Source organism: Tenrec ecaudatus, unplaced genomic scaffold, assembly GCF_050624435.1.
Source record: "Tenrec ecaudatus isolate mTenEca1 unplaced genomic scaffold, mTenEca1.hap1 Scaffold_251, whole genome shotgun sequence".
In the NCBI taxonomy this organism is placed as follows: Eukaryota; Metazoa; Chordata; class Mammalia; order Afrosoricida; family Tenrecidae; genus Tenrec; species Tenrec ecaudatus.
In genome coordinates this window covers 385,041-457,129 of record NW_027458689.1, presented here as the reverse complement: position 1 = coordinate 457,129, position 72,089 = coordinate 385,041, and the positions used below count along the sequence as shown (strand labels likewise).

General features: G+C 42.1%; 1 long non-coding RNA gene across 1 annotated transcript; it reads right to left on the bottom strand.

The window, feature by feature from the left end:
- Nucleotides 1-18,015: 18,015 nt before the first annotated feature.
- Nucleotides 18,016-69,536, bottom strand: LOC142436384 (uncharacterized). Its single transcript, XR_012781921.1, has 3 exons — nt 69,373-69,536; nt 69,036-69,078; nt 18,016-18,160 (listed from the first exon to the last, which is right to left on the bottom strand). It is a non-coding gene; the product is annotated as an uncharacterized LOC142436384 (long non-coding RNA).
- Nucleotides 69,537-72,089: the final 2,553 nt, after the last annotated feature.

The following is a 72,089-nucleotide window of genomic DNA, read 5'->3' as shown; positions in this document are numbered from 1 at the left end:
CCCTAATAGGGAAGCCACAGGAAGATAAAATGGTAGGTTAATCCCATAGCAAAATCAGCTGTAGGCAGATCGAAGAAGAATTCCTATAAGTCTTCCAGAGAGAGACTAGAAAATGGCACCTGGTCCCTCAAAAACAACTCAACGCAAACAGCCATCACCCCCAATGACCTCAATGAAAAAACAGGAGAAACAAAAGGCAAAGCAAGAAGATGTCCTGAACATAACAACATACATAGAAGAAGCAGACATTGAGATGCCATACAAAGAAGCTCTCAGAATGGTGCTTGGAGCGATGCAGAATATGAGGGAAACACTACAGAAAAAGGATGAAATGATAGAGGATATAAAAGACACATACCAAAGGAAAATACAGGAGCTTGAGGAGCAGGTAACGAAACACAATAGCAGAATCATGTTCCTTGAGAATCGATTGGAGGAATCAGAGAACCGCATCAGTGGCGTGGAGGACAGCCAAGCAGACTGTAATAAACGTGAACAAAAATCTAATAAGAGCATCAGAGAAGCTGAAGAAAACCTAAGAGCTATGTGTGATGCTATGAAGCGGAACAACATTAGAATTATTGGCCTACCGGAGGAAGACACAACAAAGAAGTCATCTGCAACAATAGCGAGAGAATTCTTGGAGGAAAACTTCCCCAGCCTAATGAATGAAAACCAAGCAACCATCCAGGAGGCTGAAAGAACACCAGCACGACGGGACCCCAAGAAGAAATCACCAAGGCACATAATAGTTAAACTTTCAAACTTTGAGGAAAAGGAGAAAATCATGAGAGCAGCTAGGGAAAAGCAAGCAATCACATATAAAGGTTCCCACATAAGGATATGCTCAGACCTATCAGCAGAAACTATGAAAAAAAGGAGAGAGTGGAGTAACATATTCCAAAAATTGAAAGAAAACAACGCAAATCCAAAAATACTCTACCCAGCCAAATTATCGATCAAGATCGATGGAGAAGTAAAAGTCTTCCCAGACAAGGAAAAACTCAAAAAATACGTTACAACAAACCCAGCATTACAAAAGATCCTCGCCGACTCAGTATGGGCAGAAGAACAACACTCACCAAGCACAAATAAGACACCAGCACATAGAACAACTTCACCCAGAGCACAACAAAGAGAAAACAGACCCCAAGATAGCAATGACTTAAGGATGGAAAGAAGTCAAGAATGATACACACACAAAACACACACTAATGAGAAAGGAAAGTAGGAAAACTCCCAACACAAAAAGTATAAAATGGCATCACAGAGTCCGCACATGGAGATAATATCCCTGAATATCAATGGCCTGAACTCAGGCATTAAAAGACTGAGACTTGCAGAATGGCTTAGAAAACACAACCCATCAATTTGCTGCCTACAGGAGACACACCTCAAGGCTACAGACAAAAATAGGCTGAGAATCAAAGGCTGGAGAAGGACCTACCAAGCAAACAGCAACACAAAAAAAGCAGGGGTTGCAATCCTTATCTCGGATAAAATTGACCTCAAAGTGCAAACCATAAAAAGAGATAAGGAGGGACACTATATAATACTCAAGGGAATGATAGACAATGAACCACTAAGCATTGTAAACATATATTCCCCGAATGAGAGACCAGCTCAATACGTGAACCAAACACTCCAAAAGATTAAGAAAGAAATCACAGACTCGACAATTATAGTGGGTGACTTCAACACACCACTCACTGAGAAAGATAGATCACAGGGAAAGAAACTCAACAAGGAGACTAGAGAGCTAAACTCCACAATTAGACAATTTGACCTAATAGATATTTACAGAGCTTTTCATCCAAATAACAAAAATTTCACATTCTTTTCAAGTCCCCATGGCACATATTCGAAGATAGACCACATGCTGGGGCATAAGGCAAATCTACATAAATTTAAGCACATTGAAATAATACAGACCTCTCTCTCTGACCACTGTGCCATAAGACTGGAAATCAACAAAAGGAAGACAAAGAAAATAAGAGCAAATAATTGGAGGATGAATAACTCTCTACTGCAAAAGGAGTGCATACTGGTGCAGATCCGAGACGAAATCAGGAAATTTCTCGAAACCAACGAAAATGAGCACACGACGAACCAAAACTTATGGGACACAGCAAAGGCAGTCATCAGAGGAAGGTTCATAGCAATACAAGCACACCTGAGAAAGGAAGAGAGACTCATGACGGATACGCTGACACAAAATTTACAAAAACTAGAGCTGAGTCAGCAGGACAACCCTACTAATAGCAAAAGAAAAGAAATTATAAAAATCAGGGCTGAGATTCAGGAGAGGGAAAATAAAAAAACTATGGAAAAAATTAATATCGCTAAAAGTTGGTTTTTTGAAAAGATAAACAGGATCGATAGACCATTGGCAAACCTAACCAAAGAAAGGAGGGAACAAATCTCAATAGCAAGAATAAGGGATGAAAGAGGGGTCATTACAACAGACCCTAATGAAATCAAAAGGATAGTTACACAATACTATGAAGGATTGTACTCCAATGAATTCAACAATTTGGAAGACATGGACAAATTCCTGGAAAAACAATCCCTCCCTAGACTATCCTCGGTGGACATCAAAAATCTCAACAGACCCATCGCAATAGAAGAAATAGAAAAGGTTATCAAGGGATTACCAACAAAAAAATCCCCTGGACCAGATGGATACACTGGAGAATTCTACCAAGCATTCAGGGAAGAACTAATACCAATCCTAAACAAACTTTTCCAGAACATAGAAAAAGATGGCAAACTCCCAAACTCCTTCTATGAAGCTAGTATAACTCTGATACCCAAACCGGGCAAGGATCCCACAAGAATCGAGAACTACAGACAGATATCCCTAATGAACATTGATGCAAAAATCCTTAACAAAATACTAGCCAACAGAATACAAAAGTATATAAAACAAATAATTCACCATGACCAAGTGGGATTCATACCAGGGATGCAGGGATGGTTCAACATACGAAAGACCATTAGTATTATTCGTCACATTGACATGAAAACGTATAAGAATCACATGATAATATCAATAGACGCAGAAAAAGCATTCGACAACATCCAACACCAATTCCTGTTTAAGACACTAGCGAAGATAGGAATGGAAGGAAAGTTCCTCAAGACAATACAAGCTATATATGAAAAACCAACAGCCAAAGTGGTAGTCAATGAAGAAAAGACTAACACAATCCCACTGAAAAAGGGAACCAGACAATGATGCCCCTTGTCTCCACTCCTATTTAATATCGTGCTGGAGGTTTTAGCTAACAGCATAAGGCAAAGAAGTGACATCAAAGGTATTCATCTGGGGAAGGAAGAGGTGAAACTATCGTTATTTGTAGATGATATGATTTTATATATGGAAAATCCCAAAAGTTCCACAAGGGGAGTACTGGAAGCAATAGAGGAGTTTGGCAGAGTGGCAGGATACAAGATCAACAAACAGAAGTCCATCGGACTGTTATACACATCAGATAAGACCACAGAAGAAGAGATCAAAAAGGTGGTACCCTTCACAATAGCCAAACACAAACTGAAATATCTAGGGATACACTTGACTGAAAAAACAAAAGATCTATATAGGGAAAACTATAGAACACTATTACAAGAAACCAAGAGCGACCTCAACAAATGGAAGAATATTCCGTGCTCTTGGATTGGGAGACTTAATATAGTTAAGATGTCAGTTCTGCCAAAGGCACTATATAAGTTTAATGCTATCCCGATACAATTACCATCATCTTTCTTCAAAGAAATGGAAAAACTCATTACCAACTTCATATGGAGAGGGAAGAAGCCCAGAATTAGCAGAGAACTCCTCAAGAAGAAGGACACCGTGGGAGGGCTTGCTTTACCTGACTTTGGCACATACTATACAGCCACAGTTCTCAAAACTGCATGGTATTGGTACAATGACAGATACTCAGACCAATGGAAAAGAACTGAAAACCCAGAAATAAAAGCATCAGCATACACACAGCTGATCTTTGACAAGGGCCCCAAAAAGATCAAATGGGAAGCAGATGCCCTCTTTAACAAGTGGTGCTGGAAAAAATGGATATCAACATGCAGAAAAATGAAGCAAGACCCTTATCTCACTCCATGCACAAGAATAAACTCAAGGTGGATCACAGACCTTGAAGTTAAACCCCAAACTATTAGGGCCATCAATGAGGGAACTGGGACCAACTTGAGAACTTTGGCGCAGGGAATACACAGGCTATCAGAAATAGGGAAGGACACAAACACAGAGGAGGCACAAATCGACAAATGGGATATACTGAAGATAAAACACTTGTGTACATCTAAAGAATTCACCAAGAGAGTAATAAGAGAGTCCACAGACTGGGAAAACATCTTTAGCAATGACACATCAGACAAAGGCCTTATTACTAAAATCTACAGTACTCTGCTAGCTTCCAAAAAGAAAAAAACCAATAGCCCACTTGAAAGGTGGGCAAAGGACTTAAACAGAAGTTTCACAGGGGCAGAAATCTGAATGGCCAACAAACATATGAGAAAATGTTCCCGATCTTTAGCCATAAGAGAAATGCAAATTAAAACAACAATGAGGTACCACCTGACACCCTCAAAGTAGCCCAATTCAAAAAATCAGAAAGCAACAAGTGTTGGAGGGGCTGTGGGGAGACAGGAACTCTCATCCACTGCTGGTGGGACTGTAAGTACGTACAGCCACTATGGAAATCAATCTGGCGATACCTAAAACAGATGGAAATAGAGTTACCATATGACCCAGCAATCCCCCTACTGGGCATATACCCAGAAGAGGCAAGAAACAAACCAAGACCAGACATCTGTGCTCCAATGTTCATTGCGGCACAGTTCACAATTGCAAGGAGTTGGAAGCAACCCAAATTTCCATCAACTGACGATTGGATTAAAAAACTGTGGTATATACATACAATGGAATACTACGCACCACTAAAGAGCAGTGATGAACGTATGAGGCACATAGCGGCATGGGAAGAACTGGAGGAAATCATGCTAAGCGAAGTAAGTCAGGCACAAAAGGACAAGTACAACATGAGTCCGCTGAGGTAAGAATTAAAAAAATTTTTTTTTTTTAAAAAAGCAAAAGTGGCACAGGGAAAAAAGCTACTGTATACATACATTTTAGGGGTGAAGACGGGGTATTATGGAAGAGACCAGACCAAAACCAGGGATGTACATGGTAGACAATGGTGGAGGAGGTGGGGAAAGGAAAACAAAAGGATGAATACAAGGAAGAAAAGGGTAGTGGGGTCATAGGGCATTAATCCACCCAAGGGGAGGGTATTGTTTATACCTCCACAGGGAAAGTGGGACCAGACTTCAACCCAGTGTCGCAAGGTGTGAATGCAATATCCCGGTGTGGAGGAGGGAACCGGTGGAGAGGTCTGGGAGGGTGGCCCCAGCACCATAAATTAAGTGGATTCCTGCCCCTCCCCCGAAAAGAATTTTTTCCAAAGGACGACATTGACTCTGCAGCTCTGGGAGATGGACATATTTGATCAGAGCACACGGGAGCAGATGAAGGGGCAGGAGGAGAGAGTGGAGCACAGCCTGGCCCACCAGGCCGTGATGATGATGTTCCTGAGTAGAGCAGCCAGTCCACAGAGAGAACAACATGGCTGGCCCCACTATGAGACATGATGCCCCTCAGTGACTAAGGGCGATACAGGGGACAGCACCGGAGACACAGTGTGGGAATTGCACCTGACCTGATCCCACCACACCGAGGCAAATCACTTGGGGAGTGCAGCGGAACAGCAAGGGAATGGAGTGGCAAGGTCCCCAGGGAATGCTGAAAGTGGACTTCAGAGCCAGGGCGTGGTGCCCCAACAGACTGGACTGGAAAACGCTCCTAAGGGCCAGCAAACGATCCCTGAACTAACTACAAGCTTTTCTCTTGTGAACTGTTTTATTCTGTTCTTTGTCAGTGGTTTGTTTTTGTTGTTTTGTTGTCTGGTTGTATACTGTTGCTTTGTTTTCCTCTGTCTAGTTTTCGTGCATGTTAGTGACTCCACAGGTCTGTCTGAATAGGACAGGCTGGATGAACTATCTGGAGGAAAAACAACGGGACCGACAGTTTTGGGGGGACTTGGGGTGGGGGGGTAGGGGGGGTAAGGAAGTGGTGTTAACAAACCCAGGGACAAGGGAAAAACATGGGACCCCAAATGGTAGAGAAGTGGGAGTGGCAGGCCTGGTGGGAAATGATCAAGGGTAAGGTTGCTTAGAGAAGAGGTATACTCTAGCCCAGGTGGCGATGAAGCATGGTAGTAGGGCAGGAGGAAAGTCAAGGGAGATGGAGGAAAGAGCTAGGAGTCAAAGGGCATTCATGGAGGTCTAGACAAAGACATGTACATGCAAATATATACAGGAGGATGGGGAAATAGATCTATGTGTCTATATTTATAGGTCAAGTATTAAGGTGGCGGAAGGACCTTGGGCCTCTACTCAAACACTCCCTCAATGCATGAATACCTTCTTTTATTAAATTGGAACTCTATGATGCTCACTCTCCCGACACAACGGCTGGAGCCAAAGTGTGTGAACAAGTAAATGTGGTGAAGAAAGCTGATGGTGCCCGGCTATCAAAAGAGATAGTGACTGGGGTCTTAAAGGCTTGAAGATAAACAAGCGGCCATCTAGCTCAGAAGCAACAAAGTCCACATGGAAGAACACACCAGCCTGAGTGAGCGAGTGGTCCCAAAGGGATCAGTTACCAGGCATCAAAGAACAAAAAATCTTATCATTGACTGCACACCTCCATGATAGGATCGCTGAAGACAAATGGGTGCATAAGCAAATGTGGTGAAGAAAGCTGATGGTGCCCGGCTATGAAAAGAGATAGTGTCTGGGGTCTTAAAGGCTTGAAGGTGAACAAGCGGCCATCTAGCTCAGAAGCAAATAAGCCCACATGGAAGAAGCACACCGGCCAGTGCGATCACGAGGTGCCCAAGGGACCAGGTATAAGGCATCATGCAAAAAAAAAAAAAGATGTAAGTGTGTGTATGTATGTGTATATATGTGTATATGTATATATGTACGTATATATATGTATATATATCATATTAAATGAAGGGGGAAGTGCAGAGTGGAGACCCAAGGCCCAAGTGTCGACCAATGGAGATCCCCTCATAGAGGGGTTAGGAGAGGAGATGGGTTAATTAGGGTGTGAGGTAGTATCGATGAAGAACACAGCTTTCCCCCGGATCCTGGATGCTTCCTCCCCCCAACTACCATGATCCGAATTCTACCTTGCAGGGCTGGATAGGACAGAGGCTGTACACTGGTGCATACGAGGGTTGGAGGTACAGGGAATCCAGGGTGGATGATACCTTCAGGACCAAGGGTGTGAGGGGCGATGCTGGGAGAGTGGAGGGTGAGTGGGTTGGAAAGGGGGAACTGATTACAAGCATCCACATGTGACCTCTTCCCTGGGAGAGGGACAGCAGAGAAGGGGGGAAGGGAGACTCCGGATAGGGCAAGATATGACAAAACAACGATGTATAAATTACCAAGGGCACATGAGGGAGGGGGGAATGGGGAGGGAGGAGGGGAAAAAAAAGAGGACCTGATGCAAGGGGCTTAAGTGGAGAGCAAATGCCTTGAGAATGATTGGGGCAGGGAATGTATGGATGTGCTTTATACAATTGATGTATGTATATGTATGGATTGTGGTAAGAGTTGTATGAGTCCCTAATAAAATGTAAAAGAAGAAAAGAGAAAAAAATGATTAGGGCAAAGAATGTACAGATGTGCTTTATACAATTGATGTATGTATATATATGAACTGTGAAAAGAATTGTATGAGCCCCAATAAATTGTTAAAATTAAAAAAAAATGAAACAGAAAAAAAAACATGCCATTTCCACTTACAAAATTTATTGGAGGAACAGACAACTTAAAAAAATCTTACAGGTAGAAAAAAATGTAAGGTACAGTGCTAAAGTATACTTTAAGCTGATAATTTTCTTGCTAGGAAGATGATTTTAGATACCTGGAAACAACAGAAGTCATAAATATATTTCACCAAAAGGAGTAAAATATGGGGAAATATGTCTGTTAAAGAATTCCAACAGAGAAGGCAAATTGACCATCTCTCTAAGAAAACAGAAAGAACTGACATCACCTGCATGAAGAAAACTTTAAAGGAACAGGACACCAAATGAGAATATGGACACCAAATCTTTAGAGAAACTCCAAGGGGGGAAGCTAAGGAAGCACAAAGGAGACCCGTTTATGGTGGGAGCTCAAGATGCAAGATGGTGCTGCATACTGCAAATGGATATCCATTCTTACTCAGTAGGGGAGGAATGCGCTGTATTCAGAGGACAGTTACTAATTCAGAGTTCTCTGTTTGGAGAGAAGCGTGCAAGACAGATTTTCATAGTAAAGTGGAAACATAAAAGAAGGGAAAATTTCAGAATGTTAAAGAAAATTATGGAAGCAAACACACTTAGTGTAAAACAAGAAAATGGAAATCTAATCTCATAAGAGCTACAGGTGTACTTCCCTCAACATCTTGGACAAGTGAACTCTCACATACAAAGTAGCACACACTTTTATGCATTTTCTGACACCTTTCATAGATATGAGGCCTTCTCCCTGTTCAATCAACTACCCCAGCCAATTCCCCTTAAGGTGTTTTGACCATGCATCTGAGAAAATTCCACTATAGCTTGCTTCTAATACCAAACACAGTTCTCTTGTTCCAATTGAGAGAAAGCTTCTGGGGTGACAATTAGATAACCTGTTTATGGGAAATTACAGAATCTTGGACACACCAAAATTAACGTAAAGTTTGTAAAGACTGCAGTTTTGTATTTCTAGAAAAATAATGTTCAAAGGAACAAAGTAAATAGCATTCTTTCAAGGGTAGAAGACCTAACCCACTAACCTAGGATGAGAAAATGCAATGAGAATCTACCTCTTTGAGAATACCACAAACACCGCAAAGTTTTTAACATATAAGACAGGAAAAGCCAGTGACGAGGTCAATGACTTGAGAATTCTCCTCACCAATGGAAACCAGGTTGCGATAGTTCTCCAACATCACATCCTGATATAGGGTTTTCTGAGCAGAGTTCAGGAGCTGCCATTCCTTCCGGGTGAACTTTACAGCCACATCGTTGAATGTCAGTGGTTCCTGTAGTAAGAGGGGTCTACTTAATGAAGTATTTTCCATTTGAAGATTTAAAAAAAATATATCTTACAGTAAAAAAAGCAAAACAATAATAAAAACTATTGTGGTAGTTCATTCCATAATGTGTCATTAACTGAGGACTTGGTACAAAATATTTTACCTTATTTCTACATTCACGACCATCAGCCGAGAAAACTAGCCCTAATTTTAGAAAGATCTCCAGTGTTCTGAGAAATAAATGTTTTCAAATACATTCTCCAGGTCAAATACTGTGCCCCCACAATAGCTAGCTCCACATTAAGGAGCAGGCTTAAAGGAGCTCCCATAGTAGAGGAATCATTTCTGTACCTGGCTACTTCACTATGCCTGAAGGTTATCTGTATATCTGAGCAATCAGGTTCTAGAGCCAGCCCAACATAAATGTAGCAAACACCTGGGGAGGGCACAGGGCCGGTTTGAAGTCAACTAACACTAGGTCAAGATGGTAACTCAGCATCTTGCTTGTTTAGAATTTTACCCGCTTATGATATGACCCATTAACTATGTACATGCTAACTGCATGACACGAACGCCTTATGGAAAGACCTGTAAGCTCCATTATATATACCCACTGGAAAATATATTCACTCTCTCAGGCCTGACATGGGAAGAGAGCCCCTGTGTCCAGCTGTCTGCTCTCTGTCTTTTAATATTTTCACAATTGCAATGTCACTCCTGAGGATCACTTTTGGAGTGTTGGGGACCCCAGTGCCTGAAAATAATGCACCCACTCTTAACATTAGAATTTTGAGTTCCAGTGACATTATCTGAATGTTCTAGAAATAGCTCAGCTTTATAATCACACAAGGTAGATAAAGACCTATTTGTTATTAAATGGCATTAGGGTTTCTACCAGCATCACCATTATTAGAGGCTCGGTACCTTCAGTGGCAATAAGTACTGGGAACAGTGCAGATGGGGGAGGTCAAACATACCTCAACTCTCCAACACTTTTTGTCAACTCTAAAACAAGTCAATCCTTCCACACCACTCTGTCTCACTTCTGGGTTTGATAATCTGTTGCTGTGGTCACACAACACTCAATAGATCAAAGTGGTCTATTAATGAACAAGGTACAACTCGGGATCAGGAACAAGAAGCTATAAGTCAGAACCAAGATCAGAATGTTCATAGACATTATCTCCCTTACTGAGTGCAGAACAACTTTCTAAGCTCTTAAAGGCCACCTTAGGACAAGCTCCTCTTGACAACCTTAGGACAAATTCTCCTCAGCCACCTTTGGAGTGAATTATCTTAACTTTAATTGCAAGGTCCTCTTGAACTTGCCATCTTTCACCACATGCTCTCCAAGGCGCCCCCAGCCTAATTCTGCTGGGTGGATCTCTGGAGCCTTCCTAATCTTGCCTAGGCAGGGAAGATGCTGGGTTGGCCCAAGAAGCCAACATATTAACAGGGAGAGAGAGAACTGCCTGCAGGCATGGTTTGAGAGGAGACAGTGAGGCATTATCCTGTCATCTGAGCTGTTGATTTGGGTTTATTAGCCCCTGCAGCCACACAGTTCAGAATGAACCCATGGATTAGGGATTTGCAGCTTCCAAAAAATTAATGTGGCATTTCCTTGAATGGCAACTATGAGCTGCCTGTGTGACCTGACTTGAGAGCTTCCTCCACTCTATGAGCCATTAGCTTGCTGTCTGACCTTCCAATTTGGGTTCCTCAGCCCCTGCAACCTATTAGCTGACCAGATTCAACAACTTCTTTGTGAGGCAGTGGACTGTGGTCTGACCTGATGATCTGGTTCATCAGCGTTTATAAACAAATCAATGAGGAAAAACCTACAGACTGATTCCTGACCTTTATATAGATCTGGAACTCACCAGCTTCCACATCTTGAAGAGCGATTTATTTACTTGATGACTTTTGAGTTTTGTGAGATGTTGCTGAGCAAATCATGGACCATCTTGAACCTCTACCACATAGGGATGGGTCTACTGCTGCTCCTGAAAAATGAACTGTACTATTCATGGGTCAAGAGCTGCACCAATGGAGACAATGACCAGGGCAGAAGGGACAGAGTGACAGAGCCAATGGTGTCAGGTCCAGAAAGGGCTTTTCAGCCAAGAAAGTGGGACAGGCAGGCAAGATCAAGAAGAGGATATCCAAAAGTAGTTGAGAGGACCATATAAAGATGGAACTAAGAAATGAGCCTATCTTTAGAAGGAAAAATGTCTGATAGGGGACAGGGAAAACAGGCCTTCCCTGAAGAAGAGCAAATGTGCCTACATGGTTCTTTAATATGAAAGTCAATGTGTAGCCTACTAATTCTGATACCAAATTATACTCTGTTACTGAGTAAAACTTGTACCTGTGACTCTGGACTGTAATTAGTCCATGGCCACTGCAAAAAAAAAGAATAAGCTGAGTAGGAGAGGAGTGTGGCAAAGATACTGGTGTCAGACTGGAAAACCATTGGAGGGTACAGGTCTGTCTAAGCTCTGCCTCATATGAATCAGAGCTGATGTTGACAGTTAATTCTCTCTCCTGCATCTCTAGTTAGAGGAGGTGAGATGCTGTCTCATTTTTAAACCACTAATGCAACAAGACCCATTTTAGATGCATTGATGAGAATACTGCTGTGTGGGAGAGTATTTAACATATCACCTTCAGAAATAAGCATTAAAGAAAGTTACTCAAACAAAAATCCCATGGACTACTGAACTCTCCTAAAGAAGTGATTTTATTTCTCCTTAAAAACCATGTATAGCATATAATTTGAAAGATATGCTGGCCATAGAATAATAAATTATGAGCTGGAAGATAATGTTATCCAAAGAATCCTCAGTGCTATGTTATGTTCAATGTCAATAGTTTATTGTTAATCCTATGATCAATATATTCCTAATCTTCTCCAGCCAAATGTTGAAATCAGAGTAAAAGTTTAGCTCTAAGTTCTACTATTTCAAATTTCTGCTTTTCCAATGAACTGAATCAGTATTATACAGGCTCCTACAATTCCAGTAGAAAATACAGAAAAGGATAAAACACATCAGAAGCACCTGAGCCTTGGCCATTTTCTTTGGTCCTTAGGACACTACAGGCAACTGGGATGCTCTGTCTTATCTGGATCAGCTCTAATGATGCTCACAAATTTCAATCTCTCGTGAGGAAATCCCAAAAGTAATAATACAAGGCACTCTTCCTCCTTCCTCTAAGCTGCTGGTGATGCACCAACGGCAGGCTGATGGGAGAATACAGTGTAACACATAACCAATAGGTCCAGGTGCTGTTACTGTTCTTTCCTTCTTCTAAACACCCAAAGTCCCCAATACTGTTAACGGTGCCCTTATTGAGTAATGGGAAACATGCTTATACCATGAGCAATAAAATCTAAAACTCATAATGTTCACACATGTGAATAAAAGATTATTTTATAACAAATAGAGATTGGGCAATCAAATATAAATATAAAAAAATAAACAAAGAGTTGGATCCCTACCCCACAGCATACAAACTACCAATTCCTTACTGTGTGACTCTCAAAGAGAATGACAAATCAATGAACCTTTAAGATGATTATGTTAATTAAAGCATCTGGAAACATTTTACATGGGATATATAAAGAGCTATTATAAACTAAAGATTATTTTATAGGAGAACTATAAATTGTAAAATAACTTTAGAAACACTTTTAAACTCACCATCAAGTAGAGTTAGACATATAAGCTGCAGATAGGACACAGGAGAACTGCTGTACAGAGCTTCCAAGATTCTAAAGCCATGACAGGATGCTAATGGGTGTGTACCTCTGACCTTGAGGATAGAAGTCCAACACTTAACACATGTCAAAAACAAGGCTCCATAATAAACATTTATATGACATTTATTAGATTGAAATTTATATCTATACATATATAAATTACATATAAATGTAAATGAAGAAGTATATATCCCCCAATAATGAGTGCACTTTTGAATCCCAATATAGATAATGTTTTTAATATACCATTATTTGTAGTACCTAATGCAGTTAGATCAGTGGTTCTCCACCTATGGGTTGAGACCCTTTTGGGGGTTGAAGGACCCTTTCACAGGGGTTGCCTGATTCATAACAGTAGTAAACTTACTGTCATGAAGTAGCAACAAAAGTAGTTTTATGGTTGGAGCTTCACCACAACATGAGGAACTGCATTAAAGGGTCGCAGCATTAGGAAGGTTGAGAATCACTGAGTTAGACAGGTGGTCTATACAAGTACACAGTCTAGCTATGCCCCCTTAACTTCCTCCAAATTATTTACCTGGGTTTGTCGCCTGCCAATGTGAACGAGGAAAAGTTGTCCCTCATAGTGGTTACTGTCAGGCTGCTAATTGCAAGGTCAGCAATTGGAAACCACCAATTTCTCCTCGAAAGCATGAGTGACATGGCTTTTTACTCCGTTATAAAGTTACAGTCTTGGAAACCCACTGGGGCTGTCATATAAGACAATCGGGCAGCTTGGCCAACAATACATTGGTACCGTTGTGCCTTGTGGTTATGTAAATAAACTGTCTGAAACCTAACCTACAGATTAGTTACTTTGGAATTCATGTTACAACTAATTGAGTTATTTCAGAGACAGAAATTGGGATCTCACTACCAACAAAAAAGAAGAACCAGGGGGACTTCCGGCAAGATGGCGAAGGAGTAACAAACACCAGAGGAACTCCACAGAATTCAGCCCAGGAGAGTTACTTAGAGATAACTGAACACTGCTGGAATGCAGGAGGAGCATCATAAAGACAAGTAGGCACAGACCCATGGGGTTTTGAGGGGCTGGGGACTTTTGGTTTACTTCAGTGGAGGCCGGCTGGGGCTTGGCCTTTGCCCCGCCACTGTCTCTGCCAGAGCCAGGACCATTTGGAGCCTGTAGGGCTGCTTGGTCTCAACACAGCCACAGTTTGCCACAACCTGCCTTGGGGCAGGCACTAGACCTTTGCATCTCCTCTCTGTCACCCTATCAGTCTTGGAGGGCTGTGCAGCGGCCTTTTCTCAACACAGCCACAGCTTGCTGCTACCACCTCCGAACAAGGATTAAACCCTTGCAGCTCCTCTGGCCTGGATAAGGGCTCAGCTACATTGTTGCTTTCTATCCATCTCTTCACTATATTCCCCCTCCCCCGCCCCTCATGGGCACATTTGGCTTGCTTTTTAACTTTTTTTTCTCCTCTTTTCCCCTTTCTTGGTCTCTCACACTCTACTGCTAACCTCCAGACCACTCCCTTAGCTTAGGGCATTTACACCTGAGCCACACGCAGCTAGGTGAGCTCCACCCTGTGTAGTTAGCAGGCTGGAAAAATCCCTGCTGGCCCCCAACAGGGGATACTCTGCTCAACTTCTGACTGGGGAACTCCTTCCAGCCTTTGTGCCTGTGGGGCATAAGGCAGCTCGGCCAACACTCCTCAACAAAAGTTACTGCAGGAGCCTCTGCCCAACCTCTGCAACACCAAAGCAGGCAACCCTTCTGGGTCACTCCCCCGAGAGGGAAGCCACAGGAGGACAAAGTGGTAGGTTAATTCCATAGTGAAATAAGCTATAGGCAGTTCAAAGTCTCCCAGAGAGAGCCAGTGCTCTTCGACTCCCTGGAAAATGGCACCTGGCTCATCTAAAACAACGCAACACAAGCAGCCATCAGCCCCAAAAACCTCAACAAAAAAAGGAGAGGAACAAAAGGCAAAGCCAGAAGATGTCCTGAACATAATGCATGCATAGAGGAAGCAGACATTGAGCTGCCACAGAAAGAAATTTTCAGAATGTTACTTGGAGTCAGGGGATATGAGGGAAACAATACAGAAAAATGATGAAATGATAGAAAAGGTAAAAACCATAAATCAAAGAGAAATACAGGAGCTTAGGGAGGAGATAACAAAAACCAGTAGCACACTCATGGACCTCGACAAGCAACTGGAAGAATCAGAGACCCGCATCAGTGACTTGGAGGACAGCCAAGCAGACTTCAACAAACGAGAACAAAAATCTAATAAGATCATCAGAGAAGCTGAAGAAAACTTAAGAACTAAGTCTGATGCTATGAAGCGGTACATCATTAGAATTATTGGCTTACTGGAGGAAGACACAACAAAGAAGTCATCTGCAACAGTAGTGAGAGAATTCTTGGAGGAAAGCTTCCCCAGCTTAGTGAATTAAAACAAGGCAACCATTCAGGAAGCTGAAAGAATCCCAGCAAGACTGGATCCCAAGAAGAAGTCATCAAGGCACATAATAGTTAAATTATCCAACTTTGAGGAAAAGGAGAAAATCATGAGAGCAGCTAGGGGAAAACAAGCAATCATATATAAAGGTTCCCAAATAAGAATATGATCAGACCTATCAGCAGAAACTATGAAGAAGAGAGAGTGGAGTAACATTTTCAAAAAATTGAAGGAAAACAATGCAAACCCAAGAATACGCTACCAAGCCAAATTATCAATCAAGATAGATGGAGAAGAGTCATTACATTGCACGCTCATCTCGATAATATGATCACTGAAGATAGATTTGTGCATAAGCAAATGTGGTGAAGAAAGTTGATGGTGCTCGGCTATCAAAAGATATAGCATCTGGGATCTTAATGGCTTGAAGGTAAAAAAGCGGCCATCTAGCTCAGAAGCAACAAAGCCCACATGGAAGAAGCATACCAGCCTGTGCAATCACAAGGTGTCAAGGGATCAGGTATCAGGCATCATCAGAACAAAAAATCTTACCATAGTGAATCAGCGGGGGAGTGTGGAGTGGAGACCCAAAGCCCATTTGTAGGCCACTGGACATTCCCTTACAGAAGGGTCTTGGGGAGGCGATGAAACAGTCAGGGTGTGATGTAGCAACGATGAAAAATACAACTTTGATCAAGTTTCTGGGTGCTTCCTCCCCCCCTCCAACTGTCATGGTCTGAATCCTGACTTGCAGGTCTGACTAGACCAGCGGATGTACACTGGTGCAGATGGGAACTGAAAATGCAGGGAAGCCATGGCAGATAATCCCCTCAGGACTGGTGCTGTGAGTGGTGATATTTGAAGGGCACAGTGAGGTTGGGTTGGAAAAGTGGAACCTATTTCAAGAATCTACATGTGACCTCCTCCCTGGAGGACATACAACAGAAAAATGGGACACAGAAATATATGACAAAATAACAATTTATAAATTATCAAGGGTTCATGAGGGAGGAGGGAGTGAGGAGGGAGAAGAAAAATTGAGGACCTGAAGCCAGGGGCTTGGGTGGAGAGCAAATGTTTTGAGAATGATGAGGGCAACGAATGTAAAAATGTGCTTTACACAATTGATATATGTATGGATTGTATTAGGAGTTGTATGAGTCCCTAATAAAATGACTTTAAAAAAAAAGAACCAGGAGTAGGGGCCTTTAGATCCCAGATTCTTTCACAGAAATTCTTCAATCCAGCAGACAGGCAGCTGTGACACAAGAGTGGACATGAAGGGAAGAAGCAGCAACAGAGACATGGTGGCAGCAGAACCAAGAGCCTGAGACAGAGCAGTGGCATTCCCAGACCACAGAACAAGAGAGCTAAGTGCCTTTGGGCAGGAGGTTAGAGGTGAAATAGGGGTACATTTGAGTTCTTATCTGGGGAACTAGATTTGCCAACCCACATAGAGCTAAGTGTGTCTGGTATAAGGCTAAGGTGCAGAGAGAGAATTTATCCGCAGAACTAAGAGAACTTTGTAATTTTTGTACATTTAGGACAGAAGCCAGGGGGTTGTAGGGCCTGACCTCACCTGCAGGTACGGCTGTCAAGATGCTGTCCCAGAGAACTGTACCTTGAGGTACTAAATTGTGTGTTAGGGTGGAAAAGTGACTTCTTTGTCAAACATAATTTGAGGAGAGCATTTATTGAACTTTAAGAGACAACAAAAGATACGCACACACATCATATGGATAAGGGAGGCCATTAGCAGTTCAAATGCAACTGAGGATTCAGAGTCGGGACCCTAGATAAATAGGACACAGAACAAAAGGCCATGTCACAGATCATGATTGGTGGCAAAGCAATACATCAGATACAGGTGAGACTGCAGCAGCAGGAATGGGACCATAATTGGGACATGCACATTATTAGATAGAAAGACTTAAAAGATTGGTCCAGGGCCTTCAAACTGAGGCAATCAAGGCCAGACTCATAACAATGGCCCCTGTGCTGTCCTCGCTTAGGTGAGCTCCATCAAGGATACATCTAGGCAGGCCCTTGGAGGGGGATGGATGGAGAGGAGTGCAGGCAATCTATTTTGTAAGGCATTTTCCGCAAGGGTAAGATGATCTACATTCTTGGCTAATTATCAAAAGGAATTCAATGGAGGCTTAATCAAACTGGGGAGGCAGCAAATGGACAGAGTTGTCACTGTCATCAGCAATGCAAACCTTAAACCCAACTCAGTGCCACAGAGTGGATTCTGGTTACAGTGACCCTTTAAAGGGAGGTGGAATGGCCCCTTGTGGATTTCGGAGACTATAACTCTTACCAAGATTGGAAACCTTGTTTTTCTCCTCAGGGGTGACTTGTAATTCTGAACTGCTGACCTTGCAGTTAGCAGTCCAATCTGTAACCACTATGCCACCCGCCTTTTGCAAACTGGAGTGCTCACAATTTAAGTTCTAATACAATTATACATGGTTACATTATCAGCAAATTCTATCATTCCGGGAGATGCGCAAATTGCTCGGACCCCGACCAATGGGGCAGCCTGGGTTCTTGTACACTGGTGTTTCCTGGGTTCAGACCCCAGAAAGCTCAGATCCCTCCTGCTTCCCCTCAAACTCCTCTGCCCAGTGCTGACCCCAGGAACCCCAGGGATGCTCACCCTGCTTGGAGTCAGGTGAATGGATTTGGTTCACGACCCAGTCAGAAGTTGAAGTCCTTCCTTGTCATGCTTCAATGTGCAAGACACTAGTACCAGATTTCTAGCTCCCTAGACTGGACTGTATTTCTCTGTGGCAAATCTTTGTTCTGAAACAGAAGAGGAGGCAATGTTGAAAAAGGCATATCACTTTCTTGGCCTGCACATCTTGCGCTAAATAGTGACCACCCCCACCACCTGGGATCAAAATCCTGCTCAAAGCTGAGGGTTTGCATTAAACAAGGGTCCACTCTATCTTTGCAGAGCAATTTTACTAATTTCCCAAATATCATGATCAACTTTGGATCCACAAAGTGGAAGTACTTAAGGCCTCAAATTTCTCAAGCTCCATTGAAGGTAAATATCTTCTTTTCACCAGCAATCTAACTGAAGAACGGAATATTTTATGGAGAATGTTCTTTAAAAGCCCATAACGGAACCTCAGACCCAAACCCTTGACATATCTGGTGAAAGTGATCAAGCTGAATCACGCTCATATCTGCCACTCCAACTCAGGCTGAGCTTCTCATTAAGTAAAACCTACTCCAATCCCCTTGCATCCTGGGTATTCTTTACAATATCTATTGTGTGAAGAAATCCCTATGGTTGGGTGGCCATTTATGCACAATAGTGTAGTAACTAGAGAAAGTTTTTGTACAGGTGGACAACAAGAGACAGAGCGACACCAATAGCACATCCTAGAGGTACCTTGGCCAAGATAGAGATATTCTAAACAAGAAAACAAGCCAGGGGAATCCTTATTTGCTACTCTCTTAAGCTCTTGTGTTTACAGATGTCCGATTTTAAAGCCTTTGGGAAAGACTGCAGCTTACAGTCATGGAATGGCAAGGGGTCGTGGTAAGAGCCAAGGTGAGGGAAGATGCTTAAAAATGCAAGATGTATCCAGAAAAGAGATGACTGATCAAACCATTTTGTCATCTTGACCTAAATTCTGGATTCCAAGCTTTCTAGGTAATGCTGACTGATGGCAAACAACACACACTGTAGTAGTGGGCTTATTGGCTTGGGTTCAAGGATGTCCCATCCATAGTCTCAGGTGTGAGTGACGATTTGTCCCGTCAAGAGGGGTGTAAATCATTTATCACTCTAGAGGATCCAGCCAGAGCAAGTGATCTATGAGAGTCGAGTGGGTTTCAGGATGTTCAGAAAGTTTACAATCAACTGAATCACAATTCAATTCCATGAGAAACTTCAAGGCTAACTGTAAGACAGATTAAAGATGAAGATTCTGGCAGCTAGACAGGAGAGTATTCACGCAATATGAATAGACGCTTTATTCTTTTTGTCTAAGTTCACGTTATTGGGTGAAACATAACAATGATTGTCAGAGTAACCTTACTAATATTTTCTATGAGACCAGTAATAACCTGTAAACAAGGTCAGATAATGATACTTCAAGAAAACTGTAGAGCAATATTGATAATGGATCTACATGAAAAAGTTCTTGAAAACATTGGGAATACAGTCAGAAAACACATGAAAATAATTACACATGATAATTAAGTAGAATCTATCCTAGAGTTGATTTAATATAAGAAAATGAGCACTGTAATATATACCAATTAATGTAAAAAAGAATTAATAATCTAAATAGACACAAAACTTACTAAACAAAGTCAAAGACTTTCATGCTAAGGAAAAATAACTCTACAAATCTAACATAAAACAAATATAGTTCAAAATGTTAATATGCTAATATACATTCCTAAAAAGAAAAAGTCATACGTGAAAAAACATCACTCCACGTCAGAAAAAGGACAACCATAAATGTCCACTTTTACCAGTGATATTAAAAATTGACTGTATGTTCTAACTAGAGCTACCAGGTTCACTTTTTTTTAAGGAAGAGGCTTCCAAAAAGACATAAAAATTCCTTTAATCATAATTTAATTATCACATCCATAAAATATTCACGATATGCCATGAATAGCTAATAAATGCTGAAACATTGTAGGCTACATTTAAACACGCTGAAATAACTCTTGGTACTTAACTCCCTAACTATTAATTGTTAATCAGAAGTGGAAGGGGAAGGTGGGGGGAGAAAGAGGGAACCTATCACAATGATCTACGTATAACTCCCTCCCCAGGGGAATAGACAACAGAAAAGTGGGTGAAGGAAGACATAGGGCAGTATAAGAGATGAACAAATAATACTTTACAAATTATCAAGGGTTCATGAGGAGGGGGGAATAAAAATGAGAAGCTGACAGCAAGGGCTCAAGTAGAAAGAAAATGCTTTGAGAATGAGTATGCCAACAAATGTACTAATGTGCTTGACACAATGGATGGAGGTGTGGATTATGATAAGAGTTCTACAAGACCCAATAAAGTGATTTAATAAAAAAAGAAATACAGCATGATCAAAATTATAGCATTTATCTTACAGAAAAGGAAGTACAAATGTATTCAGATTAAAACCCTGAAACAGGGAATTTGTTTCCACCCATTCTGTGATGAAAGCATGAATTTAGAGTCCTGTAGTTTTCTGTAGTGTTGAAGGTCCTCATATACTGATGAATTAATAAACTAAACCAAGGCATTCGTGTGCACATATAATATTAGAGTGACTATATAGACACACATATATGTATGTGATACACACACATATATGTATGTGATACACACACATATATCAAGCTGGACAACAGATAGGATTGATGCTCACCCAAAAACTGAAGTTTGGGGACTTGAACACACTGAGCCATGGATGCTCTAGGTAGCATTGGACCCATGGGCTTCAGTTGGACTGGGCTGGGATGTTCTCTTGATGAAAAGCTCTCTCTTATGCATATGTCAGTGTCTATAGTTTTATTTTTCTAGAGAACCCAGCCTAAGGCAGATCCCCATCACATTAGTGTCATATGAGGGCGAAAAGGTGTACCTGACATGCTGCTCTTGGAGAAAAACACATCACAAGGAAAGTGTGAAAAGATAATCAACAATTCCCTGACACTGAGCCAGTCCTATGCTCCTCTAGGTCTGTGGAATTTTGGTGGATGAAAATCTATTTATAACAAAAATATCAGAGGGGCCAGCCCCAATCCCAACTAAGAGGACAGCTGCCCCTTCCCCCAGAAGAATTTACTTCAGAGGACAACACTGAAGCTACAGCTCAGGGAAAGGGACATGTCTGATCAGAGCACACGGGAGAAAATGAAGGGGGAGGAAGAGAGAGTGGAGCACACATCCTGGCCCACCAAGCTTTGAGGACAATATGCCTGCTCTGAGCAGCCCATGCAAAAAGAAGCACTATGGCTGCCCCGACTATGAGTCATGACATCCCTCACTGACCTATAGCCCTATAGGGGACAACACTGGAGACAGTTTGGGAATTGCATCTGATCTGACCCCACCACACCCAGGCAAAACACTAAGGGTGTTGTGCAACAGAACAGCAAGGGAAGTAGAGCAAGGAAGTCCCAAGAGTACCAAAATTAGACTCGGGGGCCAGGGCGTGGCACCCCATCAGACTCCACAGAAAAGCACTCCTAAAGGTCAACATACAGACCTCTAACTTTTTACAGGCTTTTCTCTTTTTTCCCTTTTTTTCTTGTTGCTGTTGTTTTGTTTTCTTTTGTCATTTTGTTTTGCTCTTTTGTGTGTATGTGTGCTTGTGTGTGTGTGTATGTGTGTGTGTGTGTGTGTGTGTGTGCATATTATATCTGCACTTCTAACTAGATAATATAGGCCAGATAAACAATCTGGAGGAGAAAGCAACAGGACCCATGGTTGGGGCGGGGAGCATGACATGGGAGAAGGGGAGGTGGGGGAAAGAAAGTGGTGTTAACCAACCCAGGGAAAAGGGAACAATCAATAAGTGATCCAAAATAGTGGGAAACAGAAAGATTTCTCCAAGTCATCTCCCCCAAATATATGTTAGACTTAGGACACTGCTCACAATTAATGGTAAATAATTGTCAAGTTACCTCCCTGAAGGCAATCAGCTGTCAGAGGACTGTCTAGTCCCACCACATATAGGGCCCATCCCTGCTGTTAAGGACAATGGGATACTTCCCCCTAAAGGCTTCAATTTAGACCCTGCAAGGTGGGTTTACAGTACACCTTACTGATAATGATTTCTACAGTGAACCAGAGAACAGGTCAAACCTGCTCAGTGACATCCAAAGTTAGGCTGCCATGCTGAATCTCGGGTCCGCCCATCTTGTCACATGCACACCCTTACTCCCTCCTCTTCCAACAGCATATGAACCCCTACAGCAGCCCACTCCCATTACTATATTACCTATAGCACAACACTTTCCTGTGATGGATTTCTTCACCTGTAATTAGGGGGCCTGCACATCCCCAGATGATATAAAAGCCTTGGTTAGCAATAAATATTTCTCTCCCCATGTGGACCACCAAGTGAGGCTGAGGTGAACATGCAACTATGAAATGTGTCTGACTCCATTATTTCAATCTCTCTTCTATCTCTCATGCTCCCTATGACTTTACTATAATCTTTATTTATTATCACTGTACAATTGCACCAACCGACCCGCTGTGATGTGTTAGGGTCTGGCCTTTCCCCTGACACAAAATAAGTGGCAAGGAGGGTGTAAGATGCCTGGTAGGGATTGATCAAGGCAATGTAACTGAGAAGAATTACTGAAACCTTGAAATTACTGAACTACAGACAGAGCATGATAGTGGGACAAGAGGAAAGTAAAAGGAAATAGAGGAAAGAACTAGGAGACAAAGAGCATTTACAGAAGTCTAAATACAAGCATGTGCATATGTAAATATATTTATATTAGGGTGGGGAAATAGATCTAGGTGCATATATTAATAGGTTTAGTATTACGGTATCAGATGGACATTGGGCCTCCATGCAAGTGCTCCCTCAATGCAAGAACACTTTGTTCTATTACCTGGCATTCCACGATGCTCACCTTCCTAAGATGATAGCTGAAGCCAACTGTGTGCAAAGAAAATGTGAAGAAAACTGATGGAGCCCAGCTACCAAAAGATATAGCATATGGGATCTTAAAGGGTTGAAGGTAAACAAGCGGCCATCTAGCTTAGAAGCAAGAAAGCCCACATGGAAAAAGCACAAGGTGTCGATGGGATCAGTATCGGGCATATTGTGAATGAAGGGGAGTGAAGATTGGGGATCCAAAGCCCATCTGTCAGCAACTGGACAGCCCCTTACAGAAGGATCATAGGGAAGAGACGAGCCAGTCAGGGTACAGTGTAGAAACAATGAAAATACAACTTTCCTCTACTTCCTAAATGCTCCTCCTCCCCTCCACTATCATGAACCTAATTCTCTTACAAATCCAGCTAGACCAGAGGATGCACACTGGTACAGATAGGAACCTGAAACATAGGGAATCTGGGACAGAAGATGCCTTCAGGACCAGTGGTGAGAGTGGTGCTATCATGAGGGTGAAAGGAAGGTGGGGCAGAAAGGGGGGACCCATTACAAGGATCTACATAAAACCCCCTCCCTGGGGGATGGACAACAGAAAAGTGGGTGAAGGGAGACATCGGACAGTGTAAGGATGAAAAAATAATAATTTATAAATTATCAAGGGTTCATGATGGAGAGGCAGTGAGCAGGGAGGGGGGAAATTGAGGAGCTGATACCAAGGGCTCAAGTAGAAAGCAAATGTTTTGAGGATGATGAGGTAACACATGTACAACTGTGCTTGACACACAATGGATAAATAGATAATAAATAGATAAAGCTATCATGTTAACCTTGAAAAAACACAGAGCTCTTACAAGGCACAATGCACACATAGCCTCTCTGCACCAAAGGTCAACACTCACATTTATAACACGTAAGGAAACTTAGTAGACTCATAGTCACACTTGATATAAGAAATCAGTATAACACTAAGAGCCTTATATTCATGGGGAAACATGACATCATGCTCCTGAGAGGAAAGTACTACACTTGTTTATATAACAAAGTATTCCCATTACTCAGCTCACATACTGCAATAGCATCACTGAGTATGAAGCATACACAAATATACATATACACACGCACGCACACATCTTTCCGTTTTTAATGAAAATATTCATACCTACTGAGGCCAGGTTTCTAAAAGTTTCCATCATCTCGTGTCTCTATAGTTTCCTCTCAGAAAGGTCCAGCAATGCCCATTCTTCCTCGGAGAAATTCAGAGCCACCTCCTCAACAGCCACAGTGTCCTAAAACATCCCGTATATTCTGGCTTGGCAAGGTACCATGCATTCCACTATGTGAAAGGATGAAGAAGACAGTCCTGGGGAAACAGAGACTTCACATGGGCATTAGACACAGGGGTCTTGCTCTAAGGATTTCCATCAGCGTTTAGCTAACCCACTTCACCCACTAGATCAGCTGTTCTGAACCTGTGGGTTGCAACTCCTTTGGGGGTTGAACAACCATCTCAAAGGGTTCTCCCGTTCATAACAGTAGCAAAATTACAGTAATGAAAATAATTTTTTGGTTGGGGGGTGAGCACACATGAGGAACTGTATTAAAGGGTTGCAGCATTAGGAAGGTTGAGAAACACTGCACTAGACACACTCCCTCACTAATTACATGTTATCCCAAGGACTGCATGCTTCTAGCATAATGAGTTTATCTCTGTACAGTTTGTCTGTGACCAACTGCAGCCTTATTTCTATCTAGCTGTTTCAGAATAGAGAACAGTCAGAACACATAAATCAGATGAATGATCAAAAATAAAAGCCTCGATTCCAAATTCATATCCTCTCTTCCATTGGAGGGAGGATTGAAATTAGAATATTTATCAGAACAGGAAGCACAGGGTGAAAGGAAGATGACAACTAGGAAACACTGCAGAATTTGTGCTTCTCCCTGTCGCCCCTCCTTAGCCATTGGAGAGCTGCTGGTATGAACTAACAAAGTAGGGACCCAAAGCCCTGGAGTCATGGTATCTTCTTGGAGAATTCTACGTGATCAAGAGCTGACGTATTACCTGGTGATAGAGATGATTATTTGGGGAATTATGAAATTTTCTATAGAGTGTCTATGTTACTCGCCTACTTTCCAGTCACTCTGCAGTTGCACGCTTGTGTATTTTGTATTTTCAATGAGATAGGACAAGCTATTGAAAAGGGAAACCGGGCAAGAGTGAAAGGTAACAATAGAATATAGATACCCTCTGTACACTGGTACAGATAGGAACATGGAAACAAGGAATCCAAGGTGGATGATCCATTCAGGTCCAGTGGTGAGAGTGGCGATACCAGGAGGATGGAGGGAGGGTGGGGTGGAAAGAGCGAACTGATTACAAGGATCTACATATAACCTCCTCCCTGGGGGATTGACAACAGAAAAGTGGGTGAAGGGACATTTTGGACAGTATAAGATATGACAAAATAATAATTTATAAGTTATCAAGGGTTCATAAGGGAGGGGGTAGTGGAGAGGGAGGGGCAAAAATGAGGAGCTGATGCCAGGGGCTTAAGTGAAGTGCAAATGCTTTGAGATTGATAATGGAAATGAATGTGCAAATGTGCTTTACACAATTGATGTATGGATTGTGATGAGTTGTAATATAATAATTAAAAAAAAGAATATATGCAGATATCTTGAAAATTTTCCCACTGAGACAAAGCTACTGTCATGTAATTATTATGGACTGCTCCCCTCAAAAAATACTGGATACGCACATCAATACACACTAAGCTCATAGGATATACTGACAAAAGAGCACAATATATTCAGTATCATAATAGCATGTCCTTTTTGCTGATTGGGAAAATGTACTTAGGTTCCAATTTTCTTATAAGTTGACTGAACTTCAGTGCATTTCAATGTTAAACTGTTAGGATACTAGGACTTACATACCAGGCTTTGAGATGTTTTTCACATTTTAGATTTTTAAAGATTTTTTTCACATTTGCAGATCATGGAAGGCCGACTAGCTGAACATGATGACCACTAGCATTCTCTCAGCTGTGGGACTGGCCTCCATGACTTGTCATACTTTTGTTCCCGCATCTTTTCAGGAGGGACCAGTCCCTGGAGAAGGACATGGTGCTTGGTGAGGGAGAGAGAGGCAAAGAAGAGAAAGGCCTTCGCCAACATGGATCGACACAGGGGCTGTCGCAATGGCTCCAACGTGGGAACATGTGAGGATGGTGCAGGACAGGGCAGTGTGTCGCGCTGTTACATAGAGGGCTTTAGGGGCTGGAATGGACACGAAGCCACCTAACAACAACATAGAAAAGGTTGCACTTTATGCTAAGATTTCACAGCATGGCCAACTAGCTATGGCATAAAGTCGCATGAGCTGTCACGGTCACTCCACAATTCTGCTACAACAGTGTAACCTAGTGTCGATCCAATAAGCCTTTCAAAATCTCATCCACAGCAGTGCATCGGGTGCCGGGTTTTAAAGCCTTCCCATTCCTTCATGATGAACCAAAACCAAATGGACTGCGATCAAGTACATTTTAACTCATTTTGACCATAAAACAGGGAGTGGAACTGCTCGCTAGTGTTTCCAAGTCTGTAAATCTTCACGGGCCCACGCAGCCTCCTTGGCCTCCCTTGATGGGCCTGGAATGCTGGAGCCACAGAGGGTCTGGCCAGAGGCATCGATTAAACCAGTGAACCACTAGGGCCTCTTTCACACAACATGTTCATGATAAAACACTGCATTTATTCAGCAACCACGATTCTGAGGCAATTTCCAAAAAGATTTGGCCACATTGGCTCATTTAGTCCTCTTGTCACTCACTTTTAAGCAGATGTTGCTCCCAATGGGATAGAGCTGAAGTCACCAACATTACTCACAATTTCAGTATTGCTCAAATGAAAACTTGTTGAACCAGGTCAGCATGCAGGTCCATGTGTGTACAACTAAATGCCTGGCAATTACATTTCTGTTCATATGCCCAGAGCTTTTTATTCTGTCAGTCATCAGTTACAGAGATGATCTGGATCTTCTGTGTAGTACAAAGAGGAGACGAAGAAAACAATCTATTCAATTCAGATAACTGGAACGCATTGTCCTGGAAAAGCCAGGACCCTCAGACAATACTGCTTACCTCAGGGCCGTACAACTGGCTCTTGCATATAAGAAATTATTAGATTGATTGAGCAAATAAAAAACCATTGAGCAAATCAGAACAAAACCAGACCAATGTGTTTTGAGAGGGCACACCATTCCAAAACCAACAGTTCAACCCTGGACACATGAGGTGGCTATGAGTTGAAAACACTCCACAGTAAATAACAAGAACAAAAGCACAAGGCCAAATGATAATAACTCGTATGAGAAATGCAACAGAGGTGGAGCCTAAGCATTAACACATACATATTTACATTTCGTGAGCTAGTGTAGGGAGAAATAAAATGATCACTTTAGGAAACACTAGCCAGAGAACCCTGGCATGATAAGGAAATTCTAACAACATGGGAAGGTTCTGTGATGAATTTGCAAATGCTCAGTTCGATTTCCGTTTCTCAAACATACAGGCTAAGGAGTCAAAGAGCACCTAGGTCTTCAGGGGCCGGAGAGGGAAGCTCCATGGTCAGCCACTAAATGAAAAGCTCGTTAGCAATAAGCATTCATGGAACTTCACACACTGGAAAATAAGTGGAGCATGAAGAAGCACCAGCAAGAAAGTAAAACAAAAGAGGCAATAGTTAAAAGAAATGCAAATGAGGACGTTCAGGTTTATGACCAATATGTGAAGAGCTCTAAGTCACCATTCCAGTCTCAGAGATAAAAGCTGACCATGTTGAAGTCAGAGTACGGAGGTCACAGGGCATGTTTTCCTTTCTGGTGTACATTTTTTTAAAAAATTACTGTCATTGAGTCAATTCTGACTCAAAGCAACCCCACAGAGCAGAGTAGAACAGGGCCTGTGCGTTTCTGAAACTGCAACTCTTTAAGGGAGTAGAAAGCCTCATCTTCTACTGTGGACCAGTGAGCGGTTTTGAATGGCTGAACATGTGGGTACCAACCCAACGCATAGCACACTACATCACCATGGGTGCACAGTGTTGTAATAAATTGGAGAAAACTAGATGGTAACTAACAACAAGAAAAGCATCCTTTTAAATGCCTCTAATTAATTACTCTAGTTAGGACCCAGAGCAAACATCTGTCCTCAATACAGAGGGGCGGTGAAAACAGGTACTCTCTCAGCTGATTTCATTGTGAAATCATTCTGTGTACCTGCCTATGGGGCCCTTTTGTTTACAAGTGGTTTTCCTTATCTGCCCTTAGTAGTCTAATCAATTGCATTCATTGAAAACAGTGATTTGAAGGATGTGATGGGATTAACTAATGGGTAGTCCAAAAGAGTTTGTTCCTAGAGGAGAAAATACCAGACCACAGGGTATTAGGAAGAAATGTACTTGCTATGTTTTAAGGATAGTCAAAGCACAGGTTGAACAAATACATTTTTATAAGGATAAAGGAAGTCAGAAAGGTGTGTCGTTGGGATTTCAATGAAGAAATGCAAAAAGATTGAAATCTATAAAAAAGTAGCATGTTCCAAAATTTCATACCATTGTGTGCTTTCCCTATAAGATCACTAAAGACAAATGGGGGATGAACAACATAAAAGTGGGTGAAGGGAGACATCGGACACAGTGGATGGATGTATGGATAGTGATAAGAGTTGTCTGAGCCCAACGTAAATGATTAAAAAAAAATAGCATGTTGCAAAAAACTCTCCTCCACTAATATATCAGTTCCCAAAGCTGTCAACAAAAAATATTTTATTTTTTGCACTTCACAAGAGTCCACAAAAAATGTGAATCAAATTGCATTTAGCCTCAAATAGCTAATAAGGGGTCAAGAACAAGGGTTGGCATTGTCCGCACATAACTCCCTGCCACCACATCTGGTCCAACTCACAGCAGAGCTATCACAGAGCAGAACTCCCTGTAGGACTCCCACGCCTGCACATCTTTAGTGGAGCAGGCAGACTCATCTTCTCTGCACATTTCTGGTGAGTGTGCACAGCTGCCCTTGCAGTCAGCAGCCCAATATTTAACCCACTGGACAAAAGGACTCCTTTGTTCACGTGTCCCACATACAATAAAGTATCATTACAGGAACTCATGAAAGACCTACAGAAAAAGAAAAGCAGCTCCAGAAAGGCCCACCAATTTGTAAGGGAAGCTAATTCCTGACACATCAGGCTACACAGGGCTCTGCCTGTAAGCACTCACACTTCAAGATGCAGGTCCCTAAATGGAGTCCCTGAGTAGTGTGAGCAACAGAGTGCTCAGCTACCAAACAAATGATTAGAGACAGAAGGCAACCTTAGAAGAAATCAACAACTTCTGAAGTTAGCCAATGAAAATCTTACGGAGCATAGTTTTACTCTGAAACCACATACGGTCACCATATGGAACCCAATGGTAGGCAAAATGATTGATATTTAACAAGTATTACTTAATTGAGATACAAGGAGCTCATTGGTAGCCAATCCTTCATGCCATGAATGCACAAGGGGTTTTTGAAAAAGGCCATGGGAAAATGGAATAAAAATAATGGAATTTTTCCATTTGGAAGCTACTGCATATCTTTTCCTAATAGATTATGCTAAACAGTGCAAAATTATGCTAAATAGAATAATGTCATAAATCTTTTTTAATTCCTCAAATATTGTACATCTTAAAAGTATTTAGGATCCCTGTTCATCTTCCATGATAATTCAGAAAGAATACTAAGCTATTTACATATAGCATCTCTCTTAAAGATCTATTAAAGCTGATATTAATTTTATTCTCTATCTATGGTAAAGAGACCAGTTAGGTTACCGTATATATGTACGATACACATAAAAACTTGAGAGCTGAAAATTTACAGAATGACTTTATTTTTCTGGGTCCTGCAAATTTTACAAATTCAACTGTGTGGTTTTTCATGTTATAGTTAGAAACTCAATCTCCTTGTAGTTTTGAATTTTCCTTCTTTGATAGATTGCCAGGTTTCATAGGTTCTGGCATGTGTGTACATACACACATGTGTGTCTTGCTTAGTTTTTTATGTCCCTGAGCATGATAATGGTTACCATGGATAGGTGTTCATGGAAAGGCTGGAAGTTTGTGTCTACTCAGTCTCCAGGGAAGAAAGCCTGGGTGATGCACTTGAGAAACCAGTCACTGAAACCCCTCGGCAACATCCCTGCACTCTGACTCACATGGAGTCTCCAGGAGTTGGTGTGGGTTTGATGGCAGATGCTTGATTTGGTTCATTCCTTTGGGGGAAAAATGAATTCTGGTATCATTTGCTACTCTGCAGGCTGGCAGTTCAACCTCACCAGCACATCTGCAAAGGGAAAATGAGGCTGGTTGCTTCTGTATAGATTTTGTTATCAGATACCTATGGAGGAACACTATGAGTCAGAATTGACTGTGTGGCAGTGAGTTTGTTTTGGGGGGTGAGACAAAGTTTCTAGGTGGCACAAACAGCTTGCACTAGACTGTTCCCCTGAGACTTGATGGGGGTAAACAGCCCGCATTACTGTGGAAGAACAGGAGATCTGCTTCCACAAACATGATGCTCTAGAAAAACTATGGAACAGTTCTGCTCTATAACACATGACATAGCCATGAGATGGAACTAACTCCATGACACCTAACCAAAGGGGAAATTGAACATGATCACATATTCTTGTCTATGTATACACATGGATATTACATTGAAATTATGACTAAATCAAAAACAAATATAATTCCCATTAAGAATCACCATGTCTGCAATGAATAACATGTCAGTGTGGCCCATCTAAATTAGTACGTGAAGAAGCCCCACTGCTCCAGTGGTTAAAGGACTGGCAGCTCCATGAAGTGGCCATCTGGTAACGCACGATTATAGCCTAGAAACCCCAAGGAGGAGTGGAAGGTGCTGTGACATCACTCACAGAATCCACTGTAGCGCAGTGGACAAAACAAGCCTCTTATCAAGAACGCGTGGATAAAAGGCTAGAACATTCAAGCATTACCATGCAGTGGGGCACAGAGAAAATGGTATCTTATTTTAAATAACATGCTATCTTACTATATATAACAGTTATATATCTGGAGGTTGCCTTCTATTAGAAATAATCATGACACAAATTTTAAAAGGAGGAGCTATTAGTAGGACTCAGTTCTTGAACAGCAAATGCAAACAAATTGAAGAGCTAACATATGAAAAAAAAGTAAATCAAAAGATTAATCAGGGCCACAGGGAAAAGGATCAAATGCAAAGCTTCACTGGAGCTGGCCGCCAGGAAACAGCTGGCGCTCAATCCATCGGGCCCCAAGCGCACTACTTGAACTCTGGTTTATACAGCAAGAAACCACGAACGGGCGGGAATACTTTTCTCCTCCGATCACAACTGTACACGCTGACTAAGGGGGGTGGAGCAGCTAGGGAACTTCCTGCTGATATCCAACATGGGCATGGGCAGCAGCCCACTAACATTTTGAATCTGGTGGGTCCGGGGACCAATGCAGAAATAGCAAGCTTAAGCAATGGAAATATAGAGGCGAGTGTCAGCAGGTTAGCAAATGAGACTTAGGGTCGTTCAGTCACAGTATGCAGCCATTAGGATGTGGATGTATGTCCACTATTAATGATTTCAAAATAAATCATGTGGGGAGAGGGGGTTGGGGAGGATGGGGACCAACTCAAGCATAAGCTGGAAAATATAGAAGCTAAATTCATCTGGTTAATTAATAAACATCAGGATATTTCAAACGCTTTCTGTATCCAGTAGGATAAATGATGGATTTCAATCTATGTCACTGTGAAAATAAAATAACTGAAATTACCAAAAAGTGCTGACCTTGACCACATGTGCCACTAACTTACATCAATTCTGACTCACAGTGACCCCCGAGAACAGAGTAGAACTGCCCTGTGGATTTTCAAAACTGAAACACTACAGGGGACGACCTATTATTTCTCCACATTAATACATAAAATGACTTGAAAATAAGTAAGTAAAATAATTGCTGGGTCCTGCAAATCAAAAGGATGTAAAAGGAAACCAAAACTCCCTATTAAAAATATGAGTGGATATTAAATCTGGGCCAGCAAGCTCTAAGAGCCAAGAAGGATCATAAGAGGGTGGTGGCAGGGGGGAAAGTGGCAGTTTAAAGAGAGATGAGCCATCAATGCAACCAATCTCTGAGATGAGGCTTATAGGGGAAACATCCCCCCCCGGGGCTCTTCACACTCCAAGTGGAAAAGTCCAGCATCCGCAGACACAAATCTAAGGAGCTGTATTAGAGATTAAAGTCTTAGCACTCCAGTGAGTAAAGCGCTATAGGATAGATGGCTGTAGATTAAGCCTCCATTGAATTCTTTCTGATCATCAAGCAAGGAAATAGATTAAATTGGCCCAGGGACAGAGGAACTGGGAAGGTGAACACCATTCACTGATCTCCAGGTAATGCAGAGGGTCCTATAGTCAGGAGCCCAAAATGCCTTAGCAGTTGAGCCCTGACTGCCTGGGTCAGAAGGACTTGGAACAATCTTGTAAAATGCTCTATCTGGCAATGAAGGTGGCTCAGTTACAGTCCTGTCCCTGCTTCTGTAGTCCCATTTATAACATGCTGTACTGATGCTCCACCAATCAGAAACGTGTGACCGTTTCCTCTGTTGCAATCTTATTTCATTCGATTCCCGACTTGACTGTTTCCCTGAACTGCACTATGATCTCCATCCGGTGATGGGTCCGCGTCTTTGTATTCTCTTTGTCTCTTTTAATAATTAATAAATGTTCTCCGTAAATTATATTTGAGATTGGAGTTCCTTTTGTAGTCCAAATCAGAGCACAAGCTAGTTTTTGATGGGCAGAAATGGTTAAGAACATGCAGTAGAGTAAAAAGGAGACCGCGTTTTAAATATAGTTTAAAGAGAACATCTATTAAATCTTATGAGACAAAGACAGCACAAGGGCACAAACACATCATCTGAATGAAGGAAGCCACCAACAGGAGGTGGAAATGGCTTCCAAGGTTCACAACTGAGATGTGAGCCAAAGAGGGTGTGGGGGAGGGGCGGGGCAAAGGAAACTCACAAAAGCATGCATCTCAATGGCAGACATTCCATCCTTAGATAGCAGGCTTACAAAATGGGTCCAGGGCCTCCTGACCAATGCAGTCAGGGAAAGGCTAAAAGCAAGTGGCTCCTGACTAGGAGTCCCCTGGACTGTCTCCAGTTTGGTGACCTCCATCAAGGACACACACTCAGGCAAACCTCCAAGAGAAACTGCTTCTCCATGGGCTGCCTGCAGAGGTGAAGCAAAGCCACCCTGCAAAGCCTGAGGGCCAGATTACCTACTACCTTGGTTCCTGGGCAGAAACCACTCAATAGAGGCTCACTCCATGTGGGGCTCTGCAATCTATGCAAGGACCAGATCTGTGCGGGGATTTGGGGCTGTCACTGCTCTGGTACCCCTTTGCAAAGCAGGGTGCTGAGAAGTTAAGCTCTAATACAGACCTCGGTCATCAGTGGGGTGGCCTGATGACTGAAAGGCTGCCTCTCCTTTCAGTAAAGGCCACTCTGGGGTCCCCATGCTCTCATGCCCGCGACCTGACACGAAGGGACAGGCCCCAGGCAAACCCCCCCCCCCCAAAAAAAAAAAAAAACACGCAATCGCGCCTTTCTGGACGGAGGAGCTCTGAGCAGGAAAAGCGGCCAGAGTATTCCCGCGCCCGAAGGCAAAGGCCTGCAACCAATTCAATAAGGATTTAACTGGAAATGTCCCAGGGGGTCGCGGCGACCTGGAACACTGTTGTATGGGCTGCGGGAAGTGTAACGTCCACGGGAACCCGGACACAGCTGGGACTCCAGGCCTGCAGGGGATTCCGCGCCAGGGATCAGCACAGAAACACAGAAACTCACCCACAGAAGCTCTTGGGCCGCACTCTTGGATCCTTCTCACTCAGAGGAAATGGGTTCAGCAGGAAACTATCACCTGGGGAGGGGGTGGGGTGGTCTCTGTGGGAAGGGGCGGGGCCTGGAGGTAATGAGGGTGTCGTGGAGGGAGGTTCCTGGAGGTGAGGCTCAGGGCCTGGCAAGGCAAAGGATTCATTCTTAGTAGTTTCTTCTTAGTCTGGAAGCCCTGCTGAAATCTGAGCACTTTGGGTGGCCCAGCTTGCATTTGAAAAGCGTTTGCATTTGAATCCCAACACCACACAAGTCCAGGCACAAAGACAAACTGAAAGAAAAGTGATGGGTGGAAGGCATGCTTCCCAAGTGGGAATTTCCCCAAGAGACACTCCAGCAGCTAGGGCCACAGAGACACACACTTGACAGCATCTGCTGCCATCTGCTCCACCTGACCACATCTCTCCTGCTTTTCACCTGGACGCCTCTGAAACTCAGACACTGATTTCAGGCTCTGCTCCCTGTGCTTCAGGCTCTGCTCCCTGTGTATGATCAGGTGAGCATCAAGATGGGGAATCCCTGAAAATGCCAGTTATCCTGTTGTCTTCTTCTCCTCCCTTGCTCTCTCTCTCTCCCCGCACTGCTAAAGATTTATTTCCCCTCAATCTGTGGGTTCTTATGTTCACATAGGTTTTTATGAAACCTTTCTATGTGAATAAGTGTCTATTTCGACCAAGTTACAGTGAACTAATTGTCCTACACAGAATGTTTCCTTTAATATATTTCATGTGTTGAGGTCTCTCCTTTCTATTTCTATGTTATTGAGGGTTTTTATCAGGAATAGGTAGTAGATATTGTCAAATGCCTTTTACGCATCTATTAATATGATATGGTTCTTATTATTTGTCCTATTTATGTGGTTGGTTACATTAATTTTTTCTAATATTGAAACATTCTTGTATCCCTGGTAATAATCCCACTTAATCAAGTTGAAATATGAACTCAAAGTCAGGGATAGGCGCTCTCTAACTCAATCCATCCCATTTCCACAAATGTAAAGATAAACTGGTCTGATGTATGATCTACTCACTCACCTAAACCAATAGTTATGTAATCATCAAATATGTTCCTTTATTGTTAAAATATTAGTATAATATATTCTGTTGTAGAGTGTATTTTATAAATAATTTTACCCCATATTCTCTGTAGTCATAAAATTTTCTTTTAAAGTTTCTCATGCATTAATAAAAAGGTTTCTTGTACAAATCTATATTTATTCAATTTTGTCCTTTACTATTGATTCATATTGCAGGTATACATATTAAGACCATGATTATATTTTTTTCAACAAGATTCTGGAATGATTATTACTTTACTGCTTATTTTAAAAAGAAACACTCTAACATTTCAGTACTTATTGTACATACAGTCCCTGTACAAGAGAGGTTGTTGTTAGGTGTCACTAAGTTAGTTCCAAATCATAGTGACCATATCACCACAGGGAGAAACACTGGCTTGCCCTAAACCATCCTCATAATTGTTCTTATATTTGAGCCCATTGTCTCAGCCTCTTTCAATCTAAAAAGTTTTCCTCTTGTTTACCAAGCTCCATGGTTGAAGTGATATATCTCTTGTTTTTGCCTCCGGTTTGCAAATACACAAAACTCTAAAGGTTTTACATATATAGAATAAGAAAATACATTTAAAAGAAGAACAATATAGTCAGAGCTGTTGTGTGAATTCTGACTCATAGAACCACAGAGAGCAGAGAAACAGCTCCTTAGGCTTTTGTGTTTTACATTTTATAGAACATGTTTCATCTTTACCACAGCAAGTAGTGTCCTTATAGACAATAGTCCAAAACTAGACAGGTGATGCAGTGGTTGATTTTCTCAGTCTCAGACATGTATAAGCACCACCTGGAAGTTAAAATGTACTCGACTATCCAAGAGCTGAAGAACATATTCAGTTTATTTTGTATACAACTGTGTCGATATGGTAGAAGTGTATTGTTAATTGTTTTATGAGGCCCTGAGCACAGCTGTGAGATTCTGGTTGTAAGAGAATGACATCCTGACCCACTATCACAGTGACTCAGGCGTCACCTTTTCCGATGTGGATACTGAATGTCACAGGTTGGTGCTTTTAGCTCAGTGCTGTATGGGATATGTGACTTTGATCATACATGTAATACTAATCTAACCGTTTTTCAGGATAAGAATCAGGTGGGGGGGGGGTTTCCCCACTAAGACCTACACATTGCATTATTTCCAACTCATCTGAATTATTTCCTGTATGGTCAGTGTTATGAAGAACAAACTTTCAGATATGTTGGTGGGAATTTAAGCACCAGGAACTACTGTTTTTGATGTCTCTGCCACATCCATATTAACCTCTACCACATCCATATTTTCCTGAATATCTGTGCTTAATGAAGTCTGTCCTGACTGAATTTTCACTTATGTGTTTCCCAATCACACCCATGACTATGCTTCTCCTATTCCGGGTCACGCTGAGACAGGACAGAAGTGGCAGTGTCCTAGCCGGAAGTGAGGGTCATAGCTAGGTTCCTACTTGCTGTGCACGGTGTGGAGCCAGAGAAGTGTTGCAGCCTGAGCTCTGTGTAGTCGGCGCGCCCACGTTGGGGTCGTGTTGGTGACCAGTTGGGGTGACCTTGCCGCACACAGCAGCCTGGCTCGGGTGCAAGCACCCTTCTCCCCTCACCTCCTCTTATCCAGTACCTCTCCCCTTGTACGGTGAGATGTGGGAGGGTGTCCCAGAGACTGGTCCCATCCCCCTGTTTGGGGATTGGTTGGAATTCCTTGCGAGAAACCTGTTGGAGAAAGGGGGATCCCAGACTGGCTTTGGGCGTCTGTGTTCCCGATTAGTCGCTTTGCAGGTCTCTCCTAAGCCCCCTGCATTGTCTCCATACAGTGTGCCACCTCCCCGAGACTCCTGGAACATCTTCAGCTCAAAGATGAGCCCCGGGTCCCTTTCTTCTCTCGCTATGAAGAAGTGAACGCTATTCAGGAAGCGAGTGGTTGCAGCTGGTGCACAGAACGTTAGGGCTTCCTCCTGAGGTTTGCCCAATGTTGTGACCTGTGCAGTAACTTTCCCCGGGGAGCGGGGCGCGGGGAGAACCCAGGTCTGCAAATGCCCTGGCTCCTTGCCAGCCAGTAGGGTGTCTGCGGGGAGTACACCCACCCTTGAGGTTGTTGAAGTGATATTCCAGCGCACGCACCGCGCACTGAGACATGATTGGCATTCCCAGGTAGCTGGGCTAAGTCCTTCCAGGACTGGAGGCCTCAAGCGAGGTGACCCAGGTTGGTGGCTATCAGTCAACAGTCTGGCAGGTGGCAAGTAAAAGGAGAAAGAGACAGGCCCAGCTGTACAAAGATGGGGTTCAGTGAGCAGGAACTCAGCCAAAGTGAAGGCCAGTCTTTCTTTGGGAAAGCGTATTGGTCTCGATAGAAGGGCAAGAGCCAAGTACGGAAGATCTCCCTTCCCACATACACTCTTCAAGAATTTTGCGTTGTTTCTTTAATTTTTACAAAGCCGGGGGAGTGTGGGAGCTGCTCCTGCTTATTTATTGCCCAAAGGTAAATTTCTGTTTCCTCTGAAGAAGTTTCTAGTAACTTGTCCTATGTTTAGACTTATGCCGACTCCATTTTAACTGTGTATTCCCACCTGGAGTCATTTTATCTCTATTTTAATTCCCTGAGTGTGTTGCTTTGTTTGGGGACATTTTTTTAAAATTTGTTTTTATCTTGCACACTCATACAAGGTTGTGTCCTCAATTTCAATCCATTCATTTGCATAGGGAAAGTATTTTGAAATCATTTCTTGAGGTAGTTCATCTGCCTGGATTTGTGAAACATATTCTGCTGTGTGACCCTTGGCTTTATATATGGATCAATCTGTTCTAGTATATTCTCTAGAAACTAGCTAATTCACATCCAGAATACCTGAGACACAAGTGAGTGATTTTTTTTTCCAGGTGGACATTTCCAGAGAAGACTGTCTTAGGGACTCAGAGACAAGTCTAGCGATGATCCACTTAAACTGTGATTGTCCTTTTTCCCATAGGTCAATCTCAGGTGCAGTTATAGGGATTGTCCCCCCACCCCCAAACACCCAACTTAACTGCTGTTGAATCAATTAAGATTCATAGAAACTGTACAGGACAAACCATCCATCATTGCCCCTTTGGATTTCTGAGACTGTAAAACCTTCCATGATCAGAAAGCTTTGTCTTTCTCCTGAGGATTAGATGATGGTCTTGAACTGCAGAACTTGCAAATAGTAGTCTATTTTGTAATCTACAACACCACTGGATCTCCTAGGTATGGAGTGTCTGTGTAGTTTTGGCCTTTTTATGATGGATTTGTTTCATTTTTTAAGTTGAAGAGTAATTTTTAATAAATCATTTTATTGGGGCTCATACAACTCTTATCACAATCCATACATACATCAATTGAGTAAAGCATCCTTATACATTCATTGCCCTCATCATTCTCAAAATTCGCCTTCCACTTAGGTTCCTGGAATCATCTCATTTTCCTTTTTCCCCTGCCCCTCCCTCTTTTCTCCCCCCTCCCCCATGAACCCTTAATAGTTTATAAATTATTATTTTATCTTATCTTACACTGTCCGGTCTCTCCCCTCACCTTCCTTCCCGTTTCCCATCACCCAGAGAGGAGGTTACATGTAGATCCCCTAGATCGGTTCTCCCTTTCTATACCCCCTTCCCTCCAGGTGTCGCCACTCTCACCGCTGGTCCTAAGGGGTTCATCCGTCCTAGATTCCCTGTTTCCAGATCCTTACTGCACCGCTGTGCATCCTCTGGTCTAACCATGTCCCCAAGGCAGAATTGGGATCATGAGAATTGAGGGGAGGAAGCGTTCAAGCACTAGATGAAGGTTTTGATTTTCATTGTTGCTACACTGAACCCTGAGTGACTCATCTCCTCCCATTTCTTTTAAAATATGGTCAGTAATTTCCATGTCCTTGAAGATAGACACTGGGATCTTGGTCAGAAGTTAATTATAATGGTAATTGCATTATAATTATAGATTGCTTAGAGTGTGTTATTTTCACAAAGCTGAGCCTTCTGCTTCATGAACATGGTCCATTAGTCTCATTATTTGCATTTCTTTTGGTAACTTGGAGTAGTGTTTTTCTTATAGATTTCTTTCTACAAGACTTTGGTTCTCTTAGGTTTATTCCATTTATTTTATCTTTTAGGTAGCTATTGTAAATGATATTATTTTCTGATTTCCTTTTCAGAGCTTTCAACAATTTTCTTCTAGGGCTTTTGGATTTTCTATGTTTAGAAAATCATCAGCAATTACAGAGAGTTGTCATCAGCAATTATAGAGAGTTTTACCTCTTTGTTGCCATTTAGGATGCATTTGGTTTTCATTTGTTGACTGATAGCTATTGTTCAAAGTTTGTGTTAGTCAGGGTGGACTAGAGAAACAAACTCATAGACACTCAAATCTGTTTAAGAAAGACCTTTATATAAAAGAGCAATTGTATATTGAGAAAACATCCTATCCAAGTCCATACGTCCTATATTAACCCATATGTCCAATACCAATCTAAAAATACCGCTTCAGACTCATGCAACACATGCAATGACCCTGGATACAGGAAGATCGCAGGCCAGTAGGTGGAAAGACTTGTGGATCCAGAGGCAATGGAAACTCTCAATGCTGGCAGGGGTCTCTACAGGATCCTCCAGCTGCAGGAATCTAGTGTAGCTCCATGTGTCTTATCAGCAGGAACGTGTCACAGGGAGTGTGAGGTAAAGGTCAGCCTCCCTCAACTAATTGCAGGTTTGATAGGCACAATAGTACAGTTGAGGTATATAAAGATTATAATAAAGTCCTAGAGAATACGGAGAGATTAGAAGAGAGATTGAAATAATGGAGTCAGACACATTTCCTGGTAGCATGCTCACCTCAGCCCCACTTGGTGGTCCACGTGGAGATGGGAGACAGGAGGGCAGGAGAGAGGAGGAGAGGAAGGAGGACAATGGGAAAGGGAACAGGGGAGCAAGGATGGAGGGAGATGAAGGGAGAGCTGAGAGCCAGGGAGAGTGAGGGGAGAGGGCTTTATATTGTTAACCCAGGCTTATATATCTTCTTTTGGGTGGGGCATGTAAGCCCCCGAATTACAGGTAAAGACATACATCAGAGAAAAGGGTTGTGGTATAGGTAATACAGTAGTGGTAGGGGGGGTGATATAGGGGTACATACACTATAGGAAGAGGAGGGATTAAGGGTTTACATGTGATAAGATGGGTGGATCCTAGATTCAGGATGGCAGCCTAACTTTGTATGTCACCAAGCAGGTTTGACCTGTTTCCTGGCTCTCCATGGAAACCATTAACAGTTGGGTGGGTACCCCACCTAGAGTGGAACAGATGCCTGCAGGAGGAATATGTCTAAGCATCTGACCTCCCACCATGAGCTTTCAAATAACCTCTGTTTGTCAGAAATTTGTGTGAGACAAAGCTGGGGTGCATTTTGTATCCCACAACTAGAGTGAGTGTGTATCCCTCCTCCAGCAAGCTATTTATTTCCATAGCATTACCAAATGAGGTCATCAAGCTGTGACCCGATTGACAGGCTAAATTCCACCCCTTCACTTTCAATATTCTCAAGCTAACACCAGATTATTTAACTACCACAGTTTCAGCACAATACGAATTAAGATTGGTATTTAATGATAGCCTTATCTGATTCCAATTTGAAAGGTGAATGCCTTCACTTACTCTGCATTGAGTTCAATGTTTGTCATTGACCTTGCATTTTGCTGTTTTAAGTCCTATCAAATAAATTTGGACCCACAGCAACACTAGACAAAACAGAATGAAGCGTAGGTCTTGCTTCATTCTCACAGTTGTGATGTATGAGGCCTTTTTTGCAGTTACTGTGCCAATCTAGCTTGTTAAAGGTTACCTTTTTTAATAACCTTATGTTTCATAAAGCATTAGGTCCTTATCCAAGTTCTGATTTTCCTAACAAATGTCCGAAGTACTTGAGATGAAGTAATCACCTCCTCCCTTCTTTCTATTAAGCATTGCACATCATTCAATATACAATTGTTTGTTCTTCTGGTGGTCCATCCTACCATCAAATTATTCTCCAGTACCATAATTCAGGTACATCGTTTGATCTTTCATCCTTTTCATTCATTGTCCGACTTTGACATGCACATGAGACAATTGGAAACCTCATAATTTGGGCCAGGTACATCTGAGTCTTCAAAGAGACTTCCTTGCTCTTCACCTTTGACGAGGTCTGTGCAGCAGGTTTCCTCAACTAAATGCAGCAGTTGATTGAGTCAAGCTTCCATGAATATTGATTGTAGATCCAAGAGAGATGAACTTCTTCCAAATTTCAATATTATCCCCATTTATCCTGATACTTTCCATTGGTCCCATATTAGGGAGTTTAATTTTCTTTACATTGAATTTTAATCTAAAGTGAAGGCAGTAATCCCTGCTCTTTATCAGTAAGTTCTACAAGTCATATTGTCTTACAACATGTAGTTTTATGTCATTTGCATGTGCCGGATTATGAACCTGGCTTCCTTCAATCTTGATGTCATAGTTTTCAGTTAGTACAGCTTCTCAGGTTATTTGCTCAGAACAGCGTGTTGCACAGAGAAACTACTACAGCTTTCAATGATTCTGTATTACTGTGATGCACAATGAAAATTCATGGAAAAAACAAACAAACCACACTACAGGTTGTATTAAACATATATGTTTTAGAAAAAATATTCCGTGAAAGTGCTTAAAATGTTTTCCAGAAAATATGGCCAGGTATTCTGTAACCATTCCAAGAAAAGATCTCAAAAACAAAGTCAACCAAATAAACAATAACACCACCAATGAGTAATGGGAATTAACATATTTGTATGTGTATCTTTGCAAATTGAATGTCCCCTTTAGTCAAGTATCTATTCATGTCCTTTGCCCATTTGCATCTCAAAACTCTGTACACGTCCACCATCACAACTAGTGCTAATTTACATGTTAGGCTAAAGAAAGAGGACTGAATTTTCAAGAGACTATTCAGAGAAATGAGAGAACACAGTAGAAGTAATATCCACTGTCAGCTGGGGGTTAATGAAATCAGAATTTCTTAACACTCTCTAAGCTTTCTGTGTCCAGACATTTTCTCCACTCTTTGGTGTAAGGAACTTGAGTTCTCAATAAATGGAAGCCAATTCCAGAGAAGATGAAGACATTAGACTCTCTTTTCGGTTTTTTGAGAAAAGATTGAAAGTATCTCTACTTTGTTCTCCTTGGGCTCTAACATGCAGATCACTCCTTCAATTTCCAGGTTAAAGTTCAAAACATGGTGAAAGGCACCACACTGGTCACAATTCTCCAGAAACTGTATAACTTGTCCGCAAGTTTTTATTTTCTTTCATATATTCTTTGGCCTGGAAGTTATGTCTCTCGTAATAGCAAGAGACTCCAAAAATGGGTTAACATAAAAGAGACTTACATTAGTTGTCAGCATGGATTTTTTTTCCTCCCTGTCCTGGGTGCCCTGTGACAGGTACAGCATCAGGATTTGAGCCCAGGAGTGATGAATCCCTCACAAATCCTCTCCCTAAGATTTGCTGTCTCTTGTGGCTCCATATTTCTGGACCTGAATCTACCACAACCAGCAGAAAAGTTTGCAGCACTTGTTATCAATATGTTTGAGCATCAGGAAACAATTACCTGCCTTAATGCAGCTGACTCTCAAGCGCCAAAAGCATATCCACCAAGCAGTTCTCCCCGCAGCTGAGCGCAATGACCACTGAGGGCACAGCTGTCCATTACTGTGTGAGAGGAACAGTGAGAGGACTCAGTGCCATCCAGGCACAACCTTCCCTGTAATAATGACCTTAGTCTATAGGGATCACATGAGCTGCACAGAGCACAGGAGCCAGACTTCTGGGCAAGGGCAATGGGGGAGGCATGGGAGCAAGGAGCTTCCTCTTAGTATCTAGGGTTTCCTTTCCCTCCAAAACATTTTCTCTGAGAATCTTGTCTTCCTAAATATTACAAAACACCACATCAATTTCAATATTCATTCATTTATATGTTGTATGCATAAACACATTTAAATATATGTATGCATAAATGAATCCTGGTGGTGTGTTGGTTACTCATTAAGCTGCGACCTGAAATTTCAGGAGTTCTTAAGTACTAGCTGTTCCACAGTAGAAAAACAGGGCTTTCTTCTCCCTAAAGAGTTACAGTTTCAGAAGTGCTCAAGGACAATTCTACGCTGTCTATAGGGTCATGATGAGTCTGCACTGGCTCATGGCAGTGAGTGTGAGTGATGAATATATGGATATATACTATATTATTTGTGTCATGAACATGTGTTTAATGATTTTCACATCCTGGATGGCTGTACTGGATTAAATGAAATCACAAGACAACAAACCGTGGGGTTCATCTGAAGAGAACTTAATGAGGAATTCATAGCAACACACAGTTGTATAGTGTAGAAGTAAAACTCTGAGATTGATTACTTCAGTTTCCAACTAATGGAACTAGAAAAAGGTGAGTATGCATAGGTAATATCCATGGCATAGGTAGCACGGGCCTGGGAGAGACAATAAAAAAGTAACCAAGATAAATGAAATAACAGGAACACAACCAGTAAGCTGATTATATGAAAACTGACTCTTTTAGAAGATGAAGAAAAGTGATAAATAGCCAGGTTTCCTGATTATCACAAAAGCAGGAGGACTGGAATCTCTCAGATCAGAAACCGGAGAGGAGACACCATTCTGCATGTTTTGTGGACATGCTTTATGAAGAACTTCCTGTCCACACTGTACAAATATCACTGAAATATGGAAATGCTTAGAAGGAAAGAAAATCAGTAAGGTTCCCACACAAGAAACAGGTAATAGAACGGTCCACTATCATCATGTGAATCCACACCATAAGGGGAATCAGAGAGGATGCATTGTGAATGCTCATACCACTCAATTAGAAAGTTTGTTATGTATGTAATATAAAGTTTACAAATTGAAAACTATTTTTTAAAAAGATTGATAATTGATAACTAACAATTAAAGCAATGCTTGATAAACAACCTGCTTAAGAGCTGTTTTCTGTTGGGAGTGCTCGTTCAGTCTGAGGGAGAACTCTTGTCCATATTCTCTACTCATCTGCTTCTAAATATCAGGGGACATGCAAATGCAGCTCTCTGCCTGCTGATAAAACAACCACAGGCCCTGATGTGGGACTTCTCAGAGGACAGTACCCGTTTCTGGGGTCTCTGCTGTTAATATTTTGAAAGCAAGAGCTAGTCCAGAGGACACATAATGAATTTGGTACCAAACGTGGCTTTCATTTTGGCCATTTTACATGGTAATCATTGTAGAGCTTGCTGTGTGTGTGTATAATTGTGAGTGCATGTGTTTGTATGTAAGTCATCTAATCAGAGTGTCTGTTTGCAGGTGTTCAGTGTGAGGTGCACCTGGTGTAGTCTGTGGGCGATCTGAGAAAGCCTGGAGAGTCTTTGAGACTCTCTTGTGCAGCTTCTGGATTCACCATCAGTGACCATGGATGAGCTGGGCCCGCCAGTATCCAGGGAAGGGCCTGCAGTGGGTCGCAGGCATTAGTACTGGTGTTAGTACATACTATACAGATTCAGTAAAGGGCCAATTAACCATCTCCAGAGACAACGCCAAGAACACGCTGTATCTGCAGATGAACAGCCTGAAAGCCGAAGACACAGCCATGTATTACTGTGCAAGAGACACAGTGAGGGGAAGTCAGTGAGAGCCCGGACACAAACTTCCCCTGGTGGGAGGATATTGGTCTCCAGGGGGTGCGCAGGACCCACAAAGCACAGGACTCAGACCCAGGAGCAGCTGGAGCTCAAGGCTGGTTTCCTGTGGTTATATGTGGATTCTCAGAAATCTCAGTTCCTTGTGGGAAATCTCTAATTTAAAAAATAATACTTCTGTGCCTACTCCTGGCATCTGTGAATTCAAAGTTATATTGTAACCAAAACTATATTCTGTCCCACAGCAACAATCCGCTTCTTAACCTTTAAGGACAGGAAATGACTTTGCCAGCGGTCCCTGCATCAGAGTTCTCAAGACGCTCAGATAAAATATTTTCCAATCAGACTTCAGGAAAATGGTGCCTGGGTAAAGGTATCTATTAAGTGTTTGAGTATTGGCTGAAAGTCTAACAGTATGTTCTTTCAGCACACTCTGAGGAATTCTGGCAATCATCTAGCTAATAATTTAATAAAAGATAGGCAGTCTGCCTATTTTATATTGAATTGTTTCTTCAAATGACACAATTTTTGTTGTTGCTGATTTTTGCTTTTTTTGTTTTCCTTTTTTTTACCCCAGGGTAGAGTGCGAACGCAGGGCTCTACTACCACAAATTATTCAGTCAAGTTTCCAACATTTGGGGAAATCTCAGGGGTCAGGACAGCTTTGGTTGTTTTTCCTAACCTTTGTGGCTGTGTGTGTGTGTGTGTATCTTTTCTGGAATCCCATCTGAAAATACATAAATTCGCCAACTGCATTTTAATATCTGGGTGTTAATATCCTATATCAGTCTATCCTTCAGAACCTGCAGCCCATGATAGTCCAGGAAACACACTACCTTTTTGTGAAAATTCAGGATTCAGGGAGAGCTTAGGGCCAAACGGGATCATTCAGTTCTTCATGCTGGATGTTGTATCTTCACCTTCACAGCCCCAAAGAATGTCGGCCACTCCTTCTGGTTTCACCCAGAGGGTCCACATTTGTCCTATTAATGAGCTCATCCTCCTCCTAGTGGCTTTGCTAGTATTTTGTTGTTTGATACCGGTAACATTCCCAGTATCCATTGACACACAACCTTAAGTGAAGAATTTCAGCTATTTTGGTATAAGATCCTGTATGAAATGTAAGATTAGGTGTGAATAACTTTATTAATGATGACTTTGTGGATACTACATGTCTTCCTGTGTCAAAGGTAATTTTTTTAGTGTTGCATGTACTCTTTCCACACTAGAATAACTCTTGAGTAGATGTAGGAGTGTAGTTGTCAAAGAAAAGTTCTTCCTTCTTAGTGACTTACAAAAGCCACTCCTATTTACAGCACGCATTGAATGGGAGCTATTTTTGGCTGAATTCAATGAGATTTCTAGATTTAGCTGACCTTCAAATATTTGAATATCTAATTTTACATAATCTATTGCAGAGAGAAAATGAGTATCTGACAATTTAAATGCTCTTGGTTTTGTTCTGAGTATCTTAGAAAGATATAAGTCCCTGAGAGGAGAGGACTACTGCCTTTATTCCCAAAGCTGTTCTCAAACTTAATTTGTGTCTCCCTCCTCAACCATCTTCTTCATCACTTTCTGTGGCCTGAAAGAATAGGCCTTGTTCTTGAAGAATGGAGAAGTCACGGAAGGGAATGTGTTCTATGAGGAAGCAGCCAACATTCTCATCTCAGATTGACCCCTTTTAAACTTTATTACAAAGTTACCACTCACATGCAAATCTGCACATAGTCCATTGGATATAGTCTCATGATGTATTTACTCAAATTTAGCTCTTATTCTGATTTAATACACCTGGGAAAATAGGCCTCATTGCCAATATGTCAGTTTCTTCCTCTTCTTGGGGAAACTCTCAGAGGTGAAACGCTCAGGGATTGAAGCATGGGGTTTTGTGACTGCTTTATCTGTGAATCAGGCTCATTCTCTCCAGGAGAAGCATATGCAAATAAAGGCCCTCCTTATGCTGATAAAAAAAACACCCCAATCCCAACAAAACAGTTCTTGGAGAAGATCCTCAGTACCATAATCTACAAGAGTCGCTGTTCTGAAATTTGTATGAACACAGAATCATCATGGAGTCTGTACTAAGCTGGGTTTTTCAGGCAGCTATTTTAATAAGTAATGCTATTGAGAGCAAGTGTGTGTGAGTGGGTATGAGTTGCACATAGTTGACATGTGTGATCGTTTTCATGACCGGCATATATTTTGTTTGAAAATGGCAATTGCAATGTGCAACTGGTTGAGTCTGAAGGAAACTTGAGGGAGCATAAGACATTTTTGAGATTCTAATGTGCAAACTCTGGATTTACATTTAGTAACTTTTCCATGACCTGTATGAGCCAAGTTCCAGGCCTGCAGGGTGTCTTATTAGTACTGTTGATATCACATATTGTACAGATTCCATGAAAGCTGGTTTACCATCTCCAGAGACATTGCCAAGAACACACCGTATCAGCGAAAGGACAGTCTAAAAGTCAATCACACGTCCATGTATAATGGTGGGGAAGAAACACAGAGAGAAGTCAAAGTGAGTACAGACACAAACCTCCTATGCAGGGAGGGAGCTGTGTTGCAGGGCTCTGTAAGGGCATGAACAGAAGGAATGATTCTGGATCATGTGCATTTGGAGAGGGAGTTTCTAGTCTGGATCTCTATTGTGATCCAGGGTTCTTCATCTCACTATTTCACACGGGAATTTATGTTTTGTTTTCTTTTTATGATTCAGTTCCTACCCTTAATATCTGTGAATTCAAAGTTGTATTGTAAGAAAATAAAACATTCTCATAGAGAGAAAAACAACCAACCAAAATGAGCTTGTCCCATAGGGAGTAGAAATTTTCCAGGGGTGATCAGCGTGTATTTTGAGAAGGTCAGTGTTTTAGTCCTGGTGGACTGGAGAAACAAATTCATAGACACTCCTATGTGTATAGGAAAAAGCTTTATATAAAGAGCAACGGTATATTGAGAAAACACACCAGTCCAGTGCAGATTAAACCCATAAGGCCAATATTAGCCCATATGTCTGATACCATTCTGTAAATTCCTCTTCAGACTCATGCAATACATGATACAATGCCAGGTGCAAGAAAATCACGGGTTAGTGGGTGGAAAGTCTTGTGGATCCAGTGGCATTAGAAGCATCTTACTGCTGGCGTGGGCCTCCACGTGACTCCTCCAGCTCCAAGGTTCTGGCTGCCATTAGCATAGCTCCATGTGGCTTGTCAACAACAATGCCTCACAGGGAGAGAGTGTATCTAGCCTTCAGTGAGCTATTCATCTCCTTTGCACCTCCAAATGAGGTCATTAAGGCGTGACCTGATTGACAGGCTAGACTGCACCCCTTCGCAGGTTCACAGGAGATCATGTAACTGCCACAGTCTGAATATCTTTCAGGAAGACTCAGTGGAGTGCTAACCGTTAAGGCCTCAATTAATGGCTGTAAAGTTGGTGGTTTGAAACGTGGTGTCATTTATTCAAGTACAATATATTGTAAAAAGTTGCTTTCACCCAAACTAAAATTCTGTTGACAGTGATCAGTTCCAAGTCATAGTAATTCTAGAGGACAGACTAGAACTGCTCCTACAAGATTTCCAAGCCTGTATTTCCTTATGAGATTATTCCACCACAAATTCTCCCACACAGCAGTTCGTGGGTCTGAATGACTGAATTTTCATTTAACAGCTAGGCAAGTCATGACTGTCCCATTAGGATTGGTAGTTCTTACTTATCTATCAGTTATTTTTTAAAAATATTATATCCTGTCAAACAATCTTCATAGTTTAGAATTATGTTTTTCATCAAGCCTTGCTGTTTTTCATCCAGATTCTTCCCCTAGATCAGGGGTCAGTAAATTTCTTTTTTCAAAAAGACCTCTGAAAACTATAATTGATGATTCCATTGGTCATATAGACTTGGAGACAATTATTCAACCTTACTGATTGTGAAAACAACAGCAGGAAAGAGAAAAGGGCATAGCTGTGTGCTAATAGAATGTTATTCACAAAGACAGGCACTGGGCCATGAGCCTGTTAACCAAAGCCCTTCAATGAGGGTCTGTGTAAGTAACAGATGATCTTCTGTTTCTTTTCTAAAACAGTTTTATTGGAATTTCATGCACATGATATAATTCAATCATATCAAGAAGAGGCATATACCTGTCTTGATTTTCTCTGCAGTAGGAGCAGCTTGCCTGCCACTACCCCTCATCCCCTAAAATTTTTTGCCAGTGCCAAATTCTTCTCCACTCATCCCTTGGTCAGGAATGCCTCCCAGCTGATGAGGTGTCCCATCTGTGGCGCAGAAACATCCTAGACACTGACAGAAGAGCGCTTCAGCAGCTTGGCATCCCTACATTCCCTGACTTGATTGATCCCTAGTCACAGCTTCCAAACCAGCATATCTCAAAGGACATTGACACAGCAGCCAAGCTCATTGGGGCTGCCACAGTTGGAGTGGCATCTCTGGAGCCCGCATTGGGACTGGGTTTGGGAGCCTCATCCTTGCTTATGCCAGGAACCCTTCTCTGAAGCAGCCGCTCTTCTCCTATGCCATCCTGGGCTTTGCCTTCTCGAAGGCCCTCGGGCTTTTCTGCCTGATGGTGGCCTTCCTCATCCTTTTTACCATGTGAAGGAGCCATATCTACCCCCCACATTTCTCTGTCCCAAGTCTCTCTGCCCAAAATTTCCCTTCCCTGCACCTCCCCGGACAGCCTGGGGAAAATAATTGGCTCAAGGTTTGACAGAGACAAATAAATACTGTATTAATAAAGATGCTTCTTTTTTAAAAAAAGTGGGGGGCATACAATCATCATCACTATCGATTAAATTTTTTCTTCCTTTTGTTCATATCATTACATTTTTGGCAAAATGTACACAGGAAAACATTCTCCAATTCAACCACTGTTATATGTACAATTGAGTATCTTTGATGATACTTTTCATGTTTACAACCATTATTGATATCCTTTTCAAAATTATCCCATCACCAATAATATAAACTGAATTCCCCCTAAGCAACAACCATTTCACCTTCACCCATGGTAACCATTGGTCAAGCTTTGTTTGTTTTTATATAGTTTTAAAAATAGATGTATATAATATTCACATATCAGGCATCAAAGAACAAAAAAATCATATAATTGGGTGCATACCTCCATGATACAATCACCGAGGACAAACAGGTGCATATGCAAATGTGGTGAACAAAGCTGATGGTGCCGGCTATCAAAAGAGATAGTGTCTGGGGTCTTAAAGGCTTGAAGGTAAACAAACGGCTATCTAACTCAGAAGCAACAAAGCCCACATGGAAGAAGCACACCAGCCTGTGTCATCAAGAGGTGTGCAAGGGATCAGGTATAGGCATCATAAGAAAAAAAAAAATCTTACCAGAGTGAATGAAGGGGAAAGTGCAGAGTGGTGACCCTAAGCCCACTTGTTGGCCACTGTAGATCCCCTTGCAGAGCGGTCTAGGGGAGGACTTGAGTCAGTCAGGGTGTGATATAGCACTGATGAAGAATACAGCTTTCCTCCAGTTCATAAATGCTTCCACCCCTCCCTCCACCCCACCCCACCCCACTACCATGATCCAAATTCTACCTTGCAAGTCTGGATAGAGCAGAGGATGTACACTGGTGCAGATAGGAGCTGGAGGCACAGGGAATCCAGGGAGGATGATACCTTCAGGACCAGGGTGTGAGGGGTGATACTGGCAGGGTAGAGGGTGAGTAGGTTGGAAAGAGGGAACCGATTACAAGGCTCTACATGTGACCTCCTCCCTGGGGGACAGACAAAAGAAAAGGGGGTGAAGGGAGACTCTGAACTGGGCAAGATATGACAAAATAATAATTTATAAATTGTCAAGGGAACATGAGGGAGGAGGGAGCTTTGAAAATGATGAGGGCAAAGAATGTACAGATGTGCTTTATACAATTAATGTAAGTATGGATTGTCATAAGAGTTGTCTGAGTCCCTAATAAAATGTTTTTTAAAAATAGTATTCATTTACATAGATGTTTAAAATGTTGTACTATATGTATATATGCATATATATAATAATGAATTCTTTGGTTCTCTCCCCCTCCCACATTCATTGTTTGCTCCCGAAAGTTCCTCACCCTTCCTACTCCTCTACTCCCCTAGGGCCCTATAGACCATTGCATCAGTTATTGTCTCTAGGGATCCGCGCCTTCTGTGCTTTACAAACTTTGAAACCCAATAGAAACAACAAAAAACAAAACCAAAATAAAACATCAAGAAGAAAATAATAATAATATAAAGATAAAAATGAAAATGAAGAATAAAGAAGGAAAGACTACCATCAATATTTTAAAGTTCAGCAAAAAAAAAAAATCCTGTCATGGAACAAGTGAGAAATGCTTTACCTTAGAGCAAGTACAGGTTGGATCGAGAGGTAGGTCAACTGACCAATTGTCATATTATGCCATGGTCTGATCCACCGTGATCAAGTTCGCAGTTATCTCTGTCTGAGAGTAAAGCTTTTCAAGGGGATCTGCCAGAGGTTTAATATGACTAAATATTCTTCAGATGGATTTTTTTGAGTTCTCACTGTTCACCTACCCTTCGACAAATGGGATGTTCATAATTTGAGCTCTGAAGGTTTTTCCTTCATCACATTTGAATTGTCACTATCTTTGGGTCACACATGCTGGTGTGCTTCTTCATTGTGGACTTCCTTGACACCTGACTTAGATGGCTGCTTGAAGACAAGCCATTTAGATCCCAGATAATTGATACCCTGGTACCATCTGCTTTCTTCACCCCACTTTGCTGTAATGCCCTTATCTTCATTGATTTTTCAATGAAGGTAAGTATTGAGCAGAGCCATGTTAAGATCCTGTACCCAGAATATGATCACCTAGAGGATGGATCTAGCTAAATCCTGTCATATACCATGGGCACCTCTACCTAGTGCCTGGAAAGTGAACATGTGAAACTCCACAACTATGTTAGTCTGGGTGGACTAGGGAAAAAAATTCACAGACATTCATATGTGTACAAGAGAGAACTTTATATCAAAGAGAAATTGTACATTAAGAAGGCATAACCGCCCAGTCCAGTTCAAGTCCATAAGTCTGATATTAGCCCAGATATCTGACACCAGACTATAAATTCTTCAGACTCATGCAACACATGCAATGATGCCGAATGCATGAAGAGCACATGCCAGTGGGTGCAAAGTCTTGTGGATCCAGTGGAGATGGGTGGAAACATCTCAAAGCTGTTAAGAGTCTCCACGTGGCTCCTTCAGCTCCAGGGCTCTAGCGTAGCTCCTTGTGCATTGTTGACAGGAATGTCTCACAGGGCATGAGACTGTGTCCTGCCTCCAGCGAGCTATTTTTCTCCTCAGTGCCTCCAAATGATGTCATCAAACTGCACCCAGATTGACAGACTAAACTCCATCCCTTCATCTTAAGTCTCAAATTGACAGCAGATTATACAACTACCACAGCAACCATGGAGGCAGATAAAGAGCAGGACAGGAAAAGCGAAGTAGGTACCTTCTCTATTTGTTTTGTACTCTACTCTTATTTGTATCTTTATGTCATTATAATTTTTCTTTATGTTTAATTATATCTTTGTTTTTAATTGTTTTTGTTATTATCTCCAAGTTTGGAAGTAAAGGAGTGGATGAATAGAGACCATAACTGAGGCAATGGTTTATATGGAAGGGGGAGGAGTAATCAGTGGATCTGTGAAGCAGGAGGGAGCATTAAGCTTATTTTGAAAATGGGCATACAACTTTTTTTAGAAGTGTTTTAAGTATGGAAATGTGAATGTTATATCAGGAAAAGAAAGAAAGAAAGAAAGAAAGAAAGAAAGAAAGAAAGAAAGAAAGAAAGAAAGAAAGAAGAAAGAAAAAGAAAGAAAAGGAAGGAAGGAAAGAAGGGAGGGAGGGAGGAAGAAAAGAAAGAGAAAGAAAGAAAGAAAGAAAGAAAGAAAGAAAGAAAGAAAGAAGAAAGAAAGAAAGAAAGAAAGAAAGAAAGAAAGAAAGAAAGAAAGAAAGAAAGAAAGAAAGAAAACGATCTATGGTTACCATGTGTGAAGTGGGAAGAGATTTGGCTTAGGGGGGCATTAAATTAAGTTTAACTGCAGTGAAACAATATGCAGGGGGATAAAAATAATGGTTGTACAACCTGAAAAGAATACTCAATGGCACTGAATTACACATGTAGAAGGCGTTGAATCGGTGAAAGTTTTGTTGCATACAGTTTTGCAAGTATGTGAAATATATTACATGAATAAGGATTACAGAGGGGGAGAAATTGTTCTATAATTGACTGTGGTAAAGATTATACAACTCTTCTTGATATGGTTGAAGTATTGAATTATATAAGGGGGAAAGTTCTAATAAAAGTGTTTTGTTTTGAAGTGGATGCTCAGAAATGTTCATCATTTTACCTTCCACTTTAACTCAACAGCCTGCACATCTCATGGGCTACCCTTGTCCTAAGGGTAGAACTGGGCTGCCCAGAGAGAAAGTGGAACATTCCTAGGAAAATAGTATCCCCAGGAATTCCCTTCATTATGGCTCACACCTCAGGCCAACTGTCTGCATTTCTACAAATCTACCCATGGTTTTCAGGAAGAAATTGTTTGTCCACAGTCAGTGCAAATGATGAAGGGTAGAGATTGACCTCACAGAACACAGGTCAGGAAAATCCCCTCTAGAGGCCATTACTGCTCCTACTCAGAGCCATCCTCTTTCTGCTTCCACAAGCACAGCACACGTGGATCGCCTACAGTAAAATATGGTAACAGAGCTCCAAGTCACACATGAAAGTCAGGTATCTTAGGCCTTCATCCTTACCATGTTAAACAGAGATGCCTGTGGAGGTGACACCCTTCTGGATTCTTCTTGGTGACATGAATGTCCTACCCTGTAAGCACCTTCATGTCAAAAGCAGTTCTTTTCATCTTAGAATGGTTTTAAATTATATTTCCCCCCGTATTCCTAGGTGTGATCGTGCAGGTAGAGCTGCTACAGACCAGTCATGAGTTGGGAAAGCTATGTGCTATGTCTCAAAGTGCTATGTCTAGCTTCCAGGTCTGAAAATATCAATGTTTCTAGATCTAAAAGGCTCTGGGAAACACGACCTGTGTTAGGTGGCACAGAAGCCTTGTGATGAGTCTTAGCAACAACTCAGTTTTCACATATTGATGCATTGCAACCACTATAGCTCAACCAGCTGCATGTGTTTTAACAATCTGAAACCTGAGGACACTGACATGTAAAATGTAGGAAACGTACTAGGAGACACAATGAAGGCTTAATGGTCAAACATCTCAAGCATCACAACCCTAATTGGGCAGCAGAGGGAGCTCAGGGTACATGGGACACAATCTTTGCCACAGGAGCAGGTGCAGGGGGTGCCAAGTGTTTCTTTGCTCTTGTGTCTGGAGTTTTCCAATTCACCCATGTGGAAGACCACTTCAAGGAACCTTCAGCAACTAGGTTCGCATGCCTCTTATTTTCCTGGAGGGCAGATCCTAAAAATTAAAAGCCCATATTCTTCCTCAGAAGACAGGGGAGAAAGAAATCACACTTGGGACAAGTTGAAATCAATCCCAGAAGGACTGGTAGTCTCTCTATGCCGTTAAATTCTGACCTCCATGTGCTTCACTCAACACAATCAGTTTCTCTCCATCCTAATTATTTTTTCCAAATTACTTTAGGTTGAAATTGTATGTGTGTGAATCCCAGCCCAAGTATCTCCTGTGAAGAGAAAACCAAACCAAACCTGATTTTACCATTTCTGAAATAATTGACAGTTGTATATTATTTTTGTCAATATTTATTATTTTAATAGGTAATTATTCTCTTGAGAAAAACATATCCTTTAACCAGGATTTGTCAAATTATTTTTTTTACATTTTATTTGGGCTCATAAAACTCTTATCACAATCCATAAATATACATACATCAATTGTATAAAGCACGTCTGTACATTCTTTGCACACCAGCCTGTATGATCATGAGGTGTACACGTGATCATGTATCAGACATCAAAGACCCAGAACAAAATAATATCTTTGTGAATGAAGAGGAGTGTGCAGTGGCGACCCAAAGCCCATCTATAGACAATTGGACATCTCCTTACAGAAAGGTCACAAGAAAGAGAAGAGCCAGTCAGGGTGCACTACAGCACCGATGAAACAAACAACTTTCCTCTACTTCTTTAATGCTTCTCTCCCCACTATCATGGCCTCAATCCTACCTTATAAATCTTAGTAGACCAGAATATTTACACTGCTACAGATAAGATCTCGCAACACAGGGAATCCAGGACAGATAAACCGCTCAGAACCAACAATGAGAATAGAGATATCAAGAGAGTAATGGGAAGGTGGGAGTAGAAAGAGGAAATCAATCACAAGGATTGACATAGAACTCCCTCCCAGTGGGACAAACAGCAGAAAAGTAGGTGAAGTGAGACAGCAGACAATGCAAAATATGAAAATCATAATTTATAATTTATCAAGGTTCATGAAAGAGGGAGAGTGGGAGAGGGAGGGGAAAATGAGGAACTGATATCAAGGGCTCCAGTACAAAGCAAACGCTTTGAAAATGATGATGGCAGCATATGTACAAATGTGCTTGACAATGGATGAATGCATGAATTGTGATAAGAGCCCTAAGAGCCCCCAATAAAAGTATTTAATAAAAAAGAAAGCATTAGTATTGTAAAGCATAATACCTAGATTTGGAGAGCACAATCAACTCCTCAAGCATGGGAGACTTCCTCTAGTTTTTGGAAGATGCCCTGGAAACGTCCCGATGTGTTATGCAAATTCACAGACAGCATTGGCTTCTCTGGGTATGTAGAGACCTTCAGCATCTACAGAACTTCTAAGTTTAACTCAGTACCTTAAAATTCTTGGTGTGCAAAAGATTTGTGAAGGGAAGGCAAGCTTGATTCAAGGCAAGACAAACCTGCAGGGAAGGAGCGAGACTCAGGAGCCGCTGTCATATTCAGCTCAAGGGGACAATTAAGGGAAGGTCTAGAAGGGGCTGGGGAGGGTTTTACTTTTAGCATATGAATTTTCTTTTCCAAAAGATAATTTAAAAGAGAATTAGACAAGGGAAGCTTGTGTCAGATTAAATATATATTTCTAGGGGAATATTTATTTAACTGCATCAAGAAATGAATAAGCACCACACTTAAGGGGTGGAGAGGAGGAGGGCACATTTCAAGGCACTGTCTCTAACTGTAGGTTGACATTTCCATTAAGTCAATTCTTTCTCATAACAACCCTATAGAATAGGGCTGCCCTTGTAGGCTTCTGAGTCTATAAATCTTCATGGGTGTGTAGAGAATTCTTCCCCCTGCAGAGCCATTGGAGATTTAGAATGACTGACCTTGCATTTAGCAGCACACTGCATAATGAACCCGACACGCAGGGCTTTCCAAGATATCTAGAACATTCTTATCTACTCTTGGAGTGAATCTCTTAGAAGTCATTCAACATTACTTATGACTATATAGGCAGAAGGTATGCAAATAGACCCCTCCCCTGCTGAGGAAAACCATCCAAGTCCCAACTCTGAAGCTCTTGGACAGTTGCTCCACCTCTGGAATTCCAAGGTACCCCCATTCAAGACTGAACAAATCAAGTCACAATGGAATCTCTATTGAGCTCAATTTTCCTTTTTGGAATTTCAAAAGATGCTTTGATGCAGAGAAAGTGTGCATGAGGGGGCATGAGTGAGAGGCAGTAAATATGATTTTCAGGATCAGGATGTCTGTGTGTTTGCAGGTGTCCAGTGTGAGGTGGAGCTATGGCATCTGAGGGAGACTTGAGGCAGTCGGAGGCTTCTCTGATATTCTCCCGTACAGTCTCTGCATTCATTGCCTGTATTTATAATATACACTGGATCTGCCTAGCCCCAGAGAAGGGGCGGCAGTGGGTTTCATACATGAATAGTGTTGGTAGGACTCTCCGAAGGGCCAATTCACCATCTCCAAAGACAATGGTAAGGACATACTATAACTTCAAATGGACAACCTGAACTTCAAGGACACAGTTTTGTATTTCTGTGCAAAAGATGCACAGTATGGTAGTTACATAATCTGGTGTGAATTTGGGACTTCAGAGGATAAAGAGGGAAGGGTTGGAGTCTGTCAATTGGATCATAGCCAATGAAGCCTCTGCGTGGGCATGGCCTTCTGAGAATTCTGGGAAATCCCGTATTCCATCTTGGAGGTGGAAGAGAGACTCTCTAATCCCTGGGAGACACCCTACTGACAAGGGTGACTCTCTGTGAGACATCCCTGAATAGAAGCCACATGGACCTACCCCATGCAGCCCTGGGTTCTGGAGAAGCCATGTAGAGACCCGTCTCCACTGAAAAGCTTACAATGCCACTGGATCCAAAGACTTTCTGCCCACTGGCCTGTGACCATCTTGCATTCTGGATCATTGCATGTATTTCATAAGTATGAAGAGGAATTTATACATTGGTATCCGACACATGGGCTAATAATGGACTTATGGGCTTGGACCTAACTGGGGTTAAGATGCTTTCTAAATGTACAATTGCCCTTTATATTAAATCTCTTATACACAATATACGTGTGTCTATGGATTGGTTTCTCTAGTCTACCCAGACCAACGCACACAGTGAGGAGAAGTCAGAGTTAACCCAGACATGAATGTACCCTAGTGGAAGAGGTTAGGCTGCAGGAACCCCTCAGGATCTGCAGAGCACAGGACTCAGACCCAGGAGCAGGTCCAAATGGAGCTTCACTACTGGCTTCCTGTTGTGTCTGGGGATTCTTCTCCTTCTCAGCATCTCTCAGGGAATCAGTGCATCTCCTCCCGTCTTTCTGAAACACTCACCCAATCTCCCTCTGATGATAGGATGATTTCAAACTTAGCTTGTTTCATTTTTCCCTTGAATTGTCTCAAATTTCCCATGTAATTGGTAATTCCTGCATCTAGGACAAATTCTGTTCAAATCATCGGCTTCATCAAAAACTTTATCCCTTGCTTTCAATAACCCTCCTGTATTCCCTCCTTCCTCGGGATAACAGTCCCTGCTGTGCAAAGGATCTCACTTTATTATCTTTGTATGTGTGTGTGTGTGTATATATATATATATATATATTTCCACACAACATACTACATGAACTTACCACCAGTAGCCCAATCCTAGATCAAGTCACCTCTCTCCATTCATCCAAACGGAGACTTTCTTCTCTGAGTTCATTCATTTTATTCATTCACAGCTCCTGTCTGTCCTTGTCCACCACAGGCTAATTTGAAAGTCAGTTTTTTTTTCTCCAAAGGCTGTTTAATTTAGCAGTTGTGCATATTGATACAAGAGTAGGAAAAGGGAGATAAGACACATTTTATGCTTAGTCTCAACATGCCTCCCCAGACCTCACCTCCCTTCCTGCCCTATGTCCCCTTGTGCATGGGCTATAAGCATCCTATTCTGTACAGGGCACCCACAGGTTCCCTTCAAGTTCTGTCAGAATATCCTTCTCTAGAGACATGCCCAGGGACTGATTTTCTGTCAATCAGTACTGTGACTGCTGTAGTTATGATCACATATTTCTGAGTCAGGCACACACAGAGGGAAAGGCTATGGGAACCCAGACACATACACCCATACAGGGAGAGGGCGGGGCTCAGGGGTCACTCAAGCCCACAGATAACAGGGACCCTCAGGGGAGAAATGTAGAGGAGCCTAAGAAGGATTAGTTAAATTAGGTACCTATTTCCTCTACCTGCAGAGAAAATGTCTCTGCCACACACCTCCACATTCTTGTAGCTCAGTGTGTATATTCTTGTATGCACTTTGTCTGTTTTTTTGTATGTGCTAGTACACATGAACTACTCTGTGCCTTAATATGTTATACTATGTGACAGAACTTGTAGTCTGTTCTGCATTGATTCTATTATTATAATTCTAGTATATTTTAGTGTGTCTTTGTGGGTTTTTTTCTTAAGTAAATGCATGTATATTTATTAATCTGAGGGTATTGTATGAAGATTTGTTAGTTCTAGTATATGTGCTGATTTGTTCATAGTAGGCATGTGTATGTTAATATGACTGTTAAAACACAAATGTCATTATGTGAGTTTCCTGCTTGCGTGTGTTCAGTCCAACCCATGTGAGCTCTTCAAACTTTATGAGCTCACATCTCCTTGAATAAAATACTTTATTGAGTGTTAAGAAATTACTAAGCTTGGGGGAATCCATTAGAGGCCCATAGTAATATGCACAGCAGAGTACGCTAATCAGTGAAACTTCTTTTTAAAGTGGACAATAAGAAACAGAAGGACATGAACAGCAAATCCTAGAGGTGAACTAGTCAATGCAGAGACATCCTTAACTAGGAAACAGGCCCAGAGGGATGTTTATTTTCTCCTCTCTGAAGCTCTTGTGTTTATGGATGGCAATGATAAAGCCTTTGTAAAAGAATGCATGCTACACTCAAAGGATGTCTAGTTGTAGGTACATGGGTGATGCCAAGAGCCAACGTGAATGCAGAAGTTTAAAGGTAAATGAGATGGATCAAGGAAAAGGATGACTTATCTTCCATCATCTTTGCCCAGAGAATGGGGTTCAAGCTCTCTAAATAAGGTTAACTGATGAAAAATAACACAAACTATTGGAGAGGGCTTACTCCTATTCCTTTCAAACAGCTAAAAGAACTCAAGGTTGCTTGTGCCCAATATGGCCCAACTGCCTCTTTTACTCAATCTTTATTAGATACACTGTCCTTCGAGGTGCTTCCCGCCGCAGAATGGAAACAATTGGCTTTTGAAAATGCAAATACTGCCTGCCAGGCAGCGCTGAGACCTTTTGGAAAAAAGGGCAACCTGTCCGATTATATCAGACTATGCTCAGACATTGAACCTTTCTTTACTCAGGGGCTTGCGATAGCAGCTGCTTTGTAAGGAAAAACAGTAAAGGAGGGTTAATGATACTATGGAACTTATGGGAGCCCTGCAGGCTGGGCTCCCTTCCCCCTCTGCTATTCCAGCCAATACATATAAGATCATTTTAGATTTAAAAGATTGTTTTTATACCACGCCCTTGGATCCAAAATATTGTAAAAGATTTGCCTTTAGTGTCCCTTCCACCAACTTCAAAGAGCCTATGAAGAGATATCATTGGCTTGTTTTGCCTGGAGGAATGGCCCCAACCCGCTATTAATATGGGGAGGAGGGCATGTTTGGGTTTTTACACAGGATGCTGATGGAGCATGGGGGCTGCCTGAATGGTTGGTGCAGTTTGCAAACCATGCAGATGGTAATTTGCCTCAGAGTGCTTCTGGGGACATGGCTCAGTGAGAAGTACTAGGCTTAAGTTTCTGATCCACCACTCTTACTTCCTGCTGTCTGGGAAGGTCTGGAAATCAAGATGTGGGTTAATGACTCACGCCCTCCCTGTACAAAGTGAAGGAAATGTTATTCCACCCACTCCACAGTCTTTTTCCTCATGTAGACTAGAGATTCAAAAGAATAATAAAACCATATTGTGGAGATCATGTCTCACAGACAAGCCCATCAGGTATAACGTCACAAAAGAGAGATATATCATCGATTGGTCTGTCAACCAGGACAATACTCAAAAAAAAAAACACTGCCAAATGGGAAAAGGGGCTGTCTGCAGGGCTTTGGTGGTCAGATTTGGGTTTTCCACAAACTCAGTGGTGGAAAATAGGGGCTGCTTAGGGGGACATGAAGCTTATGGGCCCTACCTCCAGACCACAGGGAAATGTTACTGCCTGCGTACCATCGCCTTATGTACTTTTGGCAGGGAATATTACTATAGATCATGATGACTCTAAGTTTAACAGGTCTTGTAATAACTGCAATTTGTCTAATTGTATTACCTGGTCCCCTGAAGGTATTGTCATCGCCATTTTATATCAACCTTCTTTTGTTATGCTGCCAGTGAATATTACTGGGCCTTGGTATTCAGAAAGAGGGTTACAGGTATTAGAAGAGACTGAAAAAGCATCAACCAGATTTAAGTGTTTTGTAGGTTTGCTTATAGCAAGTATTTTAGCTATATTAAGTTTAGTTGCTACTGCTACTACTGCAGCAATTGTACTTTCACAAATCTTACAAACTGCCCACTGTGGAAATGAATTATCCAAAGATGTGACTAATGTTTTGGGTACTCAAGAAGATATAGACAGGAAGTTAGAACAAAAAGTAAATGCTCTTTATGACATGGTCATGTATTTAGTAGACGAGGTGCAGGGGCTTAAGGCCAGGTCTAGTCTACAGTGCCATGCTGTACATACATGGATCTGTGTTACACCTAAATAGTACACTAACAGTCAGTATAGCTGGATTAAAGTGTAGAATCATCTTCAAGGTACTTGGCACAATGCTAATGAGTCTTTAGATTGATTACAACTCCATCAAGAAATATTAGCCATAAAAGATGCTAAGTCTCTTTATTTTGATGTCGACAAGGTTGCTGAGGATTGGCTCCAGCATTTTCAAGATTCTTTCCCTTCGTTAGGAAATCTCAGAGGCCTACCTCACATGCTTTTTCTCTAGTCACAGCGGGAGTGTGTGTATTGTTTATCTTATGCATACTCCCTATGATACTGCACAAGGTTATGGTTGAATTATTGGCTTTAGGAACAAAATTACAGGAAGTACACCTGCATACTTCACTCCCTCCCCAAACAGGAGTATAAGGCAGAGGCTGGTTAGTCAGACGGGTAAAATCGAGTCTGAGTATTCCAACCTAAGACAGGTCATAGTCTCCTGCAGACAGTGACTGATGACGGGTAAGGGCGATTTCAGGATTTCACAACCTAAGACAGACACAGTGATCTGCTGACGTTTTGAGTAAAGACGTCTTCAGTAAATAAAAAAGCGGGGGCTGTTGAAGGCCATTAAGACTCAGCTTTGAAACAGCTGATAACTCTCATGAACTATGTGTCAGTGTTTGCTGATTTCTTCTGTGACTTTACGTTTTGAACATACTGTTAAGAACAAGAACAACAAAAAAAAAAGAACAAGAAAGTATGCAAAGTCTGGGAAGATACGTTGTTTAATTTTCTCAGGGATGTCTGCCTTGGCAGAAGACAAAATTGCTATGTGTAGCAAATGTGCTTGCTTAACAATGAGATAATAAACCCCGGGTTGTTTCTGCATGGATAAAAGGAGTATGTAAAACAAACCTGAAGCTTCAGTATTCACTGTTGACCTCCCAATACTTTTAATCTCTTCTTTTTACCCTAATAATCATTCCCCCTCTTTCAGGACGGTTTGACTCCTGAGCTGGCTACGACAGCCCCTCCTTGATCAAAATTCTTAATCTAAAGCTTGAGTAAATTTTAACTCCTTCCAGAAAAAAATTGGTTGGTGTATAGAAAAAAGACCAAACAAATATCCTGAATACTGAAAGTATAACAGTCAAGAGATCAATCATTGCATTAGATAAATCTGCTGAACAATGCCTCTTTAGAGTATTGAAAGGAAAAGATATTACCTGGAGGACTGGTTTCACCTGACCAAAGCAGGCTATTGTCAATTGACTCTTGTGCATTTGAAAGATGAACAAAGGAAGGCTGAAGAAGAATGAATATATTAGAATTGTAGTTCTGGACAAGAATGTCCCACATACCATGGACATGCAAAGGACAAACAAGTCTGTTTTGGAAGATGTAATGTCAGAGTGCTACTTAGAGGCAAGGATGGTGAGAGTTCATATTATATACTTTGGACATATATCAGAAAAGATCATTCCTCGAAAAGGATATTTTGTTTGGTAAAGATGACGGGCAGTGAAAAACATGAATCCCACTACCAAATGGATTAACAAAGTGACTGCGACAAATGGTTCACCAAACCCGAAGAATGATATTCCTGCTCAAATTGCCTAATGCACAGAGAGGACCATAGGGCCATCCCAATCACAAGACACGGCATCCCTTAATGACCCACAGCGCTATGAGGGACAACACTGTGGCACACTGTGGGAAATGTGCTCGATCTGACTTCACCACACTGGGGCAAAACTCTAAGAGCATGCAACAGAGCAGCAAGAGGAGCAAAGCAATGAAGTGCCCGGGAAATACAAAAAAACAGACTGAGTGGCCAAGGCATGGTACCACATCAGACTCAACCAACAGTAAAATACTCCTAATGATCAACGAACAAACCTGGAATGATTCTTAAGTCGTTTCTCTTTTTTCCCGGTGGTTGCTTCCTTTTTTGTTGTTGTTATTTTGCTCTGTCTTGTTTCTGTGCTTATTATTGTCTCCGCATGTCTATCTAGATAAGATTGGCAGGATAAACACACCAGAGGAGACAACAATGGGGCTGATGGTTCTGGGGGGGGGGGGATAAAGGAAACAGGGAAGTGGGGGAAAGGAAGTGGCTGTAAGCCTGGGGTCAAGGGCACAACAAGTGATCTAAAATCGACGTTGAGGAGAGTGTAGGATGCCTGGTAGGGCGTGATCAAGGGCAATGTAATGAGAGGAATTACTGAAAACTGATGAAGGCCAAACATGATAGTGGGACAAGAGGAAAGTAAAAGGAAATAGAGGAAAGAAGTAGGAGACAAAGGGCATTTATAGAGTTCTAAATACAGTCATTTACATATGTACACATATATATGACAAAAGGGTAACATATCTATGTAAATATATTTAAATTTTAAGTATAAAAGTAGCAGATAGACATTGGACCTCTACCCCAGTACTCTCTCAATGAAAGAAGACTTTGTTCTAATAACCTGGCATTCCATGATGCTCAGCTTCCTGACACAATCGATTAAGACAAAATGGTGCAGAAGCAAATATGGTGAAGAAAGTTGATGCTGCCTGGCTATCAAAAGATATAGCTTCTGGGGTCCTAAAGGCCATCAAACTGAGAAGCTACAAAGTCCTCATGGAAGAAGCACACAAGCCTGTGTGATCATGAGGTGTCAATAGGATCAGGAATCTGGCATCAGAGACACAGAACAAAAAATCCTATCAATTTGAAAGAGGGGTAGTGTGGAGTGAGACCCAAAGTCCATCTGTAGGCAATTGGACACCCCCTTACAGAAGGGTGTGTTACACAGAAACAAAACCAGGACACTTGTGAATATATATAGATATGTGCATACATACATCTATTACATATACAATATATAATCATTATATATAAAACCATTATATATAATCATTATCTATTATTATATATTCTATATAATGGATAGACATATAAAGCACAAAAGAATATAGCAGCTAATTTGTTCACACAGCTGTCCAGAGTGCTCAGTTCAACTCACTTCCGTGAAACATTTAATATACTGGAAGTCCTTCAACTCATGAGGGCCACTGGGTCCAAGGTCAAGGAAGCAGACAGGTGAGTCTTATGTACGGCAATGCAGGCAGTCTGGACACAGGCAGCAAACAAAGGGCAGATCATCAACAAAGAGCAAGAAGATAGGATCCAACAGTCCCAAGCTCAAGTGATGCATACATCAGCAACATGATGAAGCACTTCTCAAAGGAACCTCAAGCTCTAGCGACATGATCCACAGGTTGTTAGGCCAACACTTAGTGTAGCTCACAAGTTGTGGCAGAGAACTAGCAGGCGCACCCTGATCTGATGAGAAGAGTGCAAGAGAGAGAGAGGCACGGTTTGCCTAGCCATTTATCTCTTTGCCCTCCAATCAAACTGCAACATTATTTATACCATGTTCCTATGAGCCAGGTTGGCACAATAAACTAACCTATCAGAATGGGTCACAAGGATGAGCCAGTTAGGGTTCAGTATAACACCTATGAAACATACAACTTTTCTCTAGTTGTTTAGTGCTCCCCCCACCCCACAATCATGACCCCAAATCTACTGTACGAAACTGGCTAGACCAGAGAATGCACATGGGTACCGAAAAGAGCTAGAAACACAGGGAATCAAGGGCAGATAAACCCATCAGGACCAATAATCAGAGTGGCAATACCAGGAGAGTAAGGGGTAGGTGAGGGGTGAAAGGGGAAATGAACACAATGATCTACATATAACCCCTTCTCAGGGGGATGGACAACAGAAAAGTGGGTGAAGGGAGACATCAGACAGTATAAGACACGAAAAAGCAATAAAAAATTATAATTTATCAGGGCTTCATGAGGGAAGAATAAAATGAGCTGATACAGCGCTCAAGCAGAAAGAAAATGTTTTGAAAGTGATGATAGCAACATGTACAAATGTGTGTAACACAATTGATATATGCATGGATTGTAATACAAGCTGTACAAGCCCATGATAAAATGAGTTAAAATAAATAAATTTTTTAAAAACATGCATTCATCCTCAATTATGAGGATGGCACAGGAGAGTGCAATGTTTTGTTCTGTTGTGCAATGGGTCCCAGTGAGATGGCACTGACTCAATGACAGCTGATATGACAACAGTCTCAGAAACCACAAATATACACCCAGCGCAAACACAAAGACATTAGTGTTTTATGTTTACAAAAGATATTATTTCTCTCATGAAAAAAAGGGAAGAGGTTTCTTCAGTTAAAAAATGTTGGAACAAACAAGGTGACAACAAAATCACTGAGGCATTTCCACCCCTCATTAGTCCATTCTTTTGGTGAGCTGAAGGCAGTTCTCTAAGGGCCTCACAGCATGCCAGGTGGCAGAGTACTTTCAGGAACATGGGCTCTAGTCTAAAACAACACACTCACTAAGTGGTGAGCAGCTATTTGTCTGTCTGGGAAACTGTAAATCATGCAGTCCTGTACACTGAGGGTTCAGCTGGAAGTTCAGAGGATCCAGCAGAGCAAGAGACTGACAATAATTACTCACTGGATTGCAGGATGCTTAGAAGGTCTATAATCAATTGAATCAAAATAAAATTTCTTGAGAAACTTCCAGCCTAACTGTAAGATAGATGAAAACTAAAAATTCTGGCAGCTAGAGTAGTCACATAAGATTAAGAAGCACTTTTTTACTGTTTTGTTGCTTAAGTTCAACTTATTGGGTTCCAACATAACAATAGTTTTTAGAGCACTTAGTAACATTTTCTATGAGACAAGAAATAACCTGATACCCATGTCAGATGACGATATTTTAAGAAAAATATAGACGAGTGTTGATAATGGATCTGAATGAAAAAGTTATTTTTAAAATAGGAAACTGAGTCAGACAATATATTAAAATAAGCATGCATCAAGATTAATTCTAATTCATCCCAGAATTGATTTAACACAAGAAAATGAACACTCAAATATGCCTAGTGATGGGGGAAAAGTCAATTATCTAAATTGACACAGAATGAATAATAAACAAAGTAAAAAGCTTTTCATGTTAAAAAAAAAACAACTACAAATCTAACATGAAATAGGTAAAACTCAATATGCTAATATACATTCTTGTAAAAAAAACTTTGAAAATGTCACATGTAAGAGAAAGAGAAAAAAGTTCACCCCATCGCAGAATCAGGATAAACATACATATCCATTTTCACCACTCATATTAAAAATGATACTAGCTAGATTGATCAGAAAAAAAGAATTAATAAAAAGAAGAAAATGACTTCCAAAAAGAAGAAAAGAAAATTCCTTATTCATCATAAATTGAAGATGTCATGTAAAAAAGTTGCCAATTGAAGGCAAACAAGCGGCCATCTAGCTCGGAAACAACAAAGCCCACAGAGAAGTGCGCAACCTAAGCGAATACAAGGTGTTGAACGGACCAGGTGGCAGACACCAAGAACAAAAACCATCATTGTATGATCACCTTCCTCTAATCTCTGGGGGATGGGCAATGGGAAGGTGGGTGAGGGGAGAGGCCTGGAAGTATAAGATAACATAATAATTTATAAACTATTAAGGGTTCATGGGGGAGGGGAGAGCGGGGAGGGAAGGGAAGGGATAAAAAGGAAAACGAGCTGATTCCAGGAACCCAAGTGGAAGGAGAATTTTGAGAATAACGAGGGCAACTAATGTATAAGGGTGCTTTACTCAATTGATATATTTATGCATTGTGATAAGGGTTGTATGAGCCCCAATAAAAAGATTTATTAAATTTTTTAAAAGTTGCCAAATAGGTCATAAATACTATATATAGGTAGTAAATGCTAAAATGTTCTAGGCAACATTTCAACACACAAAAATACTTGGTACTTAAATCCCTAATGATAAACTGCTAATCTCCAACTCCCAAACCATTAACCCTTACATATTAAGATGCTGACCATCTTTCAAACACACCTATACCCTTCTAAAACACAAGAGGAGGAGGAGGTGATGCTGTTTGCCAGAGAGCAGGGAGAGCCGGCCAGCCTGCCTGCAGGGCTAAAATGGGCAAAAGCAGTACTAGGAGATTTATATATGCAGTTAGCAGGTAGCACACATTTTGCCCTAACAAAACTACTGGTAAACATCCTTAGTTGTTATCAAAAAGGATACTACAAAAACATGTGTATGGTACACACACATGCACTTATGTACACACCAAAATCACATAAATAATGAAATTGAAAATAGATTTTTGTGTGTGTGAAACATTTTGAAACAATGATAAGATCTACAAAAATAAAATGGGATCCAACTCAACTATTCAAGTTTGTGAGACAGGTGGGAAAGCCTGGGGACCCCAGGGTGGGAGAGTGCCGACAGCGGGCCAGGGATCCAAACGGCATGCTGACACACAAGTGCACAATGTGAGCATCTCCAACCCATTTTCCTAACAGGACCTCCTCATTGACCACCTAGGTAGTGTCGAGAAAAACAAGTCCCCACTCAGTGGCTGGCCTACACACCTTTTCCAGCAGGTGGCTGCCCGGGGTTCAAGGCTAGGGGCGATCAGGGAGTGTGGAGGCAGCTCCAATCATTCCCTCTCACCTCCTTCCTCTCTCCTGTCCTCCCTCCTCTACTCCTGCCCCTCACCCCTCCACCCCCATCTTACAAGGAAGATTAGATCAAATCATCCGACATTGAAGGATTAAAAAGTGACATCACTATGAACACTTGGCCACCACAAGCCAGTTATCCCTGTGGTAACTTTTCCAACACTTCCTGCTGAAACCCCAACAGGTCAGAGGGATCTAGAGGTCCTTCTTTCATGGTCTAAATTCCTACTAAAAATCAAGATCCAGTGAGCTTCAACAATTTCTGCTCCAGGGGAGGTTTCTGTCCTCCCTCAGCTCGCCTTAGGACACCTACATTACCTTTACCAGGTGTACCGTCCCAGTCAAACAACCCACCTGACCCTGCTAAGTCCCTGCCTGCTCCAGGGAGGAGTCCCAAGGAGGCTGCAGCTAAAGCTCAAAGGGAGCACAGCAAGAAATGCCAATGCAGCGGCAAGGATACCTACTGTGTGTTATGTGCACAAGATGCTCCAGTAGGTCCACTCAGACTCCAGTATCTCGTTCAGGGCCATGAGCGTTGTGCACTCGTTGATCAAAGACACCTTTGGGCACATCGCCGACCAGGCATCTCAACTGGCACATTCCAAACTACTCCACCATCACAGCCTGCGACATCCTGGTGACCATGAGCCTGCTGCTGCCTGGACAGCTGGCAGAGGCGCCTTGGCCAAAGGCCCCAGGGCCAACGCCCACTACACCAGCCCCAAATAAATTGTCCTTCAGCCTCACAACGTTCAAACGCCAAGGGCCCATTTCAGGGTCACTTCCAGTTTCATCCCCCAAATAGAGGTTGAACACCTTAACATTACCTTGTTTTTGGTTCCTTTGTTTCAGTTTGGTTTTTGATTCTTCTGTGCATAGTTTAGTTAGATTACTTTTGTGATGGAGAGCATCTTTCTTTCTTTTTAACATGTTTTGGGGCACTTAATCCACATATCCCACATAATCCCACAATTCAGCCATCTTAAGCATTCCACAATCATTACCACAATCGATTTCACATCGTCTATTTTCCCACTATGATTAAATCGCCTTTAAGCAGACTTATTAGTCACCTTCAGTTGTAGTGTTCAGTCCCCTCAATCCTTCATTCTTACTCCCCAAGTCCCCTCACCCTCCCCAACTCCGCCAGCGACCCACCCCGACCCCACCCAGGCATCCTTACAGACACTCGCATGTTATTTCATCTCTAGGCATCCACTCCTTTTGTGCTTCACAAACTGAACCCAACAGAAACAATGAAGAATAGAAAGGAAATGAAATGGGAATGATTTTTAAAACCTTAGTAATATATAGATAGAAATAAAAACAAAGAGTAAGAAGAAAGGGCGGCCACCAATATTTTAAAGCCAGGGAAGACGTTTCTGTCACGGACCAGCAAGAGATCTTGCGCCTAGAACAGACTCTGGTCGGGTCCAGAGAGAGGTCAGCAGAACAAGATCCCGGGCTCACCTTTGAGCTGAGGAGGCGCAAGGAGTCTCGGGAGGAGGCATCGCTGTGCGGAAGGAAACAAGGGAGGGGGGTTAGGAGACCCGCAAAGAGAGAATCAGGGAACCCCGAAGCCCCAAACCCCAGCCGGGATCCCCTTTCTCCAACAGGGACTCCCACCATGAACCACAACCAATCTGAAAGCAGGGAAATAGGACCGGCCTTGGGGACACCCGCCCACCTCTCACCAAGAGAAGCGCTGGCAGGGTTCCTGGGGGAGAGAAAGGGCGCTTGCACCCTAGTCAGCTGGACTAAAACAGCCTCCGCCCACATACATGTCCCGGAGCCCAGAGCCTCCCACCTGGGAGCGCCGGCAACAGGGTGCTCAGGCTGTGGGCGCTTCTCTGGCACCGCAAGCAGAGCACCGACAGTGGAATCCTTGCAGTGAGTTGCAGTTCAGAATAAGACACCGCCACTTCCGGCCCTGTCTGGGCGTGACCCGGGGTGGGAGGAGCTGGCGGGGTCAGAGAGGGGTAGGGGTCTGCCTTCACTTCCTCTCAAGGCAGCTCTTTCCCCGCCCATTTCTGCTGAGATGCCAGCACAGGCGCCTGGTGAGGGGGTGGGCGGGGCCTGGCCGGCTTGGGGCGGGGCTCGGGGAGGAGCCAGAGAGGAGAGAGGCGGTCCACGCCAAAGGGTCCACACCTGTGGCTGAAACTCCAGCGGCAAAGACTCAGATAACAATGGCTGAGGCACCAGTAATTTGGCCCTTTGCAGAGGGAGTGCATGGGTGACATGGTTGAGATAGAACCATGTACGTTGGGTGTGGATGTGTATCCTCCTAACAAACTGGAAACACCCAACCCCCCAACTCTGCCAAAGTGTTAATGGGGCTGAAGCAAGAACTGAGGGTCCCTGCTTAACATATGAGTTCAAACAGTTACCGTACCATGGGCTCAGAAGATAAAGGGGGGCCTGGCCTCTATCACTTTCTGTTTTATAAGGACAGGACTCCCTCATATGCAAATTATCTTTCAGGCACTAGGGTACAATTTCACCCTTGGGGTGGGAAAACTATCAGTTCTCTTCAGACAGGGCTGTGGGTCTCTTGGGAAACAGAGCTGTGGTCTAAAGATGCTATTGCTGTGTGTTCTGCTGTGCCTGTGACAGTTCCCCAAGGTGAGAGATTCAGATATCCGACCTGGGTCTATGGAGATAGTTGTGACTGACATGGAATTTTCTTTTTTTAATTTGCAGGCGTCCTGTCCCAGGTGCAGCTTCAGGAGTCGGGTCCAGGACTGGTGAAGCCGTCCCAGAAGCTGTCCCTCACCTGCATTGTCTCTGGTTTCTCCATAACAAGCAGTGGTTACTGTTGGAGCTGGATCCGCCAGACCTCGGGGAAGGGGCTGCAGTGGATGGGGTGCATAGATTATGGTGGTAATACAGGTTATAACCCGTCCTTCCAAAGCCGACTCTCCATCACCAGAGACACATCGAAGAATCAGTTCTCCCGGCAGCTGAGCTCCGTGACCGCTGAGGACACGGCTACGTATTACTGTGCAAGGAGCACAGTGAGGGGAAGTCAGTGTGAGCCCAGACACAAACCTCCCCTGCAGGGAAGACACTGGGCAGCAGGGGGCGCAGAGAACCCAGCCTTAGACAGGCACAGATGGATGACAGGGAGGATTTCCTGTTGGAATTAGGGCTTTCTCACTTAACTCTTAGCCTCCCCTGGCACAGGTTTTCATTTTGCCATCTTTTTATCTATTTTACATTGGGATGCAAAGTTCAATGTCAGTAGTTTGAAATCACCAGCTCCTCCAAGCGAGAAAGATGAGGCTGTTTGCTCCTCCAAAAGATTAACAGTGTCTGACACCCTACGGAGCAGTTCTACTCTGTCCTAGAATCACTGTGATTCGGGATTCAACGGTGCCAATGGCTTATAGTTATCGAATTTCTGAATTTGCATCTTGTTTTGTTTATTTATGTCCATTAATTTGTTTTCTGTGTATTCTGCATTGTGTTTAATCATACTTCATATTATTATCAGGAATTGTTCTATTTTTAAAAATTGTTCTATTTTTTCCATCATCCTGGTCTCCACAAAACTTCATATATCGTATTCTCATTTTAATTATATCATCCTTTTCTGTGACATCTTTTATATTATTTTAAAAATCTTTCTTAACATGTTAATGGTTTTCCTTTTAAATATATTTTTCCTGATTGTGCTTCAATTTACAAGGTTCTTTTATAAAAAATAACCTTATTCTCCCTTCAAGTTGAATTACTCCCCTTCTTGTGTACTGCACACATATAACTGTTGATTTCTGTTAAACCAGTGTCGGAAGTCACTGACAAAAGCTCAGCTCACACACAGGCTCTGTGTGCAACAGTAGTTTGCTCACAGAGAAGAGACAGAGCCGGCTCACCATCAGAGTAGGCAGCAGTCCTCACAGCCAGTGGTTTCACTCTGTGGCCAGTGCAGGGAGGGAGGTTTGCAAGCATCCCTCCTTTGTGCTGCAGTTGAAGAACAGCAAACATAGAGAAATAAGGCTGTGCTGTGAGCTGAAATCTCCTTGAAGGCAGGGAGTAGGTGTTTTTTGTTGTTTCTTGCTGTATTCAATATCATGCATATGACAAGCAGTTTGCGTGTTCAGCATGAGCCACAGGGCGTGTTGCAGGACACCAGCTACTAAAGAGTGCTTTTGGATCCAGAATATCCTGAGAAAGGCAGTCAACTGACAAGATCCTCACATTCCAGTAGCCAGACTGACACATCCGAAGCACACCTAGGTCTGTTATGGATTCCGAGGAAGGGCTGCTGACTGCACTTGGACAGCCTGCTTCCTCAATTTAAATTCTTATTGGAGTTTATCTCATGTATTTTGTCATTGGGGGATAGCATTCTTGAATTTCAGCGATATGTTTTTCTTTTTGATGGTAGATGAAAGCCAGAATTGATTAACATAAAGAGACAGCAAGTAGAATAGGGGTTTCTGGGACTACAGTGGAGTGGTGGTGGTGGTGGAATAAAGGGAGATGGTGCCACTAGTTGAGAAAGGAAGATGATGTTTTCAA